General features: G+C 46.4%; 1 protein-coding gene across 1 annotated transcript; it reads left to right on the forward strand.

Annotated features, from left to right (window-relative positions):
- The first annotated feature begins 16,461 nt into the window (after positions 1-16,461).
- On the forward strand, positions 16,462-55,869 carry TSPOAP1 (TSPO associated protein 1). Its single transcript, XM_069067421.1, is given in 31 exon segments — positions 16,462-17,297; positions 17,299-17,635; positions 18,870-18,977; positions 19,293-19,421; positions 20,247-20,426; positions 21,228-21,407; positions 23,613-23,708; positions 28,567-28,650; positions 29,078-29,167; positions 29,420-29,542; positions 30,394-30,498; positions 31,028-31,078; positions 31,713-31,733; positions 33,094-33,295; positions 34,466-34,638; positions 36,792-36,904; positions 37,299-37,408; positions 38,989-39,798; positions 40,198-40,349; positions 40,703-41,095; positions 41,213-41,446; positions 43,628-43,807; positions 44,515-45,384; positions 46,084-46,183; positions 46,454-46,605; positions 48,204-48,372; positions 48,721-48,792; positions 50,450-50,556; positions 50,672-50,743; positions 51,069-51,197; positions 54,646-55,869. Coding segments are annotated over 31 exon segments (5,772 nt in total). The 5' UTR covers positions 16,462-17,247; the 3' UTR covers positions 54,826-55,869.
- Positions 55,870-66,758: the final 10,889 nt, after the last annotated feature.

Genomic DNA, 66,758 nt, shown 5'->3' on the forward strand with positions numbered 1-66,758 from the left:
CTGTGATCAGAGTAGTTTCATACATCCAGGCAGGACAGATTTGCAAGCATGTTTTCACATGCATTCACATCCTCTCTCACACACAAATGCCTCCTCTCCCCCACCCTCACACCCCTGACCTGTCCCGTGGCCCCTCCCTTGCTGCCTCTCTACACTTCACCTCTCTCTACAGGGCCCCCCTGTGACGAATGAGGCTGGTGGCTGGGGATTGGAGCACCAGGAGCATTTTGCCCTTATTTGGCTGGGTCAGGCTCTGGGCCAGGGCCCTCCCCACCCTCCCCAACCAGTCTTTCTCACTTCATCTTTTTGAGGTTTGGTTCAGGGGGCTGGGATGCTGCTTCAAGCACTTTCTAATTGACTCACTTTCTAACGGCTTCCAGCTCCTGGGTTGAGCTGCTGCTGTGGGCTGTTGGGCCTCCTGTCCCCTTCTAGCTGGGGAGGCCACAGCCAGAGACCCCCACCACTCTCTCTTCTACCTACATTCTTGTTGTCTCCCTTCAACTCAATAAATATATGTATATTTAAAATGAGGAAGGTATGTTTGTAGGAGGGGGTGGGGAGTGGGGTGTCTGTCCTAGAAGCAGTTCTGCAATCTCCTTCAGACACCCATTCCATCCAACCTCCCCCCAACCCCCCACTTCTGTTTACTCTCTGTCCCTCCCTTTCTAGTTTCAGCTGTCTTTGGGAGATGGCCACCCATAATTTCCCCACACTCTGTGAAATAAACACTTAAGTGTTATTTATTCAATTTATTCGGTAACTTGGATAATACTTCCTTCTTTGTTGGGTATTTATCTCTTTAGCTCTGGGAAAAGAAAATAGGACACAAATTAGTGGCCCCATTTTGTGGAGCCTAAAACCAAGGCTCAGAAAGGAACAGACACAGGGCCAGGGAAACACGTTAGATAGCAATTGAACCTAGCAGTCCTGGGCCCTTTGCTTCTTTGCCCTTACCCTTTGATGTCTCCCAAATACCCTATTCCTGAGTAAGGGGTTGTGGAAAAAAATCGCAGGTGATCAAATAAGATAACATTTATAAAGCATTTTTCAAACCTTAAAGTAACATAAATCCTAACTGTTAGAGGATGGATGGGATGGGAAAAAAGTGGACACTTCAATGGTATCGGAAAGTTCTCTCCCTTGATTTGCCTTTTCTCTTGACTCAGACTCTATCCAAGGGTGCACTGATAGATGAATATAATGTTCAATCTTGGCTGGAGAGTACTAGATGAAACATACTTCTCTCATCTTGCTAGGAGTGTGGTGGTCTACTGGTATAGAATGTTGTCTGACATCACCAATGGGTCAGTTTGTTTTCCTTAAATGTACTTTTTTGTTATTAGGGAGAGTTCTATTGTGGGGGAGGCAGCTAGGTGGAACAGTGGATAAAGTGCTGGACTTGGAGTCAGGAAGACCTGAGTTCAAATCCAGACTCTGAAACTTCCTAGCTGTGTGACCTCCGGCAATCATTGAACCTTTGTTTGCCACTGGAGAAAGAAATGACAAGCCGCTCCAGTATCTTTGCCAAGAAACCCCATGGACAGAGGTCCACAGGATCATGAAGAGTCCAATGTGACTGAATCAACAACCACCACCATTGGGGGGAAAAAGTAGTTTTATTAGGAAATGACATCTATGTAATGAAAAAAATCAACAAAGCCATTTTTCTTTTATAAAAGTATTCATTGATAGACTGCCTAGGAACTGGGGGATGTAGAACCCAGGACCTCACTTGTCTTTACAAGCTGGCTGCAACTTGCCTTGGGTTTTTGAGGAGTCTTTCTCCCTTGCCTCCACTTCTCACTCCTCTTCCTCGGGCCCCCTGACACCTGGAGTTGGGGGCTTGGCTCTATTTCTCCAGACTTGCTTCTAAATCCCTTCCAAATTGTTGATTTAGAAGGGACTCAATCACCCTCTTCTCTCATGAGGCTCATCCTCCCCACCCCCCTTCCTGTTTGTGAGCGGTTAGCTTTGTGGCTTCTCTTTCTGGCTCTTTGCTTAGAGACAGGTTATCGAGCCAGCCATCTCTCTCTAGGCCCTCGGGGTGAGGAAGCCTGAACTTCACAGTAATATCACTCTTGGTCTCAGTTTCCCCCTTTGTGCCTAATTCTCTTGCACAGAGGATCATCACTTCTCACCCCTCACTCCAACCAAGTTAACCTGCTTGCTCCACATTACACCCAAATCGCCTTCCTTCTCCCATCTTGTACTCTTGGGTGCCTCCTTCCTTAAGTTAAGTCTCTCCTCTCCTTCCAAACCTAGAAGTGTCCCCTTCTCCCAGAATTCTACCTTAATGCCAGTGGACTCTAACCCAGCCACTGGTCCACTGTCAGCTGAGCCTCTTTCTCTGTATTTCACTTCCAGCACCTAGACCAGGGCATTGTAAACAATCCTTTGCTATTTGTGGATTGCAAAGAATTCAGAGTTGAGTTAGAGCATGGGGTGGTGTGAACCACGAGCCAATATGGATCCTAAGCAGGAGAGAGGGGTGATAAGGTAGGGGATCCTGTGTCAATGTCTTCCAGTTACCCTGTGACTTTCTGGCTCCCTTGGACAACAGATGGTTATGCTGGGCCAGCAGGGAAAGCTGGCATTGCATCATTGTGTCATTTTCAGCTGCCTCCCTCTGCCCTATTGCCCCCACCACTGGGACCCTTGACCCTTCTTTCTTCCTTCCTCCTTCCTCTGCCTGTACTCCAATAGCAGGGAAAACCCCAACACACTTAGGGAGGTAGGAGGGGAGAGAACAGGAAGATACCCAAAGGGGCCTCAGACCCCACCCCTATCCCATTATCACCAAGAGTAAGAAATATTCATATTGTAAAAAGCTGAATTTTTCCAAGGGCCCCCATGAGGAGACGAGAGGCGTGTCCATCTCCAAACTAGAAACCACTGTCTCTGGGGAAAGAGAACAGGATTATGTTACAAATGGGACAAATCCACATAGTGGATAGCCTACTAGACCTCCAGGCAGGCAGAGCTGAGCCTACAGCATCTGACTATGGGCAAATTACTTAACCTTTCAGTTTTCTCAGTTATAAAATGGAGATAATAACACTGTAAGTACCTACTTTTCAGGGCTCTTGTGAGGATCAAATATGATAATAGATATAAAGTATTTAGAAAACCTCAAAGCACTATATAATATTATAATAGCTAATATTATGCTAGCTAATAGCTATTATTATCCAGATGCTAGCTAGGCCATTTCTCTCTTCTGTCTTGCTGGTGGAAGTAGTGGTGGGTGGGATTATATGTTGATTATACATTTTTGAACCTCAGAGCTTTTTAGGCCTCTCTTAGGTCCCCATTCTCTCATCCTGTGTGGTATGAGAGAAGCAATAGGTGATAGAGAGAAGGGCATTGGCCTGAGCATCAGTCTGGAGATGTAGATTTTAATTTAAGCTATGTTTCCTAACTGTGTGTCCTTGGGTCAGTCATTTCTCTATGTGCTTCATTTCTTCTTCTGTAACAGTCAGTGGTTCAGTCAATAAGCAGTTACTAAGTGTTTATATTATGTGCTAAGTGCTAGAGATGCAAAGAAAGGTAAAAGACAGTCCCTGTTCTGAAAGAGAGCACAGTCTGATGGTGGAGACATTGGGGAAAGTCAATTAATCCTTCAATACTCAGTTCCTTACCTGCAAAATGAAGAGGTTCTACTAGATGGCCTCTAAGTTTCCTTCTGGCTCTAAACATACAAACAACTATGTTCAAGAACGCTATATGCAGAATAAATCGGGGATTAATCAACAAAGGGAAGGTCCTAGAATGAAGGGGGAATGGGAAAGGTTTCCTGTAGAAGGTAGGATTTTAGCTGGTACTTGAAGGAAGTCAGGGAAGCCAAGAGGCCTAGATTAGATGTTCTCTAAACAGCCTCCCATTTTAGCTGTTCTGTGGATCTGTAATCCTCAGGCCTCTGGGCTGATCCCCAAAAGGGGATGTACAGGGCAAAGTAGAGTTTAGACCCACTCATGTTTCAGTAGGTTGAGGAGGGGGAGAGAGGGTCAGGGAGGGATGGGAGGATAGGGCTATGCAGAAAAGTCAGAGAAACCCTTCATCGGAAAGCCCAGCTCTGATGCCAAGGTCTCCAGTGCTGCCCTGTTCAGCAGCCTCAGGAAATTTATTGGTGTATCACTGTAACTGACATTTATACATTGTGTTCAAGTTAGCAAACTCTAACAGGTGTTTGGCCCAAAGCCATTACACTTTACTTACATTCTATCATTTATTTCTCACAACACTGTGAAGTAGATACTGCAGATACTATTTTCCATTTTCTCCTAAGGCATCCCAACCACCTTCCTGCAGAAGGAAGTACTTTGAAGTGCCATAAGGAATAACATTACTAAGGGCTGTTACTGGGTATCTAGAGTTATGGAAGGGTAGGGTAGGAGTGATCAGTAAGGTTGGGCTAAGGATGGGAATACTTGGACAGCTAGTGGCACAGCAGCAGATAGAGAGAATGCCAGGCCTGGAGTTAAGAAGACTTGAGTTCAAATGTGACCTCAGAAATTACTAGCCATGTGACCTTGGGCAAGTCACTTAACTTCTGTTTGCCTCTGTTTACTCATCTATATAATGGAGATAATAATACCTTACAGGGTTGTTGTAAGGATCAAATGAGATAATAATTGTAAAGTACTTGGTACATAGCATTATATAAATGCTAGCTATTGATTATGATTGAGGGCAGCTAGGTGGCATAGCAGATAGAGTGCTGGTCCTGGAATAAGGAAGACTCATCTTCTTGAATTCAAATACAATCTCAGACACTTCCTAGCTGTGTGATCCTGGGCAAGTCTCTTAACTCTGTTTGCCTCAGTTTCTGAATCTGTAAAATGAACTGGAACTGGAGAAGGAAATGGCAAATCACTCCAGTATCTTTGCCAAGTAAACCCCAAATGGTGTCATGAAGGGCCAGACATGGTTGAAAAATGACCCACATTGACTATGATTGTTATTGCAGAAGCCTGGGACAGGGAATGGTTTAATTTTGGGAGATGTGAGGTTGTTTCTTTTGTGGAGGGGCAGTCAGATCAGCCCCATCCCTTCACTCTCTGCTTCTTTACCACAACTTGTTCCTGAAGTATGACCCTGTGGGTTCCACTGATTTGTGACTACATACCAGTATGTGACTATCACTTGTGTGTGTACTTCTGCACGTATTATACAATTGTGGATGTGTATAACCCTTACTGGTCTGAAAATAAGTCACTCATGAATAAGACTGAACTCCTAAAACTAGATTCCTTTGAAAGGGGGATTATATGTTTATATGTATGTATATGTGTGTGTGCACTCCATCTGTAAGTATATATGTATACACACATATATGATAGGATATACAACACAACATATTGTATTGTATTATACTTAGATAATCAGCAAGCACTTATGGAGCATCATACTGCATTATATTATATCGTGTTCTTAGGCAGTCAATCAGCGAGCATTTATTAAGAGCCTGCTATGCACCAGGCACTGTGTTAAGCACTGGGGATAAGAAGAAAGGGAAAAAAAAATTGTTCTTGCCCCCAAGGAGCTTACATTTTAATGGAGGCAACAATATGCAAAAAAAAAAAAATTACATACAGATAAACACAAAGCAAATAGAAGGTAATCTCAGATGGAAGACACTGTGTGGGCAAGACCCAGAATTAGGGGTTAGAAGGGTAGAGGGTGAAATTTGAGCTGAGTCTTGGGTCCCCCCCATCCCACCCCAACTAATTCACTGATGGATTTAAGACCTGTCAGTTACCCTCAACCTGGTTTAGCCTATCTGCAGAGACAGTTTACTGGGGTGTGACCCTGAACATACTACAGCTTCTTGGAGTCACAGGTAGGAAGGAGACAAATTGCGAAAGACTTTAAAAGCCAGAGGATTTTCTATTGGATCCTGGAAGCGATGGAGAACCACTAGAATTTCCTGAATAGTGGGGGTGACGTGACGTAGTCAGAACATCAAGATGGGATGATTTCATCAATGTGAATTTGTCTTTCATCCAGTCTAGCTCCCAGTCCTTCCAGGTCTCTTCACGAGTTCCAGTGTCTCAAAAAACCATTTACCTGGTGGCGGCCATTTTTTGGGAGAGAGGCTTCTCACCTGAGGCTAGGTAAAATCAATTAGATTATGCCGCAGGTGACAGATGTACTTGTCCAGAAACTTTGATTAGAAGCCTAGAGCTACTGTATGTGGTAGGAGATAGAATGCTGGGCCTAGAGTCAGAGGAGCTCAGTTGAACTTCTGTGTCTGCTGCTTAATAGCTATGTGCTCCTGGGAAGTCATCTAGCCCATCTGAGCCTTAGTTTTGTTTGTTTTGTTTTTCTAATCTGTAAAATGAAAGGGTTCTATCACATGGCCTCTAAGGTTCCTTTCAACAACCTCAGTCTAGGATCCTTGGAGTCTTTCCAGATAGGAAGGAGCTGGTAGAGCCTGGGCTCCCCTGGCATAGGCTTTGAGAACACAAGCTCACCTCCCTGATGTGATTCAGCGAATCACATCCACTCCATGAAGTCAGAGAAAGACTTTGGAGAAGGATATAGAGAAATATTGAATTTTTATACTATAGATTTGAATAATTATCTTAAAGAATGATAGGAATTGGAATTGCGATTTCACTGATACAGAAATATCCTGGAGGAAGACACTCCCTTTATCTCTGCAGTTTAGTACCTTCTTTGTGACTCATAATCTTAGAGAGTTGCCTAAGGCCCTGAAACTTTAAGGTGACTTGTGTAGGGTCACAAAGCCTATATGTGTCAGAGGCAGCACTTAGACCCAGGCTCAGAGGTCAAATTTATACCAAGTTTGTTCTGATGGCACCTGGCCAGGTGTCCATTGAATGGGGACATTGTATGTGGGGCAACGTTGCACTTTCAGACAGGTAAGACCTATTGTGTTCACTATTAGTAAAACTATATGATGCATAGAAAAAAATAAGACTCCTAAATGTAGATTTGTGTTGGAAAGGTCAAAAAGTACCTGAAGAGAAATCAGTGTCATTTTGTTGACTTAAAACCAGTTTCCTCTATTTTCCAAATTTTAAGTATACACTGAAAAATGACCACGCAAATTCACCTTACTTAAAATCTCTGTGGTAAAATTTTAAAAAAAATTAACATTCAAATAAAAGGTTCTATTCATTTCATTGATCTGTATATGACCAAGATGGAAAGGAGGGTTCATAAAAATGAATAAGGCCACAAGTGCAATTATAGACCTACCTAGATTTCCTACAAACCAAATTCTGGAGAAAAGTGGAATTGGTATTCTGACCACGGTGGTACTTAATTATGTGATTATATGTGTCTTTGTATGACTATAGGCTTGACTGTATATCTCTATGTGTAAGTGTGAGATTGTATCCCTAGGTTTGCCTGTGAGCTAGCCTTGGCTATAACATTCTAGGTTTAGGGGGTTCCTTAAGCTGTATTTGAGACCCTGCAAATTCCAGCAGTGGAGCTGAGGGAAAAGGGTTGATCTGGATCTGTGGACGAGAGATATGTTCCCCTCTGTTTTCTTCATTCATTTATTCATTCATTCGTACAAAGAAACTTATATTAAGTGCTTACTTTGTGTGAGGCACTCTATCCTCACTTGGAATCCTCATTAGATTGGTTGTATGACCAACTGAAGTCCTTCTTCACCCATTTTCCCTCTGTCTAGCATTGCCCATTCATAGATCTTAGATGGTGAGAGCCAGAAGGGACCTTAGAAGTTTTGTGATCCAACCCCTTTGTTATACAGATAAGTAAACTGAGGCCCAGAGAGAGGGAGAATGTCTTGCCTAGATTCTAAATAGCAGAGCTAAGGTCTGAACTCAGGCTTCCTTCCCAAAGCTTAGTGCCGTGCCTGGCATGTGTAGCAGGTGCTTAATATAGGCTAAGGGCCCTAAGTAGGGATAGATGGGAAAGGGTCCTTTGAGGAAGCTTAGAACCCAGGCAGCACCAGAAAGACTTACATGAACTGATGCTGAGTGAAGTGCGCAGAACCAGGAGAACATTGTACACAGTAACAGTCATAGTGTGAGATGATCAGCTATGATTGACTTAGCTCTTCTCAGCAATGCAAGGATCTAAGACAACTCCAAAGGACTCATGATGGAAAATGCTACCCATTTCCTGAGAAAGAACTATGGAGTCTGAATGCAGAGTGAAGCAGACTATTTTCACTTTTTTGTTTGCTTTTTGTGACTTTTTCCTTTTGTTCTGTTTCTTCTTTCACAACATATGCAAATATGTTTACATGATTGCACATTTATAACCTATATGATATCGCTTGCCATGTTGGAGAGGGAGGACAGCTGGGAGAAAAAATTTGGAACTCAAAATTTTATAGAAAAATGAATGCTGAAATCTTTATATGTAATTGGAAAAAAATAAAACACTCTTTCCAACTCTCCCAAAGCCAGATTGCAGCAGGCCCCTTATTGACCAGTTTCATTTTCACCCCTTCTCTTAGTCTCACCCATAGTGGCAACATGATGAAATTCCTGACAAAATCAAGGTACGGTATAGGGAGGTTCTGCAGGGGAGGCAGGTCTCAGCTTGGGGCCCTCCTCTGAAAATAGGCAGGTGATATGCCTAAGGTGCTGAGGTAGAGTAGGGAGAACTATGAGGGGATGGGTACACCCAATGCCTCTGTGCACCGTGGGGAGGCTGTGGAAGATGGGAAGTAGAGGTGGAGAGTAAGGGTGACCCCTGAGCATTAGTGAATGTTAGAGGAGATTTAGGCTTAGAGAGAAGTAGGGATGTGTTCTGGATGGAACAAGCTAATTGGCGTCACAGCCAGGATAAGAATCCAGGATTCCTGTAAAAGTTTTTTTTTTTAAAGCAATTGGGGTTAAGTAACTTGTTCAAGGTTACAGGCCAGGTATTTCTGGGTGTGGTGGTATCTGAGCCCGGATTCAATCCCAGGTCATCCTGACCCTGGGACTGGTGCTCTTACTCGCTGAGCCACCTGGCCACCCCAACCTGTAAAAGTTTTTACATAGATTTATTTTTTTTCTTCTTTTCTTTCTTTTCCTTCCTTTCCTTTCCTTTCCTTTCCTTTCCTTTCCTTTCCTTTCCTTTCCTTTCCTTTCCTTTCCTTTCCTTTCCTTTCCTTTCCTTTTCCGATGGGGAAGTTAGGACAATTGTGGTTAAGTTACTTGCCCAAGGTCACACGACTAGTTTTTGTGTTAAGTGTCTGAGGCTGAATTTCAACTCAGGTCCTCCTGACTCCAGGGCCAGTGCTCTGTTCACTGTGCCACCTAGCCGCCCCTTTTTCATAGATTGCAATACATTAAAGAGCTGTGATTTCATCCATCAGGGTCTTACTTCCTTAGACAACTCACTTTGTGGGTTATGACAGAAAAAAATTCTTCATTCAGCAGCCATTCTTCTGGTGATGCCCTTGGCCATCAGACCTAAGGACCTGTACTTGAAGTCTTTTTAACTTTGTGTAACTGGCTGCAGCTTGTTGGGCTAGGTTACTCTGGAGGTCTCCAAGGTTTTCTCCACACATCTCTGTAGAGGAAGAGGAATTGAGTAGAAACAAAAAGGTTCACTTTGTAAAGAGATATTCTGTCACAGTGGAAAGAATGCTGAGTTGGTAGTCTCTAGAAGTCAAGTCAATAAGCAGGGATGTTTTGGTAAACGTTTAACAAGCAGCTGTGGGGTAGGGTGGGAAATGTGTGCACAGGAAACACTTCAAAGTTTAATCTACATTATTAGTATTTTCCCCATCAATTTCTTTAAGTCTAGACAATGAGCAATAACAAAAATAAATCAAGCCTTGATTTGTACTGTTTGGCAATTTCCAAAGTGTAAATGATCACGCTGAAAATTTAACAATCAACTCTCCAGAACCAGTTAGGACTGGCTCCAACATTCCAGGTCAACAAGATGGTTGTCTCTAGAGTTGGGTTTGAATTTTGACTCTTGCTTACTAGTTGCATGACCTTAGACAAGTCTCTGACTTTTGCTGGGCCTTAGCTGTTTGCTTCTGTAAAATGAAGGGGTTGGATTAGATTATTCCTGAGGTACCTCCCACCTCTGCTTTCCTATGGGACTCCTAGAGGTCTTCTGCTCTTCCTAGGGACCCTGTCCAGGGCAGTACTTGTGGTGGGGGGAACCACTCTTTGGGGAGGGACAAAAAGTTTTACTGAGGGGACCTGGGGTGATTCCCTGAGGGAAAAGGATACTTCAGAGAAAGAGTGTCTGAGGGGTGGGAGTCCTGAAACCCAGGTTACTGTGCAAACAAGATATTCTTATCCCCCTTATCACTCCTTGCAGCCACTTCCCCTCCACCCAGGGTCTGGGGTAGGGAGTGAGGGGGTCTCTTAAAGGAGCAGTGCCCCATTTCTGCATGGTGGATTCTATCCCATATGACCTACTAGCCTTACAATTCTCTCTACTCCCTTATCATCATCCTTTCCCCTGTCTTGCAAGGTCTGAGCTGACCTCTGTCCTATTATAAAGCAGCTAGAGGGAATAGTAGTTAGAACTCTGAATTTGGAGTCAGAAACATCTGGGTTCAGATGCTGCTTCATATACTTACTAAAGCTCTATGATCATGGGGAAAATAATTTAACCTTTTTGGGGCCTCAGTTTCCTCATCTGTAAAATGAGGAGATTGGTCTCAGTGACTTCCAAGGTCATTTCCAGGTCTAAATCTATGATTCTGTGCTCCATCCAAGTCTCAATTCTTTTTCCTATCCTCCTGTCCCTTTCTTTCCCCTTAGGGTTCTGGGAAAGGGTGATATCAGAGGTGTAGTGACCATGGGGTATGGGCATCAAGTTGGTCAGTCCTCTCATCATTATGTGTGAATGAGAAACCTCTGAGTAAGGGGTGATGGTACTGTGAAGTTGAGAGCTGAGGTGGAGAGGCTGTGTGGAGTTGGGGACCCAAAGGGTGGCCCCATGGACCCTTGTACAAAGGAGCACTTGATCTTTCTGCAGGATCCTTCCTCTCTCTGGATCCTTACTCTCACCCTCTCTTGAAGATCTCCTCAGGATTGGTTCCTCCCAATTCCACAGTGGCTACAATCTTAAACTTAAGTGTTTTGAGATACTGAGGGAATGGGATAGATAGAGTTGGGGTCTCAGGTAGCATGGCTGCTAGATCCCTAGCTCAGCTAAGATTTCCATCTCCTTCCTCCACTTTTTGCTCTCTCTCCCCTCACCCTGAGGGATGGGGGGGGCCCTTCACTGGGGCTGCTTCCTGCCTCTTGTCCTCTTCCCTGCCCCCGCCATGAGGGAAGGGGGTGGGGTGGGCAGGTGGGCGGGCCCTCCAGTCTGGTGCCCACATCCGCTGAGCCCTGCCCCTCCCCCACCTGCTGCTCCCCTGAGCTCACCCAGGAGTCTCTTCCTCTCTCCTTTCCTGGGGATGGGGCATGTGTATGGGGGGACACCTTCTCAGTTCAGTTACCCCACACCTTCACTCATCTTCTCTCTTGCCCACCTTCTCCCCTAAGCACTTCATTTTTATTATATTTGCCCCCTCCCACCTGCCACCATAGACCCCTTAAGGGGGCCAGTCAAGACTGGTTGCTGCAGGGAAGGGAGGGGACAAATTCAACCCTGTGCTGTCCAGAGAGAAAATGGCACTCCTTTCAGACCCATGCCTCCACCCCACACCTGCCTCAGGTATCTCCCCACCCTCCTTGAGCACCAACTTAGCTGATTCCTCGCAAAGGGGAAAAGATGTACATTGGAAGGGCTTCTGGGGGCATTGACTAGGAGAAAATGTTCCTAGGCAGGATTCCTTTAGTTCCAGAGATAGTCAAGGGGAGTTGGGGGCCCTTGATCTGTACCTCAAACTGTCCCAAGGGCCTCCAATCACCCTTCCTGCTCAGGCCCCATTTGTTTCTCCTTGCCCTGTTATTCATCCTCCCATGCTTGGAGAAGGGCCCCTGAGTTGGGTTCTTGGCCCTATTCCAGGACTCATCTGGCTCCCTTTTTCCCTGTGCACCCACAGTGGGGTCATCTTCTGTCTTTCCTTCTCCCACTCCACCTTATGCTCCAGTGCAATTGCTGGGGGAAACTGAGACCCAGAGAGTGAAATATTTTGACTGAAGTTGTCCAACAAACTTAGACTTGGGTTTCTGGCCAATCAGTCAATCACCTTGTCTCTAGGTATTGCCTCTGGACCAGAGAGTTGAGACATCTCTTTGTTCTCTGGGCTGGAGGAACCTGGGGAAGAGAGGAATTTCCTCATATTGGGATTCCACTCTGGGATTCACTCCACCATGAGTCCATGGGCCCTCTGGAAGCTTTCCTCCCAATCACAGATGAGGAATAGCCAGGCTTATATATCACCTAGCAATAGAGTGAAAAAACAGTCCCTGGGTGCCTGCCAGGTAGCATGAGGGGAAGGAGCAGGGTCCTGTGGTCTAGGGTCTTTTGATGCTACCCTCCCGCCCTTCCCTTGTTCTTGCCAGGACCCAGCATTGCTACTGGTTTCCTGTCAATGTGTCTTGCCAACCCAGAGACTAGGGTGGGGGGAGGAGTTCTCTAATCTCCTGGGGCCGCCTGCCTGGTTGGGGTGGGGGTGGAGTGAGGGGGGGTGGAGCCAGCAGCCCTGTAGGGTGGTTGATCACTCTGTGGTCAGCCCCACGTGGTCCGTGGGGTTATAAGCTGTGCCCGCTTAGCAGAGGACCCCATTTCAGCGCCTGGAGCACGGCGACTCTTCACCCACTCCATCATGGTAGTACCATCAGGTAAGTGTCAACTGGTACCCCTTTCTCTCCCTTCTCCCCATCTCACAAACATAGGGGGAAGAGGGAGGTCAGAGAAAAAAAAACTGGGCCTGGGACAGTCCTTGAAGAGAGAAGGAAAGGTGTGGGGAGTGAGAGTGGGGGAGGAGGGATGGTGTAGGGTAGCTCCCCAAGGCACAAGGAATTAGGGTGGAAAGACAGTGAAAAACAGGCTGGCAAGCAGAGCGACTGAGGAAAGGCAGGCAGTCTTGAGTTGTCAGGCTGAGGAGGCGAGGGGGCCTGGGAACCCAGGTTTCACGGTAGGACCCTTGGGGCTGCAGGTTTGAATTCTGATTCCACTTTTTGGGGAGGATAGAGGAGAACAGAGGAGGAGTTGATCCTTGTGTGAAAGCTTTTCTTTCTTTACTGCTTGATCTGAGGGTAGAAAAGTTCCTCTCTGCCCCAGAGATGGAAGAAGTGACAGAGACCCTATGTGGCAGAGATAACCAGTGAGATCCAGAGGGTGGGTGCCAGAAAGAGGCTTTGTGATGGGAATTGGGGACAGCAGACAGGCACATGGCTCCCCCTGGGGCAGACCCCTCTATTACTACCTCCACCCAAGATGGCCACATCCGTGGTGCCCAGGATTCACCACTGGTGGGAGGGCCAATCAGGAAGCCACTGAGAATAAGGGACTAAGGGCCTCCTTGTGAGTGAGAGCTGAACCAGAGACAAGGATAAGCAGGGATGGGAGAACAGAGCCAGGCAGGGAGGTCTGGTTGGGGGAGGACTTGAAGAGGAGATTGTGTCCTTCTTACTGTTTTTTAAGGCAGGATAGATAGAAGGGAAATGCTCTTGGTGAAAGGGGTAAGTCAGTAAGGACCCTTGAAATAGGTGGGAATTTGATGAGATTGGGGTAAATTGTCAAGGGAAACACTGTTTACACCTGTTTCTGCCAGAAAATGGCAGGGGGGGTGGTAAGGGTGGGGGTTGCTTTGGAGGACAGGAGATGTATCCAAAGAGGAAGTGGGGGGGGGTTGAGAGGAGGGGAAGATGTGTGCCATGCTGAGTCACCGCCCATGAGGCCCAGGGCGGGTCCCTTCCCTGCCCTACTTGCACTTCAAGGGTTGTCCCAGAAGTCTGGAGCTGGGAACGGGGGACTAGAAATAGCAAGGCCTTTTTGGAGGTGGGACAAAGGTAAGGGTTGGGGTAGGGGTGAGGGTGGGGTCTCTCTCAAAGCAGGTGGCCGAAGGAGGAAGTGGGCAGACCCACCATCTGGACAGACACAGACAGACAGTGCAGTCACCCATAAAGTAGAAAGCACTACTAACAGCAATGTAGGGTGTAGTGTTTCCTACTTTATGGATGAGTGTACTGTGGGCTTCGGAGATGCGCCATCGGGTCACCCTTGCTACCCCTCTTCTGGATTCCCAGCCTAGTGGCTCCAAGGATCAGGTAAATAGCTTCCCCAATGACTAACACCATTCCGGACCATTCTGTGCTCCAGCCTCATGCCCCCATGGCAATATCTACTAAGGTCTGAGTAAGAAACTCATCCCTGGCCTTTGCTATCAAGTGGATAACTCTGGTGAGCAGATCAGAGCCCATAAATTTTAGGAGTCCTTTACCACCTTTCCTTCTACCCCTGGTAGTACCTTGTGGTCCCTTCAACAGCATTCTGGGGGAAGAGGGATAAGGGAATACTGGGAAGGTGGGGCCTACCTGAAATTTGGGGAAGAACCCCAGAGAAACCTGGAAATGTAATTCTCGTGGACCTGAGGCCCAATGGAATCAGAAGCCTCAGGAGTCAAGGAGGAAGACGAGATGATGGGGATGGGGAAGAAATCAATGATTGTGTCTATGACTTCTAACTAATAAAGAACTGATTTTGTCCTTCCCTTGTCGTCTGAGAATTATGTTACTGGTGGGACAGTGACAAGTGGTTGGGGAAAGGGGGGCAGCCATGAGAATCAGAAGAACGCACATGGTGGGCATCTCAGGGTTGAGTGTGTTGGGGTTGGGACCTGGAGGAAGGGGGTGGCTATCACCATGGGGGCCCAGCAGTACTTCACTTCCTCTCTACTGCCTCTAAAAAGAGTGCTGATCATTGGGTTAGGAAAAGGTGGGTTGGGGAGGGGGCAAGCGGACCCTGGGGTTGACCCTGCCCCTTGCAAGAAGGACAGCCTATACTGGCTGGGAACAAGTGAAAAGCTCAGGACAGTTGGATAGCAGGAGATCGGGAAAGGGGCAAGGCCTAGGACCCAGAAGGGCTATGACACCCCCCCTCCCCCAAACCCTTACCCAATACCTGCCTGCCTAGGGCCTAGGGCTACATTAGCAAATGAAAAGCATTCACACCCACTAGGGGGTGCTCCCCCCCAGCTCTCACTGTAAAGCCCCAGAGGAAACAATAAAACACAAGAGGCTCACATACAGAAATGAAACTTTGGGGTTGAGAGACCTTAGAGGACGTTAGTCCAAAGTCATTTTCCTCATTTTACAAATGAGGAAACTAAGGTCTAGAGGAAGAAAGTGTCCCCCAGGGAACCCAAGGGACTCTCGACTCCCATTCAACACCATACCATGTTTCTGCAAATATGTAGACACGTGTGTGCACATTCACACAATATATACTTTGACACACATGTATACATACACATGCTTATGCAATGGCCCATTAATGCACACACTGACTTACTCATACATACACAAACACAGTCCCCTCCCTCTTTTCCTAGTGACACCAACATTAATTTGTCAGAATCACCCATTCTGAGAAAGCCCACATCAGCCAGCTATTGTCTGTTCCCCAGAATGCCACATGAGGGCGCATGGAAAGGGAGGATAGGGTGTATGCCTATGGAGTAGTGCTCCCCCCATTATAGTGGATGCTATTCAATATCCCAAGGAACCCCTATGCTGATGTGAACCCCACAATCCAGTTCACATGTGTGCCCACTCTCCTTCCAGACCACTACAAATGATGAACTCTTCATTCAGCATAGGGGTAGAAATGTATTCCCAGATCCCTGAACCACAGCTACTTCTAACCACAGTGAGGATGGAGAGCTGACAGGAGGGGAGACTTCCTGGAAGTCGGAGGTGAAAGAGGCAAGAAGTAGAGAGAATGTGAGCCTTCTCCAAGAAACATGTAGGATCTAGAGACCAAACTGTGAAGGATTCTCCCTCTTTCTGTCTATTTCTATTTCCATTTCTTTATTAGTCTCTCAGTCTCTTTGTCTGCCTTTCCATTTTTAGTCTCTCTGTCTCTGTCTGTCTCTGTCTCTCTTCTTCCCTCTCTCCCTCCTCCCTCATTCTCTCTTCCCTTCTATATCTCTTTCCGTCTTTCTATTCCTCTCACTGCTGTCTCTCAGACATCTCTCCTACCAGGGAGGAAGGAAGGGATAGGTATGTGGTTGCATTCCAATTTCCGTCCCGTCCCATCCCATCCCATCCCATCCCATCCCATTCCATCCCATCCCATCCCATCCCATCCCATCCCATCCCATCCCATCCCATCCCATCCCATCCCATCCCATCCCATCCCTTTCCCTCAGTGTGCTCTGGAAGCAGCAGTGTGAATGTGTGTTCTATGTGTCCTAGGCAGTAGATCCCAGGAGGAAAGGACTGCCCAGTCCCCCAGCCCCCGACTCTGCCTATCTATCCTGCCTACCATTGCAGCACCATCACCATGGAAACCAGCAGCTGGCTTTCCATTGGCTGGCTGGTGAGGAGGGGAGGAGGGGGAAGGGAGCATTCTTTTTCCCCCTATCTCCATGCACACCCCAATGCTTGGACCCTCTTCCATACCAAGGACTTTGAGGCACAGGGAGCTATTGGGGAACTCAGGATTTCTTAGAGCTGAACCATTGACTTCTAAGGGAGAGACTATGAGGCAGGTGGCGCATCGTCCCAGGCCTCCTTAGGACCCAGAAGAGCCATAGAACAGAGCAGAGACAGACAGGGAGAGAGAAGGGGGCCGGGCAGGCAACCAGCGTCACTCCCGCCCCCAGCCCAAAACAGAGCCTTGTCTGTGCTGTGGAGAAGGGATTGAAGCCTATTCAGATGGATGGCTGGCTAGACCGATAGATGCTGAACCACATACATGGAAGGGAACACATGAGAATATAGGGGCACTGTCATACAGAGACATCGACACACATGCAAATGCAATTAATTATAACGACACCACCTACTAATCCACACCAACAAGACACAGATACACACACACACACACACACACACAAAGACACCCCCTCCCACATATACTCCCCCAACATCTACTGCCACTGATCCGCACACAGAGACCCATGCTTTCATCCAGTTAAACTGTCTCTGGCCTCTTCACATTGCCCCCACAGGGACACCCTCTCTTGCTCACACACGGAGACTGGCGCACACTCACACGCAAACCCCAGCTTCATTTCCAGCAGCTCAGCTTGTCTTTGTAGGCAGGAAAGATCTCTCGCTGCCGACCTTGGACGGAGTGTGGGGGAGCCAGGAGACTGACCAGAGGAGAAGTGGTCCTGGCCCAATATGACCGTACGCTGTGCCCTCATTTGGGGGGGTGATGTCCCTGGTCTTTGGCCCTGGGGTCCTGCAGTGCCACAGAGGATCTGAGGCCCCCCCCATCAAGGGAGAAAGGGGAGCAAGGAGCAATGGAACCGCAGGCATTGCACACCTGGCCTGGCTGGACCTCGAACCCAGGGGGTGTGCCAGGGAGCACAGCTCCAATGTGGGGTGATGCCCTGGTGGCTTTGGAGGCTGAAGAACTGGACCCTGGGGAGAACCTAGAGCCAGGGGAAGCTGAGAGCCCTGGACAGATGGAGGACACTCCATCTGGAGGGGAAGAGGCTGTGTCGCCCAAAGCAAACAGCCTCCTGAGTGCCAGCCAGCTCCCAGAGAGCCCCAGATCCATCAGGAGACTACAGTGTTGGGAGCCAGAGGATTCCCTCCAGGTAAGAAGGTTATTTGGAGGGGCTTGGATTAGAGGGGCTTGTAGGGAGTAGAGAGGGTGAGGGTTTGGGGCCCCTAGCTGATGCCATTTCAGTTTCAGCACATGGCATTAACCAGAGCTGCAGCCCCACTGCGTCTCCTTCTCCCTCCCTGTCTGGGAGCCTGGTTCTGCATCTGTCATTCCTTCTCAGCCTTAGGCCCTATCTCTCTGGGTCTCTGTCAGTCTAGCTCTGTGCCTGACTAGGTGATGCTATCTGCCCATCTCTTCCTGTCTCCTTGTCTTGATGTCAGTCTGTCTCTCTGGGTCTGACCCTTTCCCTGACTGGCACTGCCTTGCGTCTTCTCTCTTTCTTTGCAATCTTCACATTCCCTAGGCTTGCTACTTCCTTCTCCTTAGGGGTACTTAGCTCTTGGAAGGAGAAGAAAGTGGGAGGGAAGCTTAGAGGGAATAGGTATTGGGGGGGGGAGTACAGGGAGGTAGTAGGGGATGGGACAAATCTAACAGGAGGCAGAGAAGGCCATGGAGTCTGGGACTGGGGTCATCACTTCTGGGCAACAGCCAGGAGGTTGGGGGAAAGGACTAGAGTTGGTAGAAAATCCTAGCAATGTGGAGATAGGGAGAATTGAGGGAGCCATAAAAAAGATAGGGACCAATGTACCCATGCCCACCCCAATCTCCCAGTTTTTGCCTTGAAGCTAGGCTTTCCCAGGAGAGTGGGAATGAGCATGGGACAATGGTAGCAGGAAGGGTTCAGGGTCAAAGGGTGCCAGTGGTGAGTCAGGGGGTAGAGTATACTAAGACAAATCTCCTTCTTTTCCCAGTTGTTCCCCTTTTGAACTTTCTTGAAAGGTCAAGATTCTTGGGTAAAAGAACCTTCCCCACCTCCTGTCTTCTGGTTCTCTTTAGACTCCCTGACAGGAGTTCTTGACCATTTTTGTATCATGGATCCTTTTGGCAGTCTGGTAAAGCCTGTGGGCCCCTTCTCAGAATGATGTTTTGAAATAACTGAAAGAAATGCTAAATTTCAGTTAGAGATCAATGAAAATAAGATGCATTTTTCCCCATCCTAGTTCACAAACCCCTCCCCCTGCCCTGAGATCTATCCATAGACCCCAGGTTAAGAACTCTTGCTCAACAAGTAAAAGGTGGTGGTGGTGTTTGGAATGGGGAGCAACCTGACTGCTGAGGAGGGGCTCTCTCTGAGGCCTGCATGCCTTCTCCTCTCCCTCTGTCAGACCTGGTTGGGTTCGGGTTGTGGTGTGAGGCCTAACATGGAGCTGCTGAGGGCTCTAGGTGAAATGCAACGCCAATGTGCCATCCTGAAGGAGGAGAACCAACAGCTGGTGAGAGGTTGGAGGAACCTGAGCATGGGGCAGCACTGGGGAGGAAGGAAAAGGCTTTGAGGTGGGAGTGGGTGGCAAATCAGGAATAGGCACGAGGTGCCCCATCCCTGGCCAATTCCCTTTGGAGAGAGAGAGAGAGAGAGGTGTCTTCCCCCTTTCAAATACCAAGGCCCAGAGAGAGTGAGTTGTTGACTCCAAGTTCCACAGAGCCTTGAGGTTGGAGGTAGGAAACCAGGGGAGTAGTGTAGGGGTTAGTGGGCAGGGCGGGATGCTATGAGACCTCTCCTTTCTACTAAATCTTGGGTCTACTCCCAGAGAAAAAGCAGCTTCCCTGAGACAGAGGAGAAGGTGAGGAGGTTGAAGAGGAAGAATGCAGAGCTGGCAGTCATTGCTAAACGGCTAGAAGAGAGGGCCCACAAGCTTCAGGAGGCCAACCTGCTCATGGTGAGGACTAGAGGCTGGGAGGATGAGGCAGCTGAGGGCTGCAGCCTGGGGGATTGGAAGACTGAGGAACTATGGGATGGGGGATTAGACAGTGGATAGCTAGGGAGTTGAGGGATTGGAAGACTGAGGGACTATGGGATGGGGGATGAGACAGTAGATGGCTGGGAAACCGGTAATAGGAGTGGTTTTGATTGGAAGACTGACAAGAAAACACAGGAATTGGGAGACTGGGGGAGACTAGATAAATATAGAAAGTGAGAAGTGGCAAAATGCAACAATGATGAAATCTAGGAGGCTCTAGTTTCAGAGGACCGGGGGATCTGGGTGATGGCCTAAGGGGTCAAAAATCATCTCTTCCCCTATAAAAAGCTTGGAAGTAGGGTGCCAAGATTGTCTTTGGGGTTCACTGATGCTGAGGCCTGCTGAGTACTCCTGGGAATGTGTGTGTATTTGTGTGAGGGAGCACCCATCAGTGTGGCAGTCCTATTTTAGATGTTCTAGCTTCCCAGATGTTCTCAGGCTTAGTTATTGCTTCATTAACTCTTTCAAGACTGCTTAGTATGTGGAGAAACCTCTCCTCCCTAACCTGGAACCTGGGTGCTATCCTTCTGGGAAGAGTGTTTGCAGTTTCTGTTGCTCACACATCACAGTCCAAGAAGAATTCATTCTGGTTCTGGGGAGCCAGTGAGGGCTCTGCCTAAGCCAAAACTTCTGGGTTCTCATATTACCTCTACCCTTTTCCTATTTGGGGGTGGGGAGTGGTAAGCACTAGGGCAAGGGAGAGAAGAAACCATATTTTAACAAGAAAACTCGGCCTCTGGACAGGTGAATGCTCCCATGCCCCGTCCAGGTGCCAGCCTGGAGCTGGTCAGGAAGGCCTTGGCCAGTCAACGAGCCCGTGAACTCAGTGAGACAGCTAGTGCCCTCCTGGCCAAGGACAAGCAGATTGCTCACCTACAGAGGCAATGTCAGGAACTTCAAGCACGACTAAGCTCTGAGGGCAAGGTATGGTGGGCATAGGTGGGCACAGAGCAGACCCTACTCCCTGGTTGGTCCTTTATCCCTTTTACTTTCCTGTCCCCTCCAAGAGGTTTCCTCTTGTTCCCTTAACTCTACTCAGGGCCTACCTTTTAATTAGAATGCTGATGAGATGCTAATGAGATGCAAAGGTTGGCAGAAGCTGGAGAATGCTGGGGAGTGGGTTCTTCCAGCCACAGCCCAAGTGGGAGGGGAGAAAAGGAGGGCCCTGAGCTATGGGAGGATAAGTGAGCCTCACTCCTGGGGGGTTGGTAAACCACAGATTTGTTGGATGAATGAATATAAATATATGCATGTGTGTGCTTTGCAGACGCCCATATATGAATGTATCAATGTAGCTAGCAATACATTGCTTGCAAGGACATGTACGTGACCGGGATATATATGTATATGTATATGTACACACACGGATGTGTAGATGTGAACTTATGAACATACCTATCCCTCACTGGGAAGCATCCTGTACCACCCCCCCTCCCCCAAGCTTTCCTGTCTTACACAGCCTGTGAAAAGGGGAGTGGGATTCACAGCTGTGAGCTTTCCTGAGACTGGGGGAGGAGTGTCGGATGAATAGAGATGCCTGAAGAAGGAGGTCATAGCCTCCAGTTATGGATATGACTGTGACAGGATGAGGAATCCTGGACTGTGCTGTCTGGAAACTGGAGTAGAGCTCAGGGGAAATGAGGGTTTGGAGGGGGGGCGGGGAGTGGGCAAGACCTGAGGCCTGGTCTGCTCACTCTCCTGATGATATCTGGATTCTTGTGGCAGGAAGGCCCCCAGTGGCTGAATGTGTGGGACTTTGACCGGCTTCTTCGGGAGTCCCAGCAGGAGGTTCTGAGGCTGCAGCGGCAGATCGCCCTGAGGAATCTGCAGGAGGTGCCCCTGATGGGGTCCCCCAGTCCCCTGGACACTACTGTGCTGCCCCCTGCCCCTGGGGCCCCTGGGGAGGTGAGAACCCTGAGCAGCAGGCAGATCCTGGGGGGGGGGTGTCAATAAGGCCCCCCCCCATCTCCTCAGGTGGGGAGAACAGGTAGAGGAAGGGGAGAATCCTAGGATGCTGCCATCTCCATCATCTCCATCCTGTGACCCTAGCCTCCCACACTGGAGGTATGAAGAGATGAGATCAGCTGAGGGGCCAGAGGTCCCCTTAAGGAAATGGAGGAGGATTACAAAGCAGGTCAGAGTAGCATGCCCCAGCTCAGCAATGCCCCCCTCCCTCCATGCCACGTCCAATTTCCTCAAAGGACTCTGGTTTTCATCATTCATTTTCCCTGCCTCTCTGTGGCCCAGTCTTGTGATTTCCCACAGTTCCCTGGTCCAGCTAGATCCCTCTTTTTCTATCATCCCCTTCCTAGTTACCCTCAGATAATGCTCTCGTGAGTTCCCCTGCTCTGTCCCCAGACTAGGAGGGGAGAAGTCCCAGGCATCCTCCAGCCTAGATTCTTGTCCAGCCATGGGTAGAGGCTGATACACGTTCATCCCCAACCTTCCAGCAGCTGAGCTGAATTGTACCAGTCAGGCCTCTGTCATCCTTCCTCCTCCTTCTCCCCCCCATCAGCTGAGTGGTATAGCCCAGTAAATCCCTCTGGTTGCCGTGGCAGCCGCTCTCCCGGCTCAGCCCGCTGCCTGGGACCCTGGGACGCTTCCTCCAGCACCAGTCACCTGGCATTCCACAGTTGCCCAGGCATCTTTGGCATTAGTGCCCTGAGGGGCATTCGCCCCGTGCCCCATCCTGTCCTCAGTCCCAGCTCCAGGTAGGGGCCGATCTTCCAGGAACAATGATGCCAGCTCTCCTGCAAAGTCAGGGCCGTGTGGGGCAAGTCCAGCTGTGTGGGACAGAGGGCTGGGCAGGAACTGAGGGGGAGGGATGTGGACAGGGAATGAACTGGAGAGGTTAGAGACACCTTGATGGAGCTAGAGGAGGGCCTGAGCCCCATATCAGAATCTGATCCTCTTAGAAACTTGAGAGTTTCCCCTGCCCCTCATACCCCACGGGAGCTGAGGGGCAAGAAAGGGACATGGTGAGGACCAAAAGCTTTAGTGACCTGGTGGGAGCTGAGGGGAGGAGAGGCGGCAGGCTCCTAAAAGAAACAATCTGGCCCTGTTTACTCTCACTCCCTTCTTACTGAGTTAGACTTGGTACATCTTTAACCCCATGGTGACCAAGCTGGGGGAAGAGAGAATAGATGCTTAAGGCTCAGATTGGAGTATCTGTGGTTTTTCCCCAGTTTTTCACTCCCTGGGTGTTTGATTAGGGCTAGACCTGTTTCCTGGGGAAGTAGAGAAGTGGTCCTTAGTGAGGGGAGATCTGACTCAGGAAGGGATGTGGGGTGGTGCAGAAAGAAGTGGTACTGGTGGTGGTGGGAGGCAAGGATTGGAGTATAGAGTGTGGGACCTGGAGTCAGAAAGACCTGAACTCGAATCCTGACTCAGACACTTACTAGCTGTGTGACCTAGGGCAAGTCACTTAATTTCTGTCTGCCTCAATTTATTCATCTGTAAAATGGGGATAATAATAGCACCTACCTTTCAGGGTTGCTGAATATATGTAAAAAAAGCACTTCTCAAACCTTAAAGTGCTCCACAAATGCTAGCTGTTATTATTAATTGATCCTTCTCTGTGCTGAGTCTGGGTGATCTCCCTGCCTCAGCTCTAGAAGGGTCCCAAAGCCTTGAAATGGCAGGCAAATCATCCTCCAGATTCTCTGTTTGCTGAAGGGCACTCAGGAGAGGACCGAACACTATTTAATACAGGTTAGGGGGCGGGGACAAGGAGAAATAGCTAAAATGGGAAACAGTGACCTGGATAGCAAGAATGGTCTCTCAGGACCCAAAGTACTTGTGAGGATCTCAAAGCACTTATGCCTCCCATTTGCCCTGGGAGACAGAGTAGGGCATCTTATTTGGAAGAGATGGGGAATATGAGGTCCAGGAGAGGCAAGTGTCTCGTTGGAGGTCACACAGTCAGTAATGGATGAAACCTAGGAGAAGATGCAGGCTTTCTTCCCTTTTTCCAACCCCAAGTGGTGACCTCATGTTGCCTGTGAGGTCTGGTCAGACCATTCCAGGTTCAGGCTGGACATGGGCAGGGCAGACTGGTTAAAGGACCAGCCTGTTCTACAGGAAGGGTCAAATTCTTCTGGCCATTTCCAGGCAGTGCCCTTGGCTAGACCCCAGGATGACGTGGATATCCTGCTGGAGGGGGTCTCATTAGCAGAGCCAGAAAGCCAGCAGAGAGTCAAGCAACTGGTGAGCTTTGTGGGACCCTTGTGAACTTTGGGAGTGACTCATGTCAGGTCTAGTTATACTGATTTTTTTGAGGCATTGGGAACAGAATTCTGGCTTTGTGTTTCCTTGGTTCTCCCTCGCTTTGGGGTTGGGAATTTAGAGAGGTACCTGTAATAGTGGACAGAGAGAACGAGAATTCTTATCCCAGGTGCTATGTCGTGCTTCTGACATACTGACTCCATAATCTTTGAAAATCACTTAACATCTCAGGGGCCATGAGAGCTTATCTATTTATCCAAGAGATGACATCGTGATATAGGGACCCTCATGGCTTGTAGAGCCTTGTCCTGACCTCTCATACTTTTTCTTGGCTATGGCAACATGAGTGCCCACAGGCATCTGAAGAAGGGCCCAAAGGGGACAACTATATTTTTGTCCTATCAGAATTTTAGCAAGACAGATTCAGCTCTCATCCTTTGTAGAGTCTTGTGTGGCCAGCCTTCTCTGAGTCCTATTTTGTCCCTGCCTTTGCTATCTCCTTGCTCTACCTAAAGAAAAACCTCAGGCAGAAATGGAATCAGCATTGAAGGCCATTCTCCAGGCCCAGGCTTAGGTCATTCACTATGCCTGGTGGCAGAGGTGGGCAAAGAAAGTCATTATCCCAGTTAATCTGAGGCATGGTCATATTAGACAGTAAGGGAAACATCAAGGATAGTTCAAGTTCATTTATTTGTTATTTTGCTAGGAGGCAATATGCAGATTATTTGTTCAAAGTTATGAGTTATTAATCAGTGTTAGGAAGGGAGCTTCCACACTAGGAGTTCCTTACCAGGTCTAGACCCTATTTCTCTCCAATCCTCCCCATCCCCTCTTCCACCCAAAAAAGAAATAGCTGAATTCAATGTTAAGTTGGCATCAGAGGACCTGGGTTCAAATTCTGTTATTGATTTGAGCTGGGCTATGCTGCTTACTTACCTGTGTGACCTTGGGGAAGTTATTCAACTCTGCTAGGCTTCATTTTCCATATCTATAAAAGAGATGGGTAGGGGCAGCTAGGTGGTGCAGTGAATAGAGCACTGGTCTTGGAGTCAGGAGGACCTGGGCTCAAATGAGGCCTTAGAGACTTGACCCTCATTAGCTGTGTGACCTTGGGCAAGTCACTTAACCCCAATTGCCTTCCCCCCTAAAAAAAAAAAAGAAATGCGTAGACTCAAAGACTTTTAAAGTTCTTTCTAACTCTAAACATCCTATGATGCTGTTTGAGAGAGGCAGCTTTGCATATTGAAATAGGTGATGTCCTTAGAGTCAGAAGACCCAAGTTCGAATGTTTCTTCAGACTCCCAGTAGTTGTGTGAGCATGGGCAAATTACACAGCTTCTAAATACCTCAGTTTCCTCAATACCTCAATACCCTGAAAAATGAGGATAATGAGATTCTAAAACAATATTCCTCAAACTCAGTTCTGATTACATTACTCTCCTTCTCAAAGAACTCCACTGGCTCATTTTAGCCTTTAGGGTAATAAAGCAAAATCACTCCTGATTTTGACATTAGAATCCATCACACTCTGGCCCCTATCTTTCCAGATCGATTTCTTGTTAAGGTAACGACATTTCTGCCACCCTTTTCACAGGGTTGTTGTGAGGGAAATGCTTGGCAAAGCTTAAATTGCTATAAAAGTCCACAATTAAGTACTATGACCAGAATTCTAAATGGGCTATCTACAATTGTAGAATTGGTAAGTACAACTGTATATAGTTATCCCTTCCATATCGTGGAGATTACGGGTGTGGCACCCCCTCAATCTAGAAAATCCACATAAAATTTTTTGGTCCTCCCTTCATACCAAAGAAAAATTCTGAATTACCATGGTATTAAAAGATAAATATGTTGATATAAAATACTATGCGTATATTTTCTGCATTTCTGAATTTTTAAACTTTTTTTCTGTTGTCTGCTGGCCTTTGCATGTCATCTGTGGCTTCTGCAAAATTCCCCCCAAAATTCCAATTTAGTTTCTTATACCAACCCACTATATATTGAAACTGCTATGGGGAAAGTTGCTATGTGGAAGGGATAACTGAAGTAGCTGGGCTGGCTGAAGTAGGTCTAGATTCTACAGGGCAAGAAACTGGTTGACAGAAAAGGGATCATGATGGAGACTCCTCTTTATGGACATAAAAGTTTCATTTATCCCAGGAATTCTTAATCTTTTCTGTGTCATGGACCCCTGTGGCCATCTGGTGAAGCCTATGGGCCTCCAGAACCATGTTGTGTTGTCTACGTTCCTATTTGAAGGAAATGATAAGTGTCAGTTACAGGTTAGTGAAAATAAAGATGCAATGAACCTCCTGGAATCTCTACCCATTGGTCCTAGGTTAAGAACCCCATTTTATTTATTTTCTGAGAGTCTAATGACCTTAGGATCTTTCAATGTTGGCAAGTCTTCATAGCTTACACACAACTCACACAGGTTTTCTTTGAAAACAGGAGTGTGTTAATTTATCGAGACTGATCTTGTGATTTCCCTGCCTATAAGGAACTCCAGGTGAGGAAACTCCCTCTACTAAAGCAGATGAGCAACTAGCCTCCAACGTAGTGTCTGAGAGAGTTGCCCCGGGAGGGCTCTGGGAGGTTAAGTGATTCATCAAGGTCATGCAGCTTGTATGTGTCAGAGGTGGTACTTGAACAAAGGATCAGAGCTTTGAGGCTTCTGTAAATTTATTAGGCAGAGGGAATAAAAATACATATTGATCACACAAGGAAAATTTTAGGCAGCAAATATTCAAGTCATTGTTCTCCAAAATGAGACTTAGATCTTCTTCACTTTAATAGCATCTAATAGTAAATGAAGCAGACCTCAGATTGAAAGAAGATGGAGACATGGGCAGATGAACAGAAGAACATACAAACACACAATATTGGGACAGATGCCTATGCTATAGCTGGCTGTTAAAGTACCTTGGGGAAGATGAAGGATAGGGACTGGATCTATTATTTTCTTGGCAAAGGAAACTTGTTGGAGGAAATTTCTTCCACCAATACAGGCGTTGGACAGTTGTCTAGGTACCGAGAGGTTAAGTAATAGAAAGGGGGTCATGCAACTGTATGTGTCCATAGTAGCTGGACTGGAACCCATATCTTCCTGGCATCGAGATTGTCTCTTTAAGTACTATACCATAATGTCTCTCAGCATAACAGAGGACAAAGCAAGAAAGATATATATCTAAGGGCTCCTCTAACTCATTCTTGTTGAGATGTTTTGGAGATCCTGTTTAGGGGGGAAGAAAGCAGCAAGAGAGTTTCTAAGCCTTAGATAAAGTGAGAAAATGAAAGACTATGTTGGAGGGTAGAAGGAAGCGAAGAAGACAGGGAAAATATTTTCTGAGCTTTTTTTCTGAGGGGAGGGGGCAAGAGAGAGAGAGAAAAAGAGAGAGAGAAAACAAAAATCACACACAAACTTGTCTACCCCCAAAACAATAAACAGCAACAAAGACAGAGCAGGAAGAAACAAACCCAGTAAAACATTAAATCATCCTTCTCAAAACAAGAAACATCAGTAAGATAGAGGAAACTGATTCTGTTCAACATATGTGTACGTTTTAGACTTCAGAAAACATAGATGTATGTCATTGACCTTTAACTGCAGTAGAGTATACAAGAGTTCTTGGCAGAGACCATCTCTTTCAGGTACAATCTATCTGGCCTGGACAATGTGTTACTTCCCTATGTACTCATTAGCTGGACAAAAGATCATCACAGTGGGTATCTTCTAGAAGAATTTGCATTTAGTTTAGAAAAGGACATGGGGACAGGGTTGAACAACAGCTCTGCTGTGGATTCTAATTTGCCAGATTCATGATCTGGGAATAGAATGATTTCAAAGAGGTTGTTTTTTGCCCCCTCCCTGGTCCTAGTTTCCTTTAAAGTTGCTTTAATTCTAGGAAAAGCTTGGTTCTGAAGTCATCAGCTTGTGCATTGTGTCTTCATAGGAAATAAAGGGTGAAATAGTCAGGCCTGGGGTTAATTAGGTGAAGGCTGCTCATTCCAAGGTGGAACAATAGAGTTTTCAACAAAATGCAACTGTTGCCTTCAGGGGCTTGCTTTCCACCGCTTTTATGGATATTCCTCAGTCAAATAAGAGAGTTTGAATTAAATGTCCCTTTTAAATCTTGATTTGTGGTCCTATGATTTGTCCGGGATAGGCCAATAGCCATATATGCCACTAGGAGTCATTATCATGGTTTTGATATGGCTCCCTTTCAGAGAAAGGCAGCATGGGAGTATTGGATTGAAGGGCAGCCTTAAAACCAGGAAGAGCTGGGTTCAGGTCTCGTCTCTAACTAATGCTAGCTCTGTGACTCTGGGCATATTTTTTAATATCTTAGTGACTCAGGCCATTCTCTGTAAGAGGCCGAGCAGGTGTTGGTCTAAATTAGTAGATGGTATTAGTAGAGGGTATTATTAATGGGGGGAAAAACTCACAGGTCTAAATAACAACAAAATGTTTTTCCTGAGCATACTAGCAAGTAGTCTGCTAGCAAGAGAGAAGAAACCTGAGCTCTCAGGCCTCATCTCAAGTGGAGGGCTTCTTTGTACTTTCCCAACTCAGAGTAGTAGTAGGTAGGACCAGTCCTAGGCTATCCTCATGGGGACACTAACCTCTGATTTGTCCCTATTATCCATAGGGATAGGCCAATGCAGAGAGTGGGTCAGGGTGGGATCAGAACTTCCATGAGCCAAAGCAGAGATGGCCAAGGTAGTGGTGAGCAGAGAGGAAGGTGGGTATTGTCTGAGACCCTCAGGGTGGGAGGTTTCCAGGTGCTGCTGACAGTAGAGCCCATCCTTCCAGATGGAAGCCCATTTCTGATTTCCACAGGAATTAGAACTTGGCAAGAAGCGGAAGAAATGGGAGACCCTTGAGCATGAAGTGAGGAAGAAACAGAGACGATGTGAGGAGTTGGTGAGCAGGACAACAAGGAGGGGCAGTGTGTCCCAGCCAGCACCTAGGGACAAGTGTTTCCTAGTGGGATCCAAAGAGTTCGTCTCATCCATCCCCTTGCTTCTGGGTTAGGACTGCCCCTAAACCATCTTGGGCCCTTGGATTTGGAATCAGAAGTCTGGGTTTGAGTCTTGCTTCTTTGGACTTCAGTTCCCTTCTTTTCAGTCTGCCAGAGGGGTGGGTGGAGTGGGATGGAGAGGAACTGACTGGGAACAGAGATAGACAAGCCAAGAAGGGACCCTGCTCCAGAGAGGGTAGGATCCAAAGAGCTGAGAGTAGGCAGACTTGGGTGTAAATGTGTTTGGGATGGGGTGGGGTGGCTAGAAGATGCAGCAGGTGGGCATGGCTCTCTGCCCTGTGATCCCCAGAATGTCTTCACTCCTACTAGGAACTCCAGCTTCGGAAGGCACAGAGTGAGAATGCCCGACTGGTGGAGGAGAACTCTAGGCTCAGTGGCAGAGCCTCAGGGAAGGAGGAGGTACCAGCCCTACCTAGGGGGATCTGGGGACGCCTGGGCATCTTTCCCTTCTCTCTCCATGTCTTCCCCCAGGCTAGGCTATTGGGCCTTGGGTGGAGAATGAAGTTGTGCTGTTGGGTGATCATAGACTTTATCACCTCTCTTCTGATCAGCCTAGGAGATAGAGACCCCTATGTAGACAACAACTCCCAATTTCCCCTTATCCTTGGATTTCTGAGGGCTTAAATTCTTTCTGTCTCCCCTTCCCCCCAGGTGGAATCTGAGAATGCAGAACTGAGGGGCCAGCTCCAGGGGGTGACAGAAGAGAGGGACTCAGCCCTTCGGAGGAGCCAAGGACTCCAGAGCAAGCTGGAGAGCCTAGAGCAGGTGCTGAAGGTAAGTTGGGGAACATGATAGGGGAGCAGGAGAAGAGAGGGAACAGAAGTACAGAGGATGAAGATAGTAGGACGAGTAGAACTGGGGAATAGGAGGAATATTGGTGTGCAGGGGATTTGAGAGGAGGCTGGTGAACTTTTGTAGGAGGAAGAAAGCACAAGGTAGAGCTGAGGGGGATTGAGTACTGGCAAAGATGGCCAGTAGGAGGAAGGAGTACCACATTTTCATCTGATCTGGTTAAAGAAGGATAGAACATACACACACACACACACACACACACACACACACACGAGGTTTGCTGTAGAATGGAGTCAACTCAGACAAACAGAGAGAAGAGAGAAATAGGAGAGGGGGAAAAAGAGGGAGACTTATTTAAGGAAAGATTAGTCATAATAAAAAAAAACTTTTGAAGGTTTTAAAAGTAAAAAAAGAAGACAAAAGCTGTAAATGGATGAGGGGAAGAGAAGAGGTGGGGCACAAACATGAAAGCAGATTACATGAAGAATAGAGCTCATTCTTCTCTGCCACCCTCTTCTTTGTCAAGGTGGGGGTGGTGGTGGTAAGAGAGAAGGGAATATAAGAGAACAGGATGGAGGTAAATAGCACAATGAATGAGTAGAACTGTGAATGTGAATGGGATAAACTAACCCATAAAATGGAAGATGACAGACTGGATTAGAAGGCAGAATCCAATGAAATGCTGTTAAGAAACACACTAGGATTATACAGGTTTAAAATAAGGTGTGGGAACAAAAATCTATTTTGCTTCAGTTAAAACAACAAACAAAACAGAGCCTAGGACTAGGGGCCAATGTGGATGAAGCCAGTCATGGGGGCTCTCTTTGTTCCAGCATATGCGAGAGGTGGCCCAGAGGAGGCAGCAGCTGGAATTGGAGCATGAGCAGGCCAGGATAGGTTTGCAGCAAAAGCAGGAAGAGGTCCTGAGGCTTCAGCAGGTAGGGAGAGGGGCCTCTGTGATGGAGATTGAGGCTAGGCTAAGTAGCACCACCCAGGAATGAGGGAATGAGATAGTCTAAGTACCTGAATAAGGAAGGAGAGAGCTAGAATGGGGTGGGAGGGAAGGAAACAGTGTCAGATTGGGCCATAGGGTTTTGATGTATTTCCCCCATCAAGGAAAGGGGAAAGGGAAATTATCTCCCACTGCACCAATCCTAGGTCCCTAAGAAGAATCTTACCCTTGGGGATGGGGTTAATATAGGTAAAATCGGGATCCTAGACTTAACATGATTATTGGATCCCAGGCCCTCCCATCTCTTCTATATGTGGGTTATACTAGTTTCCTTTAGATTATCCCTTTTTCCTCCCCTCCCCCTTCCTGAATCCCCCTCTCTTTTCCACTGTACCCTCTGTCCCCCAGCCTGTGTTTCCTCTCCCCTTGGTTCCCTCCTACCTTCTCCTCCTCTCTTCCTTTTACCTTACTCCCTATTCCCCAGTACCTCTATAACCTGTCACTCCTTCCTGCAGGCCCAGGCCGAGGCCAAGAGAGAACATGAAGGGGCTGTGCAGCTCTTGGAGGTAATGGGAGTCTCAGAGACTATTGCTGGGACTGTAGGGTATGGGCAGGGAGGATTGTGGAAACTCCCTGGCAGGCTACTGATCTCAGATAGACCATCCATTCTAGGAAAGAATGTTTCTGTCCCCTGGGGCCTAAGGCAGGGGACCAGAAACAGAAACACACTACCTGATATTTGTGGGGAGTTGTATTTGGGGGCAGAGGGAGGGTTATTCAGGCCCATGAATCAGTCACCTTGAGTGGGAAGTTAGAGATGAATGTGGGCTTCTATCTGGAGGAGGAAAGAGCTCTGCCTGCAGCCTCACCTGGGCTCCCTCCTTCTGGTTGGTTCAAAGCTGCCTTGGGGGAGGGCTCCCATCCAGAAGCTGCCTCCCCTCAGGGCTAGGTTTCTTCCACCTTGGCTCACAGGTGCTACCCTCACCTCTGGGCATCTCCTTTCCTTTCAGGCTCTGCTCTCTCAGTCCTGGGAGCTACCCTGCCTGGAATTGCAGTCTGACTGGTTCCTTTCCCTACTCCCCTCACCTTCCCTCTCTCCCTCCTTCTTCTTTCTCTTCTGGCCCCATGGGGCTTTAATAAGCCAACATGTGGGCCAGAGGGGTTCTAACCTCTCCTCTGCTCTTTCTTTTACTGCCACAGTCTACCTTGGATTCCATGCAGGTATGCCCTTCTCTTGCCCATGGGCTCCCACTTTACCCTTGGAAACTTCCCCTATTCACTCACTAGAAGCTGACTTTTGAGTATGCTCTTTCCCTTCCAGGGTTCAGAGAAAACAGGTCATCATAGTAGCCAGAGGTGGGGGGAGGAATTACATAAATCCCAGAGTCAGCTGACCCCCTTCTTCCCAATCTGGAGAATAGTTCACTTGGTCCCACCCTATTCCCCCCCAAATCGTCCCTCAACCCCCACCCCCACTCCAAACCCATGATAGGCATCCTGTTTCTCAAAGTTCTGGTTGTCAGAAAGTTCATCAATGATGTCTCGATACTGGACTTGGAAGCAGATCTTGGTAGGGAGTGTGCTATGCATTGGAAGGTGTGTTGGACTGGGAGTCAGGAGATCCAGGTTCTAATCCTAGTTCTCTGTTTTTTCATCTCTAAAATGAGGAAATTGGACTAAGAGGTCTCTTTGCTGCCTTCCAGTTCCAATGGTCTTGATTCTATGCTACAGGCTGTAGGCCAGTGACCCTCCTACGGGAGACTTAGTAGTAGTGTTTGGTTGATTATTATCTTTTTGAGTTCTTTTGAAGATGGAATTCCCTACCCCCCACCCCTAGGTCTCCAGTCTCCCCCTCCCTCTCCCCTGTCTGTGGTAGGGGATTTGGGTTAGTGACAGTGGGAAGGTGAGAAGAAATGGAGCTGAGAAAAATCCAGAATTCACACTGATTGGAATGGGGGAGAGGCTGGGAAAATGGTAGCAATCCCATTTTGCCTTGGAAAAGGCTTAGAAGCAGCAGTATAGGCTTGCTGGGTGTATACAAAGTATATATGTGCAGAGTTCCATCACAGTTTCCTAGGGTAGGGACAAGGGGATTGTAAGTAGAGGCGCCATAAGATCTTAAGATCAAAAATCTAGACCTGGAAGAATCTTAGAGGTCATGAAGTCCAACTTCCTCACTTTACAGGTGATGAAACTGAGTCCCAGAGAGGTTAAATGCTCAAGGGCATTATGAGTAGGAAATACCAGAGATAGGATTTGAAACAAAGTTCTCTGACTCCAGCTTCAACACTCTTCCCCTCCTTCCCCACTGAACCATTCTACTAAGAGAATAAAAAATCTGCAGCCCCCAAATTCTACCCCCAGTCCTTATTTCCTGGCATCTGACACTGATCTGGGGGCTAATAGAGACTGAGAAAGGGAAAGTGCCATGGAACCCTTTGAGGGACAATGTTGGGGAGGGATGTGGTCTTAATCCTAGGGGAGAGGAAAAAAAATAAGGAAGGGGTATTCCTCCTTGGGGGAGGGGACAGAGGCTGCCCTCCCCCTCTGGGGACTGGGGCTCATGACCTGTGCTTCCCAGGCCCGGGTAAGGGAGCTGGAGGAGCAGTGCCGCAGCCAGACAGAGCGTTTCAGTCTCTTGGCTCAGGAGCTCCAGGCCTTTCGAATGCATCCAGGCCCCTTGGATCTGCTTAGCTCGACCCTGGGTGCCAGCAGCACGGAACTGCCCCCTGCTCCTTGCTGCTGCTCTACCCCACAGCCCTGCAGGGGGCCCAGCCCCAAAGGTATCGGCAGGGTTGGGAATCATGGCACCAACAAGCCTATCTCCTATTTCTGGAATGTTTGAGGTTGTGTGGCACAGTGGGTTATGATGGGGTATAAAGCCTATACCCTATCAGTCAGAAGGTTGGCTTCTAAGCCAAGGAGACCTGGGCTCAAATCCTGCCTCTTGACATATAATGGGTATCTGACCCTGGGCAAGACTTAGTGCTTTAGGCAACTCTGGGACTAAAAATTGCTGCAGAGAAGGTACTGACTTACACTGGAAGAGGGATTACCCTCCTCTACCAATGACATCACAGGTCCCTTCACCCTTGTTCAGGGTTAACAAAGTGCACTCTTTACAATAGCCCCATGAGGAGATAATGCAGTGATTATTCTACCTATTGCAGAGATGAAGAAGCTGAGACTCAGGCCTCTATCACAGGCACCAACCTCTCACCTAATCTTTTTTTTTTTTTTTTTTAGGGGGAAGGTAAGGCAATTGGGCTTAAGTGACTTGCCCAAGGTCACACGACTAGTTTTGTGTTAAGTGTCTGAGGCCGGATTTGAACTCAGGTCCTCCTGACTCCAGGGCCCAGTGCTCTATTCCCTGCACCACTTAGCCGCCCCCTAAACATTCATTTTTTTGTTTGCTTTTTGGAGGGCAATTGGGATTAAGTGACTTGCCCAAGTTCACACGGCTAGTTTTTGTGTTTCACCTGATCTTTTGCAATAGCCCTAGAAGGGATGAGAACCCATTGCACAAGGCGGGTTATGGAGTGTGTACTGTGCGTGGGCTGGTAACTTGCTCCAAGTCACTACTGGGAATGAAAGGGAATCTCTGGAGGAATGAGCAGCATGGGAGAGATAGACCACTCCCTCCTCTCGCCCAAGAAGCATGGGAGGGAGAATGAGGATTGGGAGGGAAGTCTCGAGTGCAGCCTGAGAGCTCTCCTAGGGGCTCAGGGCACAGGGAAGCTGTGAACACCGAATTCTTACCTGACATACACTCCCTGAAGGGAAAGTGTGGGGAGGACAGGCTAGCTTCTCTCCAGGCTCTTAGGAGTTGCTCTCATTGCTCTCTAGGGGAGCTATGAAGTGGGAGTCACCTTTGATGGGAGCCCCACAGTGTAGAGGGACGGGCCTGCCAACTCTGTTCCTTCCCTCTCTTAAATCTCCTATCTCTCCTCCAGATGTGGATCTCCTGCCAGGCTCTCCCAGGCATGGTGCCCCTCGGGCTCCAGACGCAGTTTCTGTTGTTCACTCCGGGGCCCCACGAAGGGCTGCCAAGAAGGCAGAGTCTCTTTCCAACTCTTCCCGCTCTGAATCCATTCACAACAGCCCCAAGTCATGCCCTACACCAGAGGTCAGTGTTTACCCCACCCAACTAGATACACAGGAGAGAGAGTTTAGCCTAGCTAGCTTAGCCTGGCATTCTAGCCACATTTCTATGAAGCTCCCATGTTCACACTTCTTCTGGGGGTCCTCTGTATGGTAGGTTGCTGTACTGATGGAGGGCTGGGGAAAAGTCTGACTGGGCAAGGGAGAGGGGACAGAGAGGAGGTGAGCTGCACACAGCTCCCTGTCCTCAGAGGTTGGGTTGTAGCCCTGCTGGTCCTTAGGGGACCAGACTGGATGGAGACACTTTGGCGCCAAGAACACTTGCAGAGAGACTATTAATAACAGTAGCTATGGGTATTGGGGCATTTCCCTTCTTCTACTACTTTGTACCTAGCTCCTAGGTACAAAAGCTAGCTCTGGGATGGAGATGAGACCCAAGCTTCTGACCTCCTAGTTCTGAACTCCATACTTCTTTCCTGTTGGAGATTGTATGTTCAGGCCATCTTCAGTTGTCCTGCCTGTTCATTCCAATTGTTGCTGCCTTTTTTCATCCCAACACACAATCCTTTTCCCCTCAGGGCTTTTAGTAGTAGAAAAAAGTTTCCCAAGTACCAATGTGGTGCCGGGGTGAGGTACTGGGGGTAACATCCCACTGTGTAATGGTGGAGATTGTGGAGTCAGGGCAAGCCAAAATCACTTCTCCCTTGATTGGTCTCCCTGCTTCATTAAGTCTGTTCAAGGTTCATCCAGTCCTATATTGCACAGAGTAGGAAATACTGTATAACTCCCCCTGTCTCTTGGCAATATCCATCCTCTCGTTTCACCATTTCCCCTTTGAGTCAGGTTCTTTAAAATAGGGTTTATAATCTGAGGTCCATGGGAACTCCCAATTACACCAGGGCTCTGTGTAGCGTAGGTGGGGGCGTTATCTGTGAAAAAGGTTACATTTTTATTTTCAGTAGCCTGTAATCAGGGTTTCTTAACCTGAAGTCTGTCAACTTTTTAAAAAATATATTTTATAATTATTTCAGTATGATTGATTTCTTATGTATTTTATTTTATGCATTTAAAAACATTCTGAGAGGGGATCTATAGGTTCATTAGACTACCAAAAGGGGTCCATGACACACAAAAAAGTTAGGAATCCTTTTGATTAGGGTGACCCTTTAGTTCACATTTAAATTCCACACCCAAATTGTCAATGAAAATTTCTTCCCAAATCAGGTCTTGCCCCTGTTATCTCCAATCCTACCTTCTTATCCCTCATCCTCAGTTCAGTTTTCTCTACTCTCATGCTGCCAGCTTGGCTTAGTTCCTTATCACCTTCCACCTGGTATTATACTAACCTCCTAACTGGACTCTCTTCCTCAAGCATCTCCCCTTTCTAATTCATCTCCTGCACAGATGTCAAAGTGATATCCCTAAAAACATGGGTCTGACACGTCCTTCCCCTGCTCAACAAACTTCATTTTTACCTCTGGTATCACATATAAAATGTGATTTGACATTTAAAGCCCTTTGTGACCTGGATCCACCCTATATTTCCAGCTAAATATTACTCCCTTTCATGTACTCTACAGTTAGGCAACCCCTTTGGTATTTTTCATACTACCTTTGTATACCCCTCCTTTTGCCTCTCCCTCCATCCCTGTAACACATTCCTCTCCACCTCTAAGAATCCTTAGTTGCCCTCAAAGCTTCTACATGAGTCTCTCCCTTTTTTCCCTTTTTCCTTTCCTGCATTATGGTGCCTCCTTTGTTTATATTTTGAGCCTGGAACATAGGTGCTGAATAAATTCTTATTGATTGATTGGTTGGGGAAGGGCTCCCTCTGCTGGAAAGAGGATGGAATAGTCAAAACTCAAATTGAGGATTGTTTAGGGAACAGGACCTCAGGGGGCCTGGGATGGTGATTTCTTTCCCTTTTTCCTAAGTAGGAGGGGGTTTCTACACCTCAGGGCTGTGATTGACTCAGAGCGCTTTAGCCCATGGAAAAACCGTGGGCTCCATTTGGATCATGCTATGTGCATGTTTTTAAAATGTCCGAGGTCAAAGGTTTCATGTAGTATGGGCAAAACTTCTGGTCAGGCTTTGGCCTCAGGTTTGTTCCCCTTCTCTGCCTTCACCAAACCCTAAAGCATCTAGTTTTTCTACTGTTGCTTCTTGTCATCCCTCTAGGTGGATACAGCCAGTGAGGTGGAAGAATTGGAGGCAGACAGCGTGTCCCTACTTCCAGAGGCTGAGGGTATCTTCAGAGGGGCCAAACTCCAGGTCTTCCTTGCTCGTTATAGGTGAGCATCCTTCCTGCCTGAACCTCTCAGGCCATCTCTCCACATGCCCTGCCTCACCTCACCTCCCTTCACCCTAACGCTTATCCTTCCCCACCAGGCAACAATGCTAAGAACAGGTGAGCAAGGATGCCTCTGGAAATAGGGCAAAGGCAGAGGGTTTGGAGGTTGGGTAGAGAGACCTGAACATTTAACATGATTGTTTGTGTGTATGTGTGTGTGGTGTAGGGGAAACAAGCCTTTCTCTTTTTATTAAAGGGGAAAACTTAAGTGTCTAGTAGGCAGTAAAGGGGCTGGGAATGAGGGAAGGGGAAGAGAAAAAGTAGGGATGGGGCAGTAGTGCCCCCCTCCCTCTTTTCTCATCCAGTGATCTTGCCTCTCCTACCACCACCACCAGCTACAACCCCTTTGAAGGTCCCAATGAGAACCCAGAAGCAGAGCTGCCACTGACTGCAGGCGAATATATCTATATCTATGGCAACATGGATGAGGATGGCTTTTTTGAAGGTAAGTAGAGTAGGAAAATACTTTTATCTACCTGCCTTTAGATCACCTGTTCCTGGAAGATGTTTTAGCTTAGTTGATCCCTCTTTCTGGATCAGTCAACTTCCCTCTAGGTGGCGCCATAGTGTGCAGAGCGCTGGCCTTGAAGTCAGGAAGAGGAGAGTTGAAATCACTTACTAGCTCTGTGACCCTGGGCAAGACATCTGCTTTAGTTTCTTCCACTGTAACATGGCAATAATAATAGCACCTGCCTCTCTGGGTTATTGTGAAAATTAAATGAGATAAAATTTGTGAAGTGCTTAGCCTAGTGTCTGTCACACAGTGGGTATTTAATACATTTTTGTTTCCTTCCCTGCCTTCTTCCCTCCTAAAGACCTGCGGGTGTCCTGTGCCTTTGGCATTTCTAAGCTCCATGTCCTTGTCTTTTCTTGGAGGTCATGTGAAAGTCCAAACTCTTATCACTTACTATGTCTAAAGCACTATTACGTATTCTCTGGGTGGGCTATGAAGGCAAATAAGTTAGCTATAATTGCCCATCATGTTTTGAGTTTGCCAAGGTTGAGCCTTCAGAAACTGTTTATTTTGGGGCAGGTAGGTGGCACAGAGGACAGTGGACCAGCCCTGGAGTCAGGAGGACCTGAGTTCAAATCTGGCCTCACAAACTTACTAGCTGTGTGACCCTGGGAAAGTCACTTAACCCTGTTAACCTCAGTTTCCTCATCTGTAAAATGAACTGGAGAAGGAAATGGCAAACCACTCTAGTGTCACTGCCAAGAAAACTCCAAAAGAAAGAGTCGGATAAGGCTAAAAACAACTGACCAGCTTTCTGACTCCAGGCCCAGGGCTTTATGTCCTGTACCACCAGCTAGCTGCATCATTGCGGCGTGAAAGTGACCCCAGATTCTGTGAGGTTATAATATTAAGGGAACTTAGAGTCTGGTAGGTTCTACCACATGGGATTGAAATGGAATGGCTTTCTTCCTGCCATTCTATGCTCTATGGCACCACCTACCGTGTTTCCCCGATAATAAGACAGTCTTATTATTTTTTTTGGACAGAAAAACACCAGAGGGCTTATTTTCAGGGGAGGGCTTATTTTAATGAACATTGACAGCAATTTTAATAAACAGGTAAATGTGAACAAAAAAATGTACCTTTATTCAATAAGCAAATCACTGGGGAAGAACAGGATGACGCGCTCACTGCTGCAGCTCTGATTGGATGCAGCTCGGAGCGCCGCGTGCGTTTCACCCGGGGGGGGGGGGCGGTGCATAGAGAGGGTACCGTAATGTAGCGTGTAGCGCAGGGGATCACATTCACTACAGTAGCAATCTCAATAGGAAAATAACAGGGGAGGGCTTATTTTAGAGGAATCTTACACAGTAAGGGGAGGGCTTATTTTCGGGATAGGTCTTATTATCGGGGAAACACGGTAGCTGCCCTGTGGTTGGATTAAGTTACTTCAAATTAAATGCTCAAAGTTCTCCATTGTTAAAACATTTAAACAAGTTTTCCATCAGGACTAGACGCTGGTTTCTCATAGTTCCCTTCCCTTTCTTCTTCTCCCTTTGTCCATTGCTCAGGGGAGCTGATGGATGGCCGCCGGGGCTTGGTCCCTTCCAACTTTGTGGAGCGTGTATCCGACGATGACCTCATGACGTCACTGCCCCCAGAGCTGATGGACCTGTCTCACAGCTCAGGCCCTGAGCTCAGCTTCCTGAGTGGCGGTGGGGCTGGCAGCAGTGGGGGACAGAGCAGCGTAGGAGGCAGCCAGGCCAGGCATGAGGAGGAGAGGAATGAGCTCAGCCCCAGCCCCCTCCTAGACCCCCCTGCCGTGCCTTATCCCCGACACCTGGCCATCCTAAAGCAATTGGCCCACAGCGTGGTGCTGACATGGGAACCCCCTTTAGATGCGGCTGAGGTTCAGGGATACCATGTCTGTGTGGACGGAAAGCTGCATCAGGCCCTGGGCCCTGGGACACCCCGAAAAGCTGTGCTGGAGCATTTGGACTTGCAGTCAGGATCTTGCTGTGTGTCAGTTCAGGCTGTGACCAACCAGGGCAGCTCAGATCCTCTCTGCTGCTGTGTGATGGTAGGGGCAGGAGCTGGGCTTGCCCCTAGCCAGCTGCGGGTCCGCCGGCTGACTGCCACATCTGCTGAGATCAGCTGGGTGCCCAGCAATAGCAACCTTGCCCATGCAGTCTACCTCAATGGGGAGGAGTGCCCACCTGCACGTCCAGGTACCTACTGGGGCACCTTCTGCCACTTACGTCCTGGTACACCCTACCAGGCCCGGGTGGAGGCCCGGCCCTTCACACTTGGGCCTTCGGAACCGAGCTGGGAGAAACTACAAAATCGAGCGGCTGTTGTACATTTCACCACTTTGACTGCAGGTATGAAGGGCAAGGATTGAACTAGGGCTAGGCGACTGGAGATGGCAGGACAGATTGAATTGCTTCTTTTAAAGCCTGTTCTCAGGAAATTAAGCTACTGAGAAGATGTCAGAGGCTCAGGGCTGCTCCCTTTTCCCTGTGAATGAACAATGGAGCTCTTTGTCTCCTTAGGAGGGGATATAGATGGGGGACCTTAGATATCATTGAGTCCAAACCCTTCAGCTTACAGATAAGGAAACTGAGGCCCAGGGAAGAGACTTTATCCAAGGTCACGCAGATAAATAGGAGGTCTTTTGATTCCATACCTAGTATTCTTTCTACTATGCCGCATTGTTCCCTCTTTCCAAGGATTGGGTGGGTGGGCCTCTGGTTGACGTTCTATTCCCCTCCCTCCTCTAGGCCCCCCAGATGCCCCTCTGGATGTGCAGATTGAGCAAGGCCCCTCTCCAGGGATCTTGGTAGTCAGTTGGCTCCCAGTCACCATTGACGCTGCCGGCTCATCCAATGGTGTCAGGGTCACAGGTTATGCTGTTTATGCTGATGGACAGAAGGTACCATATTGGGATTCAGGGAGTCCTACCCACATTCTAGCCCCTCCATGCACTATGCCCTCAGAGACCCGTCATTCACCCCTATTGCAGATGAAGGAGAAGACCCTCATCCCTTCCTTTCTAGTAGCCCACAAACAGCTGACTATCACGTGCTTCACATAGTGATAGTGTAAATACTAGGCATCCAGGGTGGGAGTATTCTGTTGAGGTTTCTTCCCTAAGCCTCAAGATTTCCTTCTTTCCCCTGCTAGGCAATTGGGGGGGGGCATCAGAAATTAGAGATGGGGAGGTGACCTTATGGTGGGAATGGGTGCTGAAGATTGTTTTTGTTCCTGTTCCCCCCTACACCCCAGATTATGGAGGTTGCCTCCCCAACCGCGGGCAGCGTGCTGGTAGATCTCTCTCAGCTACAGTTGCTACGGGTGTGTCGGGAGGTAGTGGTGCGCACCATGTCTCCTCATGGAGAATCTGTGGATTCCATTCCCGCCCAACTTCCTCCAGCCTTGGCACTGGCCTGCCCACCCCCTCCAGTTCTCAGACCATCTGCTACCTCCCCTTTGCCTTCCACAAGCCCTGAGGTCAAATCCCCTCCTTGCCCTGCCTCTCTGGGTCCTGGGGATTCAAGTCCCCTCCCTCAGCACCGTGATCCTCCTGGGAGTCCAGACACTGCAGGAGACCTCCCCAGCAACCCCTCCAAGACAGCAGAGAGACTGCCCCAAGAGAACTCCACACGGGACAGCCAGCAGGTGGTTATACTGGGCAATTCTTTGGCTGGGCCAAGACCTTGGGCTGTTGGGAATGAGTGCTGGGCCCAGAGTGCCCCCACGAAGATTCTCCTCCCTACTCATTGCTTCCTTTTTCAGGAGGAGGCTGGAGCCCTCACAGCAGCAGGGTGGGCCTCTGGAGGCAAGAGAGGCCAGGGCACAGGGCCTCCTCTGTCTGGGAAGAAGGAAGAGGATACAGCTGTGGTGGCAGAGAAGGGAGTAGGAGAATCTGGTCCTACCCCTTGCCCAGCTCCAGGAGCCCCTGCTGAGAGGATGCTGGGGGTAGAGACTGGTCGAGGAGAAATTGGGCCTGGGCACCGTACCAGGGCTGAGGTGAGCACGGGGGACAGTACACAGGACAGAGAACCGTGGTCATAGCAGGGGGACTCTGAGCATCTCTAGTCCTCAGGGTCTATGACTCTTTCCCATCTCCTGTGGCTGGCCAGTGTCTCTCTTTCTCTTTGTGTACATATTGGAATCTGACTCTTTCCCCTCAACAGTCACTATTTCGATGGTGCTCCGGGGGTTATAAAGTGCTTTACCTATGTATGATCTCGTTTGTGTCTCAGAATAACCCTGTGAGGTAGGAGGGGGTGAGGCAAACAGAACCTCATAAAGGAAGGAGACAGGCTTCCAAAGCCTCCTTTGCTTTATTCCACCAATTAATGCTTAATAAATGCTTTCATTAATCAGCACTCTTGATGAGTTCCAAAATGTTTTCCAACCTGTGTCTCTCTGTGGTCACCCCCATTCTATCAAAGGAGAAAAGAGGCCCAGAGAGGAGGAGTGGCCAATATACTGGGGATCACTGCACAAAAGTCTGTGCTTGGTGTTGTCATGGGCACCCTCTTTACTTGGGGTAGGAGTTGAGTTTTCCTAAAGGACTTTACTACTTATGGAAAAGAAGGGAGAATAAAATCATCTCACAGAAGACAAGAGTTGATGAGTTTCAGAGTGCTAGCATTGGGATTTCTTATCTCTTCAGAATTTAACTAGCTTAATTCTGGTCTTGGGAAACAGACCTCCTGGGGAGGGTGTGTGGGGAGGTGGGGGGGGGAAGGAATGAGGGGATGAGGTAGAAACCTCAGGACCCAGATCCTGCTGGGGTAGAGACCCTTAAGATGTCCTAAGGCCATGGCTGCATAGGCTGCTACAATAGGAGGGAGCAAGGCAAAGGTAGATAGAAACCATCTGGGCAACTTCCATCTTTAATTAATTCTTGCTAACTAGGTGCTAAACTCTGTTTCTGCCTGCTAAAGGGGCACTACTGTTGCCTGTGCTCTCTAAATTCTGGTGCCCTGAGCCCTGGTTATACTGTATGTAGCTGTCAATTATGACCATAGCTTCTTGGATTAAGTAGTTCCATTCTGTAGCTTGGGTCTACCACCATGATTGGGGGGAGGGGAGGAGAAGGGAGGGGAAGGAGGAGGAAGAGGACATGAATGAGAGGCCTAGCCAGGTGGCCTCGAGGCTGCATGTGACCTTGGATCCTTTGGATTTATTCTGTGAAGTTTGGATTCAGTCAAAGGGCCACACTTGAGGACCTAGGGGGCCACATGTGACCTCGAGGTCAAAGGTTCCCCACCCCTGATAACCCTTTCCTCAAAAACTCTCTGTTCTCTCCCACCCCTCCTCTCCTTCAAAACTGGTACCCCTTCTGGTGTCTCAGTTAAATTCTGTGATCAGTTCTTTCAGAAAGCATTAATCTGCCGTGTTAACAAGTCTCCTCCCAGCCATAGGAAGTAAAAGACCATTTCTTCAGGGCTGAGATTATTATTCTGCTTTTTCAGAAGAGAAAACTGAGGTCCAGAGAGGTAGCATGGTATAATAGAAAGAATGCTGACCTTGGAGTGGGAAAAGACAAAAATCTCTGAAATCTGAATGAAACCTAGCACTGATACTTCGCTAGATAAGTGACTCTAGGCCAGTCATCTCCCCCTCTCTGAATCTCAGTTTCTTCTTCTTTAAAATGGGAATAGCAAATACTTGTGTCACCTATCTTATAGGGCTATTGTGAGGAAAACATCTTGTAAATCTTAAAAGTGCTATGTCAATGTGAATTATTGTTATTATTATTGCTATTAATACAGGCAGCAAATGCTACTCGTGCTGGGGCTCAAACAATCTCCCTCTCCCCATTCCCCTCTCCATCCTCTTCCCCCTTCTTGGTTTCCTTTCCTTCCCTTCTCCTCTACCCTTGTTCCCCATCTTCCTTCTTGGCCCCTTCCTCATTTTCTCTCTCTTTGCCCCATCAATATCTTTCCCTATCTGACTTCTCTTTCTTTTTCTCTTCCCCCCAAGATCTTTTCCCACCTTTTTCTTCCTTTTTCCCCTGACATCTTTTCCCATTTCCCTTCTTTTCTCTTTTTCTTTTTCCCTTTCTCCCCATTTTCTGTTTTGCCCCTTTCTCTCCCTTCCCTGTTTGTTTCTTCATTCTTCTGCCTAAATATCTTGGGGGAGGGACTCCTTCCCACTTCATAGACTTACATCTCCTCCCCCACCCCTTTTCCTCAGCAGAGGGAGGATGCCACTGAAGTTGGGGCCCGCCTGACAAACTCTCTCATGGACCATGGCCGAAGCTCTGACCTGTCAGACATCCAAGAGGAAGAGGAGGAGGAAGAGGAGGATCAAGGTGCAGAGTCTCTCTCTCCCCCCCAGCATGGGGAGGCCAACAACAGGGAGAGTGGTGCCAAGGTAACAGGGGTGAGGGGAATCAGATGGAGGCTGGTTCTTCCTGGGTAACTTCTACAGCATCTCTTGACCACCAGTGATGTACAAGTCACCGTGCTGAACTTTGGGCAAAGGAGACCAGGTGGATGAGGTTAATTTTGTGACCCCTCTGAGGGTGAAAGGGGGGTAAAAAGGAAGCTTTTTCTATTGCTTTATCAAGGAACGGTGCATAGAAGAGATCATTTAGTATTGAGAGAACTGCTGAGAATGTAGACACAGAGCCCAGACTGGGCTTGGATAAATAGCGTCTGAGGTCCTTAAGTTGGGGACTGGTGGGAAGGGGATGGAGGGAAGATGGCCCTCTTATTCAACTTCCATTAAGACATGTCTGTCACTCAACATCACCTCCCAATCCTGGGGCCCAAATATTCCTTCAGTGAAGCCCGGGGGTTAGAATATGAGGAATCAGGAAACATAGGCTCTCCTTCTGGCTCTGTCTTCCACGTGCTGTGATCTCCAGGAGGTCGCTAACCCTCTCTGGACCTCTTTTCTCCTTTGATAGAATGGGGAGAGGTGGTTGGAGAGGACTTTGGAGGAAGTTGAGGGAGGGATGTTTGATTGTCCTAATGCACTCCTCCAGCCCCAGCTTCTGGATGGTGTTAACCCTTTTCTCCTCTTTCTCAATGACCCCCTCATTCCTGCTACTGCCTGTGTCCCCTCCCCCACCCCAGCTGGACTCTTGTGAGACAGACAGTGATGAAGAGATCCTAGAGCAGATTCTTGAGCTTCCTCTTCAACAGTTTTGCAGCAAGAAGCTTTTTAGCATCCCTGAAGAGGAAGAAGACGAAGTGGAAGAAGAGAAGGAAGAGAAAGAGGAGGAAAAAAAGGGGCCAGGTGGCTCCTTGACTTATGCCCACCTGCCACAGCCCCAGGGGGTGGGACCAAATCGCTCTGGCAGCCGTCTCTGGGAGCTGAGACCGTCCCCCTTAACCCCTGACTGTTCCCTGGGAAGGGACCCCCCTGAGGAACTTACCTCCTGCCAGCCTGGAGGGAGCCCCCTGGGGAGCCGGCGGAGGGGAGGGAGCTCCCCTGAGAAGTTGCCTGCCCGCAAACGCCCTCCTGACCTCCGAGAGCACTGTAGTCGCCTCCTTGGCAGTAGCGGGACCCAGGGGTCTGGAAGGTTGGGTCCTTCTTGGGATAGGGGTGCCCCCTCAGCCAGCGAGGGAGTGAAATGTGGAACAGAAACTAGTGGGAAGGGGTGGCCAGGCCTATCCCGGAGATGTCCCAGGGGCCTTGCACCCGAGTCAGGCCTTGCCAGCTGTTTTGCCCCAAAGTGCTTGGAGATCAGTATTGAATACGACTCGGAAGATGAGCAGGAGTCTGTGGGCAGTGGCAGCAGCATCTCCTCTTCCTCCTGCTGCCCTCGAGATGGGGAGGGCCAGGGCACTGGACCAGAAGGCGCCCCCCGAGGAGGAAGGCGTGGAGCACCTGGGGCAAGCTCTGCCCCCAGCCACTGCCTTCGCCTCTCTAGCAGTGAGAAAGGGGAGCTGGAAAAGAAAGGCCGGAGTCTGAGCTGCAGAGTGAAGGAACCATCCCCTCGGGTCTGTGTCCACTGGCCTCAGGCATCTCCTGTAGTAGCTGCTGTTGTGCTCCCCTTCCCAGCTGCCTGCTGTGCCAGAGTGCTTTGCGGGCTCCGTTGCTCATCTGCCAGGAGGTCCCATTCCATGCCATCTCCATCTGCAGTGCTGGGAGCCAGGCCTTCCAGGCTCCCTCTCACCTGCCTCCTCCCCACATACATTCAGTGCTTCTGCTGCCTATGCCCCTCTGTATTCTACTCCCATTTGGAGGCTGGCACCAGGCTTTTGCCTGCCACAGATCATCCCAGGCACCCATTGCCTCTTGGCAGGGTGGCCACTTGCCTCTAGACAAGAGAGCAGGCCACCAAGTTGGAGGGGAGGGCATCTTTCTGAATGCTTAACCTCAGCCCTCAGGACTGTAGCTCTAATCCATTTATTTAGGGAAATTTTAGAGGGCAGTGGGCGCAGAAGTGGGATAAGATTAGTATCTTCCTTAATTCCAGGATCCATCTTGCTTGACTCAAGGTGTTGGCACAACTTAAGGGTGATTAGGATAAGGCTGTAGGCAGAGGGCATGTTGTGTCTGGCTTTTTTGTACCGTGCTTGGCTGCTGGGAAAGAGGGGTGGTGACAGGGAAGGAGGGGGAAGGGCTCTTTCAAACCTAAACTGAATCCCTGGGTACCAAAGGAATGGAAGGATGATTTCCCACTCTTATATCTATAGACACCAGAGGCGAGAGAGCTCAGGGGCCAGGATGCTGCTGGACAGAGGGGTCCCCCCAGGAAAGGAAATCGACCCCCCAGGCTAGGTTCGACTGAGCTGGGTGAGTGGCTTATAAGAGGCAGATATGGAGAAACATTGGCTGGTGCAGGAAGTAAATCCTTCTATCCAAGGCTAATCTGGGCACCTCCCTTTTTGAACTTGGGAATCATCGTGGTACAATGGAAAATGTGCTGGTTTTGGATTTGAAAGACCTAGACTCAGATCTTGGTGCTTCTATTTGCTACCTGTGCAAGGGGAGATTGGGGGAATAAGGGGGGGGGTTGGACTAGATGACCTCAAAGCTCTTGATCCATGACCTTTTGTCCCTTAGGCTTTTCAAGAAACCAGGCAAAAGAGGTTTCCCCTCCAAATGAACCTGTACGGATATTTGTGGCTCTCTTTGACTATGACCCTGTGTCCATGTCACCCAACCCTGATGCTGTGGAGGAGGAGCTCCCATTTAGAGAGGGCCAGCTCTTAAAGGTAAGAATGCCCTGTATCCCATCATCTTGACTTCTGGCCAGAAAGCTCAGATAGCTGGTCTTGAGAGAGCCCTCCCTAGGTAGGATTATTATAAGGGATTCTTGGGGCATTTTTCCTAGGTCTGATTTTACTGAAAAACTCATCTATGGAATGATTTGTGCAGATGCATTTAAGCTGTGTATGTATACACACACACACACACACACATGCAGAGTCAGTCTGAGCTCTTCCTCCTTACCTTGATAATAAGATCATTTAGGGTATTGCTTTTTGAACAAACGATTTTCCCCCTACTGTCAGTGTACATTTTCTGGAGGTGTGACTATACCCCTGCTCTAAGGTGGGGATAGTATTGGAAACTGCAAGGGACAATGGAATGGATATATCCATGGTGGGGGAGTTGAACTAAACAGCCACCAGCCTGAAGTTGGAGAAGTGGGTGGAACCCAGCAGACAGCATAGCATGGTGGAAAGGGCACTAGATTTGGAATCAAAGGACCTGGGTTCAAAGTCAATCTCTGCCACTTGCTGCCTCTTTGACTTTGGGCAAATCACTTGACCTCCCTGGGTCTTGGTGATTTGTAAAATGAGGAGGGAGGGTTTGGATTAGATCATGGATTCTTGACCTGGAGTGTTAGAGGGGTGGGGTGAGAGGAAGGGCTATCTGTGAACTTGGGTGGAAAAAAATTAAGTCTTTATTTTCACTGACCTTTAACTGATATTTTAGCATTTCCTTCATGTATGACTGTAGGCAATAAACATTACTAGGAGGAGGGGCCCACAGGCATCACCAGGCTTCCTAAGGGAGCTGTGACACAAAAAGAAGATTGGCATTTAAGAATACCTTGGATGGCCAAGCTCTGTTAATTGATAGTGTGCTTTTTTTTATCCATAAAGCAAAGAAAATAGGGGTGGCCAGGTGGCTCAGTAAGTAAGAGCACTGGCTCCAGTGTTGGGATGACCTGGGGATCAAATCCAGGCTCAGATACTTAGCACCACACCCAGAAATAGCTGGCCGTGTAACCTTGAGCAAGTTACCTAACCCTGATTGCTTTAAAAAAAAAAAGAAAATAGGATGAAAATTTTTATTTATTTCCAAGTACAACTATAATAACATTTTTGCATCAGTTGACGCACATGGTCCTTCTAGTATTAAGGTCCAATTTCTAAATCCTAGGATCCTTTGAAAAAACTCAATCTTTGCTTTAGGAAACTTTAAGGGGAAGGAAGGAAGGAGAATGTAAAGAATCTGGGGAAATGAGAAGACCCTGAAGATCTAGGCATGAATTGGTACCAGTAAGAGATAAAGACAGAACTTTTACTTTAGCAGGTCTGGGGTGCCAGTCATTGAAAATCAAGTAGGGCAGAGAACAGGAAATGATTGCCATTGGATGAAGTGAGGCTGAATTAGTCCAACCCTTTTGTTGTCTGGGACCCATTTATTCACAAATCACGTCTGCCCATTTCTTCTCTCTTTTTACCCCCATCTCTCTATCCCTTAACCTCTTTCCCTCCACTGTTCTAAGGATGTTGTGTTGGTCCTACAGTGTGAGGAGGTTGGATCTGGCTACTAAGGTACCTATGGTCTCTGTCCCCAGGTGTGTGGAGAAAAGGATGCTGATGGCTTCTATCGGGGAGAATGTGGAGGTCGAGTCGGCTATGTTCCCTGCAATATGGTGGCTGAGGTAGCAGTGGGCAGTCCTGTGGTGAAAAGAGAGCTGCTCCAGAGGGGCTACATACACTCTGACAGCCCCAATGAGGGCTTAGGTATGGTTTCTGCCCTGCTCCCTTGGTGATGTGAATGTGGCTATTTGGCAGGGAGATAATCAAGGGGCTCCTTAGCACTAGGGGTTAGAAAACATACCCAGAGATTCATTCTGGGCCCTCAGTTACTTAGTAGAAAACATTCAGAAGTTCTCAAGATGATTAGGCTAGGTAGGAAGGGAGCCCTCAGTACCTTAATCACTGAGGAACTCAGTCTAATTCCATGGTGGCCATGGAATCTCCAAATGAAGTTTTGAAAATGGGACCTTGGAATGGTCTTTGTTCTATTTCCTCTCCTTTCCTCTATCTCACTGTTTATCTCATTCATTATCTTCTCTGGCTTTGTTTTAGGGAATGGCTCCTTCCCACTACTTACTCCCCATCCATCTGGGCCACCCCCCAAACCTCGGAGATCCAAGAAAGGTAGGCAATTGTTTTGGTACCCAGTGAAAGGGGGCATCAAGAATAAAGGCACCATCTGACTTCCCAGGTGCCACTTGGAAGCTCTGTGGGTCTCTGACCCCAGTGGTCAACCCCAGCCATGTGTAGTATCTGGAAAGAAAATTTGGATTGGGAGTTAGGAGGCTTGGGTGCCTAAAGCTCTGTGAACCTCTCTGAACATCAGTTTCCTCATCTGTACAATAAAGAGTTGAGCTAGATGGTTTTTAAAGGTTCATTCCTTCTTAAACAATCTATGATTTTCTAATGATTCTTTTTTTAATGATATTTTTCCCAACTGCATGTAAAAACAACTTTTTAACATTCTTTTAAAAAATTTTGGGTTCCAAATTTTCTCCCTCCCTTCATCCCTTTCCTCCCTCCCTGAAAGAGTAAGCAATTTGATATAGATTATACATGTGCAATCATGCAAAATATATTTCCGTATTAGTCATATTGTGAAAGAAAACACAGACCATAAAAAATACTGATTGAAAAAAACAAAGAAAGTGAAAAGTATCATGCTTTGATCTGCATTCAAACTCCATCAATTTTTTCCCTCTGGATGCGGATAGCATTATTCATCATGAGTCTTTTGGAATTGTCTTGGGTCATTGTATTCGTTCACAGTTGATCATCATATGATATCGCTGTTACTCTGTACAATGTTTTCCTGGTTCTACTTATTTCACTTTTCATCAGTTCATGATAATGATTCTTTAAAAAGCATTAATGATGTTTTTATTTTTAATCACCTACATTTCCTACTGTTCCTTTCCCTGCCCAGAAAGCCATAGAATATGATAAAGAAATTTCTCTTATGATTCTGATCTGGGAAGGTTGGGGTCAGTGTCATACCTGAACTTGAGGGAGAAGGGATAGGACTAGAGGAGCCTAGAAATCTTCTTGTCCATAGCCAAGCCAGAGTTCTCCCAGCCCTGCACTGGGGAATGGTCCTGATGAAGCAAAGACCCAAGCTTGGGCTACCTAATAGCAAGGGAGATGGGGACAAGGACAAAAATGATACAACCCAGTAGTATAGTAGATTGAATACTGGGCTTGGAGTTATGAGAACCTGAGTTCAAATCTTGTCTACAGGCACTAACAGCAGTCACTGATGTGATCCAGGGCAAGTAATTTTTAGCCAATGTCAGCTTCAGTTTCCTCTATAAAAATGAGGTAAATAATAACACCTACCTCATAGAATTGTTATGAGAATCAAATGAGATAATAATTGTAAAGTAATTTGTAAATCTTAAAGTGCCATATAAATGCTATTTTATTATCATTATTATAATACCTCCATGATAGACTTTAAATGTAGAATAAGACACATTTTTGGACATAGTCAATGTGGAAATTTGTTTTGCTTATTTGCTATGAAGACCTTTTTCTTTTAATTATTCAATGGGGGTCAGTAAGTGGGGAGGAAGAGAAAATAAATTCTTGTTCATTGGAAAGAGAAAGTTAAATTAAAAAAAAAATTTCATACCTCTAACATCCCCTTAAGGAATAATGCCAGGTAGAGAGGGGATCAGCCTAAGCCCCTGAATACCAGCTAATCAAGTGGGAAGAAGTGAAGGGAAAAGGGAGCTTCAGGTAAAAAGAAAAAAGGGTTTATTTTTTCTTTGTCCTGCTTCAGGCTCCTCCTCTCAACCAGATGCCAGGGCCAGCCCCAGCACACCCCGTTCCATGGTGGCTGCCTTTGATTATAACCCTCGAGAGAACTCTCCTAATGTGGATGTGGAGGTAAGGATCTTTCCTGCAGAGAGAAGATCTCTGGTTGGGGTTCTCCCAAGGTGGGTCCCCTGGGCACTGCCTTCCCCCAGGCCACTGGAGCTTACCTGGGCATCTCCCTCTACAGGCCGAGCTGTCCTTCAAAGCTGGGGATGTCATCACAGTGTTCGGGGCCATGGATGATGATGGCTTCTACTATGTGAGGGGTGGCAGATAAGGATTTTGTCTCTCTCTGCTCCTTAGTTTCTGGATCCTTCAGGGTTGGACATGAGGCAGGGGAAAATATCAGGGAAAGGAGGGGGGTCCCTGAAAACTGGGAGGGGCAGAGCAGGAGAAGCCTAGCTTTAGACTCACATTTCCCTCCAGAAGTACTTTACTGATAGTGTCCCCAGGGGAACTTGGTTAAAGGGGAGAGAGATTTATGGGGTAGAAAGGGGTCTCAGAAATGTAGTCCAGTGGGAGAGGAGGTTCCCTAATACAGTGCATGACTCTCCCCCGCAACATCATTGGTGTCTTTTCCACAGGGAGAGCTGAATGGACAAAGGGGACTTGTCCCATCCAATTTTCTGGAGGGGATAGTCTCTGGTGAGGACAGGAGGGCAGCTGGGCTACCTAAAGAAAAGGATGCTGGAGTCCTTACAGCTGAGAGCCAGGTGAGCACAGAACCAGTATATCATCCTTCTCTATCTCCCCTTAGATATATAGATGGAGACAGGGTAGTCAAGGGTAGTAGTGGGGAAAGGATGGTTGAAACCTAAGGGAAGGTTGGGACTGTACCACAATGGTTGGGGCAGGAAGAGACTAGCCCCAGACCACAGTCTGCTATCACAAGGCTGAATGATCAGAGCCCTGGATAGTCTGAAACCTGAACGTTTTAACCTCTTCCAGGGTCGAGAGCCTGACCCCAATATCTGGGGCAGAAACTATTGTGTTATACATGACCAATGAATTGGAAGAGATGGTAATAAGGAGTCTGGGTAACTAATAAAGCGGAGAGTGAATCCTTAGATATCCTAGTCATCCACATGAGAATCGGGCTCTCCAGATCTCTGGGACCAATCATCACTCACTCCCCCTTGGGCACTGGCCAAAGGTGAAGGTCAGATTAGTAGGTGCTGAGGGTTGCAGAAAGTCAGACAGAGTCCACTGTGGGAGGAGGGTAGGTTGGGCTCATGTCCCTATGGCAGCTTACCCTCTATAGACTGTTCTCAGAGTGCTGCCCATTCTGTTGAGCTGGCCTTCCTCAGGAGAAAGATCTGGTAAGATCTTCACTCTGTTCCCTAGGGCCTGGGAAGGGGGCCCTTTGAGTGAGAGGGTACCTGCTTTAGCATCCTGTCCAGCAGGCCCCTGTATTCTCCCCCTTACTTCCATGGGGCAACTCCTGCTTTTCTGGGGTATAGCACTAGCTACATGAAGCTGAAGAAGTAGGTGAAGGACATGATGTACAAATCAGGACCAGCCCAGAGCTGGGTGGGGTGGGTCTGTGTGTCTGTCAGTAACCCACTACCTCTGTTTATTCTCTGCTCTTCAGAGAATGAGGAAGAGAAGAGTCCAGTGCTAGAAGGAGATAGATATGTAGAGTGACATGTAAGTGGGGGAACAAGCCCATCTCCCCCAATCTCCCACCATTCCATGTGCCTTTCCAGATACCTAGCTTCCCACCTCCTCTTCACCAGCCCCTAGCCTCTTTCATCCAAATAGAATAGCTCCCCTAGATCAGTATAGTATATTTTCAATCCCCAGTCTGCTCATGATTATTGGTAGTAATAGCCTATCTCATAAGTGGTCATAGTTTATTACATCCCATATTATGTAATTAATCATGCATTATAGCATCACATATATGACATAATATATGATGACATCCTGCATCAAGAGCATTTTGTCATATAGGATTCTGGTATTATAACAATGTGCTTGATAATAAATAATTAGAAGATTGAGAAATACCATTTATAGCAACATCATCTCCCCAGTCACAGATACCATTCTCATTAGCAATATCATTTTAACATAATAGCTGGTTAAAATGATTGAACTTATTTAATAGCCAACTCTCAATCCTGAGGGAGACACTGAGCAATTTAGATACATGTATAACCCCAAAGACTCTCAGCCTAGAGGGTTTACTTCTGCCTCACCTTAGTCCAGGATTCCTTGAGTTTTATACACACACACACGCACACACGCATATATGTATATATATATACATATGTATGTATATATACACACATATACACATACATACATATGTACGTATATACATAGATATAAATACATAGAAATTAACTGTCCTTTTAAAAAATCTAAATATTGATGCCCATTGATTTTATTCCCCTCTCACCCATGCTCACAAATAGTACCCTCCCTTCTAACTAACTATGGAGTACAGTTAAGCATAAACAAATCAACATGTTGGCTGGTTGTGACAATGTATGTTATATTCCTTACTTATTGTCCAACACCCGTTGGGCCAAGATGCAGGAGCCTTGCCTGACTGTATATTCTCTTTCATTGCAATTTGTTTCTGCCTTTCATTTAATTTCCCTAGCAGTATTCTCCTATTCCCCCTTCCACTTATAGCGAAGCAGGAAGGGGGAGAAGCAAAGAGCCTGAGTGGTCTCAGATGAGTTGATCTACCTCTGGGTAATTGAGAGTTGGCTTCCTAGCATACCTAGTTTGAGTTGGGTGACCCATAGACTCTGGTATTAGCTCCTATTCCATATGTCACACTGTCCAGGGGTCATAATGCCATGGGAGCGTGGGGTGGTGGGGGGAGCTGGGGTCAGGTCAAATGTTGGGGTGGAGATGTGTTTTGGACTGTGTTTATTTGGGGTGGTGGGTATAGATGATGCAAGGAAGAAAACTGAAGCAATGATGAAGCAATGAGGATGAGTTTGAAGGAGAGAAGAGTGAAGGGACCCAGGGGGACTGGCGGAATCCAGGGCTGGGGGGAGGGCTGGTAAGGCAGTGCCACATGCTGGAAAAAAGCCAGAGGGTAGATCAAAGGATCACAGGTTTAGAGCTAGAAGAGACTGCAGAGAACATCTAGGCCAACACCCTAACTTTACATACATCTGGGGAAACTGAGACTCAGAGCAGTTAAGCCCAAGGTCACACTGGTAGCAAGTAACAGAAATGGAATTTAAATCCAAATCCTCTGAATCCATTCTTCCTTTTTGCGAGGTTGTACGTGTGTGTGTGTGTGTTTGTGTGTCTATGCCAGATTTGTCATTTCCTCTGTTCTCTCTCCTCTCCATGTACCTCTTATGAATTCTATCTACAAGGGATGAGGCAAGAGATACATGGCTAATGTTATAGAAGAAGAGAACAAATTTAGGGGGGGAAAGTTAACAGATGAGAGATAAGTAAAGTTTTAAGTATCAGAGAACTGAATTAAGAGTAGCTCTACCCTGCTTGGGGGACTGGATTGAATGACCTGATATAGTCTTTCCCTCTTGGGAAGAGTCCAATTTGGAAATCCCTGGTTATTTCAAAGACCCCTCAGTTACCGATTTGAGGAGCAAAATAACCCCTCAAACTTGTGGTAAGCTAGTCTCTCCTGTTGTCTTTTGGGACTGGAACCATTCTGCCTCGGTCCTCTCAGTCTCCAGGCCATGTTCTTTGGGCAAGGGAGAGAGGTTTTTCTTGGAGACTCCTCTGTCATAGAGAGACCCTAGGGCACTTGTGTAGGATTTTTTTCCCAGTTGGGACAATTTCCCTGCCTCGGCTCTCTCAAGGATGGGAAAGATTAGGGTGGCATGGCATATGATCCCAGGACCAGCTTAGTAAAATGGCAAAGCAGGCATTAGAGATTTTAGTATCATGGAGGAAAAAGCTGAGGAAGAAGGGGAAGTCAGCTGCTTCAAAGTCACAAGGAAAAGGGACAGAACTGAGGATCCAGGACTCTCTTCTCTCCCAACCTGATTTTTACCTCCTCTTCAGATAGATTTGGGGTGGGAGGGATCTGGCCTAGGCAGTCAGACCCAGTAAGGGATGGAATGTGATGGGGGTCATTAGGGGGTTGGGAGTAGGGGTGGCAGGGATAGCTAAGGAAAGGTACCTAATTCATTTTCTACTCTTCTTCTCATAACTCCCCAGCTCCAGTCTTCCCCTGCCCAGGATCTGACTGGACCCCTGCCATACCCCCATTCTCTTAGGCCTGGGAGCACTCTTAAGGCCAAGTCGGGGGAATCACTGGCTCCAGCCAAGAAGATGCGGGGCCTCATCTCCAAAGGGAAGCACCTCCTTCGAAAACTGAGCTCGGGGAAGAAAGAGTGAACACAGTCATTTATGCCTGGCAGACAGGACTAAGACTGACCAGCTCCCTATCTCCCTGCCTCTGCCTGGTCTTTCTCAAATGATCCTGAAAGAGCCCCCTAACCTAACAAGGATCTTTTGCCTAGGGACCTATGGGGGTGGAAACCATGGTGGATCTGGGCTCTTGTTCCTTGGACTGCTTTCTGGACATCACTGGTGCTGTGATACCTGGATGGAAATTAACTATGGTAATCCCTACCCTCCACCACCTTAAGATCTGGGACTCTGGGTGTTTGGAGGGGGGAGGGCAGAAGGAGCAGCTCTCTAGACTCCCTCTTAACATCCTTATGTTCCCCTAGGTCCCATGTCTTCCCTCCCTTAAGGGAAAAAAGTTTGCACTGAAGTCTCCCTGTGTCCCCTCCCTCATACCCAACCCCCATGGCCCTCTCAGAGGGCGTGTGGAATCCCTGTAAATATGTATATAAGCAGCTGTGCCTCTGTAGTAACTCCAGCTCCATCTTGCTTCCTTCTCCCCTCCCAAAACCCCCCTCCCAAGTCCCCCAAGGAGAAAGGTCATGCCAAAGCGTGTCCCACACCTCGACCCTCCCCCCAAACAGGACCACCTCAGCCTCCCCCATACCACCTGCCAGTTTTCCACTCCCCTAGCAGGCCAAGGGTTGGGGGTTAGAGGTCAGGGGTTGAGTTTGCCTTATTTGCATCATTAGATTTGATTTCTCTTCTGAACCATCTCTAACCTCTCTAGGTGACAGTTTGGGCATGGGGATGGGGCAAGGACAATTCTGCACTTATTTTCATACATGTCATGTTCAGAACGCAACAGGGGTCCCATCCCCTCCATCCCTCCAACTCCATAGTGTTCCATCCCTTCCTCCATTTGACCCTAGACAGCCAGGTGGACCTCTCTGCATGCTTCTTCACATGTGTTGGGAGGTTGGTTGATTGATCACCTCCATGCCCACCTCCACTAACCCATGCTGTCCCTGGGTCACAGTAAGGGGTGAGTGTGTTTGTGTATGAAATTGTTTAAAAAGACATTTTATTATAATAAAGTCTATTTTCACAAAACCTTTACCAGATTCAGCTTGGGGAGGGGAATGGAGAATTTAATCTCCTCAAGTTGGTTGACTTCTCCTGAAGTCTTTCTCTGGAGTCAAATGGAAGTGACCTTGGGTTCTTGATAGCTATGCGGTAGAGCATAAGCCTTAGCCGGTCCTCCCCAGGAAAAGCCTAGACTATAGCCCTCAGACAGACGGTGAGCTCACTACCTAAGGACTAACTCTAGTGGTCAGTTCTGAGCAGTTCTCATCACCAGATTGGCTATAGGACAATGAATTTTTCAGCCACAGCTACTCTTTAAAAAATAGACTTTATTGATATTACTTGATTTCATATTGCCTAGAATTCCCCCTGTATTTCTCCATCACCACAACTTTTGAAGAGACCTGATGAATTGCAATCTGAGTTGGTGGAGGGACTTAATTCTCTGACAAAAATCGAAGTCCCTTGAAGTATTTAAGTTGGATCAGGGAGTTTAAACTCCAGGCATCTAGACTTGGAACCTTGTTGTCCTGGGTCTGCCTGAAAGAACTGGATCATTTTCCCTGGAACCCTGGAAGGGGGTGAATGAGAAATTTTCACTTGGGTCCTTTCTCTTAGGTGAGTTCCCTCCCTCCCTCCCTCCATTCAGTTCCATGATTTGACCTTGGGGTAACATTACAGTCAGGCTGTAGAGAGCTAGAGAAGTGACTGGGAAGGATACTCATGTGGTCAAATGGTGGGTCCCTGGATGAGACAAGATGGCTTGTTGAGGTCCTTGGGTTCACAGTGCTTAGAGATGGAAGAAATGAAGGATTCTTAACTTGGGATCCTTGGGAGTCTGTGGACAGGTTTCATGGGGTCAGTGAACTTGGGGAGGGGGAAGAATTACATCTTTATTTTCACTAACCTTTAAAATTTAGTATTTCCTTAAATTATTTAGAAACATTCTTCTGGGGCGGCTAGGTGGCACAGTGAATAGAGCACCAGCCCTGGAGTCAGGAGGACCTGAGTTCAAATCCGACCCCAGACGCTTGACACACTTACTAACTGTGTGACTTTGAGCAAGTCACTTAACCCCAACTGTCCTCCAAAAAAGAAAAAAGAAAAGAAAAGCATTCTTCTGTGCAGTCCATAGATTTTGCCAAGGGGGGGAGGGAGGGAGTCCATGACACAAAAAATTAAGAACCCCAAACTAGTCCAACCACCTCGTTTTCACTTTTAAATTTATTTTAAAAATTCTCTTTGATATCTTTTGTTCTTACATCATCATTTCTCCCCCCCCACCATTTCCAAATATATCCCTTCCCAGAGAGCTTTTATATCAAAGAATAAAAAAGAGAGGAAAGAAAGCAGTTCAGCAAAGCTAACCAACACATCAAGAGAGTCTGACAGAGCATGCGATGTTCCATATCCATAGTTTCCACCAGCTCTGCAGATAAAGGAGGATGGTACATTTTTTCATCTGTCCTCTTAAGCCAGGCTTGGTCATTATAATTGCACAATGCTCTGTTACATGTTTTTGTTGTTGATGATGATGTTGCTTTCCCCCCTTTTCATTACTGTAGTAATTTTCCAAACCTTATTCTCTAGATGAGGAAACTGAGCCTCATACAAGTGAAGTGACTTGCTTAGGGTCACAGTAGAAAGCAGCAAAGCTGGAATTCGAGTTCAGGTCTTTTAACACCTTATCTCCTGCTCTTTCCACAAAGTCTGGCAAGATAACTTGGGGCAGGGGGAGAGGTATTGAGAAAACAGGGGGAAGAAAAAGGAGAGGAGGAAGACTAAAGCTGGAGCCTCAATCTCCCTTTGTTCCCTTCCTCCATGGCGGTGGTGGGCTCAGTTGTAACCCCTGCTCCCCCATGCTCCAGGTGCATGAAATCCCCCCAGGAAACTGTGTGTAATCCTAACTGAACTCTTCTCCAGAGAGGATTTAGAAAGACTTAATGTGTTGAAATCACCTCTAGTGAAGGCTGTTAGGCCAAAAGGCAGATGGGCTGGCATCCGTGAGGGAGGAGGACTGGGTCAGCAGGGTGCTGGCTAATCTCAGATCCCTCAACTGAAGTAAGGCTGCTCTGGTGGAAAATGACTCTAGAAATCGCAGTATTGCCATCCAGAAGTCATGTTGTCCTGGGGGGAATGAGTTAACTTTTGAGTAGAAGGAAACCTAGCTCAGTAGTCAGAGGACTAGTAATCCGATGTTCAAATCCCACGTTTGACTCACCAACTCTGTAACTTTGGGCAGGTCACTCAAGGTACCTGAGACTTGGTTTCCTAACTGATAAAATGAGGGTTGGACTATGTGGCCTCTGAAGTGCCTTCCAGATCTAAGGTCCCATGACTGGGAAAATATATGTGGGAGAAAGGAGTGCAATGAAAGAGCTAATGATTCAGAGCCTTAGACTTTGCAGACCCGAGTCAGTTTTCCAGGTTTTCCATTTTTTTCTTTTTGATTTTCTGGAGTCTGCATCTCTGTCTCATCCAGGTTGGTAGTATAGTAGCTACCCACATCCCTGATCTCACTGATGCTTGATTTGACCTGCTTATTTCCAACCAGGGCCAGTTCACTCCTCCTTAGGTAGCCTGGTCTTTACTTTTACTTTTACTGTTCTTTATACTGGGGCTCACCATATTTGTGACAGTTTAGTGCAGGCACCTGATCTGCATTAGCCTGACTGCAGTTTTCGAGCTCAGGTAGACCACCAATCTCAGCCTCCCTGAGTAGTGGTGGTAATGGGTGTACACAATCATGCCTAGCTTCATTATTATCTAAACTTTATTGCTCCTAATGACTACTGATCTGTTCCTTGCTCTCCTGCCACTGCTGTCATTACTAGATAAACTTTGTCCTCTCCTTCTTGCCCTGTGTTGACACACTCTAAAAGGAAGAAGTGAAATTACAAATTCTAGAACTCTGGGTTCTGGAAGTCTGTTCCAGTGGAGAGCAGGTTCTACCAAGCTAGAAAAGTATGGTCCTGGCAATAGACTGTGGTTGCCATCCAAGGAATATCCAACTAAATGAAACTCAGCAACTTCAGAGATTGCTGAGGAATATTTCCTGGTTAATGGACTTTATATATATCGAGCATTAAGTTCAAAGTACAATTCTCAGAGAGGGATGATTCTCTCTTTATCCTTCCTTGAGCCTTCCTGAGACCAGAAAAAATGGCCTTTAAATAATTAATTTTTGGTCATATGACTTATGAAACACATTCTTTTTGGACCAGACCTGTGATTTCATTGGTTTATGGAGGTAGCTAGTTGACTCACCAGATAAAATGTGGACTTGGGATAAGGAATATTGAGTTCCAATCCTACTTCAGACACTTAATAGCTATGCAATCTTGAACAAGTCACCTAACTTCTATGTGCCTCAGTTTTCTTATCGGTAAAATGTGGATAAAAATAGTACCTAACAAGGCTATTTGATTCCAGTGAAATAATATTTACCAAACTTAAAGCACTATACAAAGTCTTGCTATTGTTATTACATCTATTACTATGGATTCAAAAGGCAGGATATATTATTGTAGGCAATTACATCCACTCCAACCTGACCTATTTAAGGAAACTATTGAAAAAAGCTTAGGAGTTGAGAAGAAATTTTAGAGTTAGATTTAATGTGTTGAAAGCTTAAAAAATTTAGAGATCATAGCCAAGAAGGCAGGAGTAGTTCAATATTAGGAAAATTAAAAGCATAATTGATTATACAAATAACAAAAACAACAAAATCATATGATTATTTCATTAGATTCAGAAAAGGCTTTTGACAAAATACATCATCCATTCCTATTAAAAACACTAGAAAACACAGGAATAAATGGAACTTTTCTTAAAAGTAGTATGTAAGTAATACATAAAATGAAGAACAATATTATCTGTAGTCAGGATAAACTAGAAGCCTTTCCAATAAGGTCAGAGGTGAAGCAAGGATGCACATTATCACTGTTATTATTCAATATTGTCCTAGAAATGGTAGCTATAGCAACAAGACAAGAAAAAGAAATTGAAAGAAAAATTTAGTCAGTGAAGAACCAAAACTATCACCATGATGGTTTATTTAGAGAACCCCAGAGAGTTAACTAAAAACTCATTGAAGTAATGAACAACTTCGGTAAAGTTGCAGGATGTAAAATAAACCCACACAGATCATTGGCATGTCGATATATTACCAACAAAACCCATCAGGAAGAGAAAGAGAAAAATTCCACTTAAAATAACGGCAGGCAGTAAAAAATAAACTTGGGAGTTTACCTGCCAAGACACACAGGAGAAGAATATGAACATGATTACAAATACTCTTCAATCAAATAAAGACTGCTCTAAATAATTGGAGAGAAATATTAATTACTTGTGGGTAGGCCAGGGTAATATGATAAAATATGACAATGTGATCTAAATTAATTTGCTTATTCAGTGCCATACCAAATACAACTACCAAATAATTCTTTCATAGAACTAGAAAAATAATTACAAAATTAATCCAGAGGAATGATAGGTCAAGAATATCAAGGGAATCAGTTTTTAAAATGTGAAGGAAGGGGGCCTATTAGCACCAGATCTCAAACTACACTACAAAGCTGAAATCATCAAAACAATTTGGTACTGGATAAGAAAAAGAGCGAATGATCAATGGGACCAGTTAAACATATAACATACAGAGCAAATGAGCATATAACCTTGTGTGTGATAAGCCTCAGAGATTCCAGCTATTGGGATAAGAACTTGCTACTTCACAAAAACTGTTGGAAAAATTAGAAAGAAGTCTGGGAGAAACTAGGCATAGACCAACATCTCTTGCTGTGTACCAAGATAAGATCAAAATAGGTACATTATTTAAACATTACAGAGGATTTCATAAGCAAAATAATGAAGCATGGAAGAAATTCCCTGTCACATCTATAAATAGGGGAAGAATTCACAAGCAAACAAGAGACAGAGAGGTTTACCGCAGGTAAATATATATAATTTTTGATTACATAAAATTATAATGATTTGCACAAACAAAACCAATGAAGCCAAAACTGGAAGAAAAGCAGGAAGCTGGGGAAAAAAACTTTGCAGCAAATTTCTCTGATAAAGGTCTAATTTCTTAAATACATAAGGAACTGAATCAAATCTAGGAGAATGAGAACTACTCACTAATTGATAAATGTTTAGAGAATATGAAGAGGCAGTTTTCAGAAGAAGAAATCAAAGCTATCAATTGTCATGAAAAATGCAAATTAAAACAATTCTGAGGTACCACTTCACACCCATCAGATTGACTAATGTAACAGAATAGGAAAATGAGTGCTGGGGAAGGGGGGGGGGTGTTGGAAAAATAGGTATGCTAATACATTGTTGATGGATCTGTGGGCTGGTTCAACTGTTCTGAAGAACAATTTGGAACTATGCCCAGGAGTCTATAAAACTGCATACCATTTGACCCAGCAATACCATTACTAGGTCTGTACTCCAAAGAGATTTTTTTAAAAAAGCAAAAGGACCTGCACATACAAAAATATTTATAGCATATATAAAAAATATTTTTATGGTGGCAAGGAATTGGAAACTGAGGGGATGCCCATCAATTGGGGAATGGCTAAACAAGTTGTGTTTGGTGATGCCTTCAGAAAAAACCTAGAAAAACCTGTATGAATTGATACTTGCTAAGGTGAGCAGAATCAGAACAATCTACATATTAAGGAGAAATATTGAAAAGATAAGCAAAGACTCAGTAACTCTGATCATCACAATGACCGATGTCTATTCTAAATTCTTAAAAGATCATGATGAAACATACTATACATCTACAGATAGACAGCTGATGGACTCAGAATGCAGATTGAAGCATATTTTCCTCTTTCTTTTGTCCCTGAGGACAAAAGAATTCATTAGAATTAATTCAGAATAGCTGTCATTCATGATTGATCTTTGTTATAATATTGCTGTTTCTATAAACTCTGTGTACTTCTGGCTCTGCTCACTACACTTTGTACCATTCGTAAAAATCTTCCTAGGTTTGTCCTCAAACCATCCTGTTCATCATTTCTTATAGTACAATCGTATTCATCACAATCACATACCACAACTTCTCTAGTCATTCCCCAATTGATGGGCATCCCCTCAATTTCTAATTCTTTGCTACCACAAAAGAGCTGTTATAAATATTTTTGTACATACAATTTTTTTTCCTTTTTCTTTAGTCTCTTTGGGATACAGACCTAGTAATGGTATTATTGGGTCAAAGAGTATAGCTTTTTTAAATAAAAAATTAATAGCTCTTTGGCCATAGTTCCAAATTGCTCTCCAGAATGGTTGTATCAGTTCACAACTCCACCAACAGTGCATCAATATTCCTGTTTTTCTGTTTCCCTTCCAACATTTGTCATTTTCCTTTTCTGTCATATTAGCTAATCTGATAGGGGTAAGGTGGTTCCTCAGAGTTGTTTCAGTTTGCATTTCTTTCATCACTAGTGATTTAGAACTTTTTTTATATGACTATAAATAGTTTTGATTTCTTCTGAAAATTGCTTTGACCATTTATCAGTTGGGGAATGGTTTGTATTCTTATAAATTCGACTGAGTTCTATATATGCTTGAAAAATGAGACCTTTATCAGAGAAGCTTGCTGTAAAATTATTTCCCAGTTTCCTTATTTTCTTCTAATCTTGACTATATTGCTTTTGTTTGTGCAAAACCTTTTAAATTTAATGTAATGGAAACTATCCATTTTACTTTCTGTGATTCTCTCTAGCTTTTGGTCATAAATTCTTCCCTTATCCATAGATCTGACAGGTGAAATTTTCCATATTCCCCTGATTTGTTTGATATCCACACTTAATGTCTAAACCATGCACCCATATTGACCTTATCTTGGTATGTGGTGTGAGATGGTTTATACCTAGTTTCTGACAAACCACTTTCTAGTTTCTCCAGCAATTTTTGTCAGATAATGAGTTCTTGTCCCCCAAATTTTGATCTTTGGGTTTATCAAACACTAGATTACTAGTATTTTAATATTCAATACACAATAGGTATTGTGTACCTAATCTATTCCACTGATCCACCACTCTGTTTCTGAACTGGTACCAAATTGTTTTCATGATTTCTGCTTTGTAATACAATCTGAGACCTGGTACTGCTAGAACACCTTCCCTTACATTTTTTTCATTGATTCTTGGAGTATATCCTCCTATATTTGATGACAATATAAAGAGGGGACAGGTAGGGTTTAACAAACAGTTTTCTACCATACTTCCACTTACACAATCAACAGAAAGATGCAAAGAATATTATATCCCACTGTTGAATTCTTTGTTTATTATAAAAAAGCATTTGACTTAGGAGACAATCTCCTCTAACAAGATATTTTCCAGGTATATGTTAAAATAGTATCAGAAAGCACTGGCCCTGAAGTTAGGAGGACCTGAGTTCAAGTCTGACCTCAGACATTTCATACACTTACTAGATGTATGACCTTGGGCAAGTCACTCAACCCTAATTGCCTTGTCTTCCCCCCTCCAAAAAAGTATCAGGTACCTTGATGGATATAACAACAAAGACAATTTATTAGGTAATTTATTATCTGATCATCAATATCAAGCAAGGCACAAAGCACAATGACAAACTTAACAGCTTGGCATCTAGGTGGTATGGTGGACTTGGAGCCAGGAAGACTTTACTTCAAATCTGACCTCAGACACTTACAAGTGATGTGACCCTGGGTAAGTCACTTAACCTCGGTCTACTTCAGTTTCCTCATCTATAAAATGGGTGCAATCATAGCACTGACATCCCAGGGTAGTTGTTGGGATAAAATGAGATAATATTTGTAAAGCATTTAGCACAGTGCCTGGCACATAATAGGCACTTAATAAATACTTGTTACATTTTTTAAAATTGAGAAAGTAGGGGCTACTAGGTGGCGCAGTGAATAGAGTACCGGCCCTGAAGTCAGGAAGACCTGAGTTCAAATCCGACCTCAGATACTTAACACTTACTAGCTGTGTGATCTTGCGCAAGTCACTTAACCCCAATTGCCCTGCCTCCCCCCCCTCCAAAAAAGCAAAAAAAAAATGAGAAAGTACTCTGCTATTATGTACATTCTTCAGTGCTAGACTTTTTAATACAGAGTTCAAGTGGAAAAGGGATTCCCTATAGATGGTGACATCCTCTAGGTGCTCCTGTTTGGGAATGACATTATGTTGGTTGCACCAAGCCCTAGAACACTCTAATCTTCTTAATGAGATAAATGCACACTCAACAAAGTTTGACCCGTGATCTTCAGAGGAAAAACCAAGTAGATAAACAATGAATAATAATTCATTTTTCCTGGATCACTTCTTTAATTTTGTGTTATCCCTGGTGTTAGATGGTAACTCCCTGAGGGCAAGGATTATGTTGTTTTCATCTTTGCATCTTCAATGCTATGTACATTATACATTCTTAGTTTCTGAAGTGAAGAATTTAGAATTGAAGGTGCCATTTTAGAGTCCCTTCTCATCTTGACTTATCCAAAGTCACAAAGTAAGTCAGAGGTAAAATTAAGACTAGAAAACTTGATTCCTAATCCACTGGATCCCAATCTGTTCATAGGGATGTTTTCACACATCACAAAGGCCTTCTGGGTATTGTCATACGTGCCTTATTTTCTTCACTACCCTTTCTCAATTTTGTGATCAGACAACTGAGGCTAGTGGAGTAACCATGACAGGAGAGATATGGGGAGAAAAACAGTTTGTGTGTGTGTATGTGAGAGTGTGTATCTGTCCTTTAATTGATGGAGACAGGAGAATTGATGGATAGACCAACAGTTTGGGGAACACTGGGAGGGGTCAAGTTTCCTGTTCTTTCAAGGCCTGAGAGAGATGGTAAGTCATTTCCTCACTCTGGGTCTATCTGCACTAGCCACAGTGCCATTTTCTGACCTCCATACAGGTGGCTTCTCCCTATCCCTGCTTAGGCTAGGGAGTGAACCTTCTGCTCTCAAGGATCTCTGGGGAGGGGGGTTAAGATTCTCTTCTTATTATTTCTTCTCTTCCTTTTCTGAGTCTTATTCCCTAAAGGAAGTTCTTCCTCAACTTTGATTTAAACCCTACCTCCTATAATTTAAAATACACTGATCATGTTTCTGAGGGGGACCTGCGTTTCTATTCTGGCTTCACCTACAAACTGTGTGGTCTTGGTCAAATCACTTATTTTTCCTGAGCCTCAGTTTCTTTGCCTGTAAAATGAAAATCATAATACTTTATTATCTAATAGGATTGTGGTGAGTTTCAAAGGAGAGAATGAAAATGGCTGAGCTTTGTAAGGTATGAAGTGCTTGCCAAATGAAAGCTTTTGCTTACTGATCACCACAATCAGCATTCATTACACTCTTGTCAGGTTCCTGAAAATCCACTCTCCTGCTGAGTGAGCCTGCCCTATCCCAGAAAGCTGGGGTGGTTGGGGGAGGACTGGGTGGAGAAGGAGAGAGGAAGTCCAAGGTAGTCCTTGAAACCCCCAGGCCCCAGATCCCTTCCTGTGGGTGCCTAACCGTCTCAGGCCAGACTTCCTGCCTTATTAGCTCATATTGAAAGCTTGGCCAGGCTGAGCTAAGCACCTAGGAGGCAGTGTGGTACAGTGGAAAGAACCCTGGCTCTGAAATCAGAAAACCTGGGCTCAAATCTCAATTGATTACCTGTATCACCTGAGGAAAGTCACTTAAGCTCTCTGGACCTCAGTTTCCTCATGTGTAAAGTAAGGAGGCTGGACTAGGTGATCTCTGAGGGTCCTTCCAGCTCAAGCTCTATCATCCTACTATGTTCTATTCTTTGGGGATATGAAGACAGTCTTTGCTCTCAAAGAGCTTTTTACATTCTTGGGTGTGGGATGGGAGGTGGCAGGCATATGTACACAGACAAATAGATACAAAGGAAAAAAGGGATGGTACTAGCAACTGGGGAGACTAAGGGGAGACTTTGCATAAAAGGTGATGTTTGAATTGAGCTTCGAAGAAAGCTAGAGATTCCAAGAAGCAAAGATGAGATAGGAGGGCATTCCAGGCAGGGGGAACAGCCTGTGCAAAGATGTGAAGGTAGGAGATAGAAAGTGATGTGTAAAGATCAACTGGAAACAGTGCATGTGAAGGGAACTAGTAGGCAATAAGCCAGGTTGTGATGGCGACTTCCCTGCCTGGCTAAGAAATATTTAAGAAATATATAAATATAAAGCTGCCCCATCAATTCCCCCTATGCACATCACTACCATGAGCAGGGCAGATTAGCTGGCTTCTCTTCCCCTTCTCTTCCCCACTGACTCTTTCCCATTCAGAGCTACCCAGAGGCTCACTGCAATCTGATTTCACCTGTAGCAAAGAGTTTCTGGGAGACACAGTGCCTCTGTCCCTCATTCCAAACTTCATGAAGCATAGTCCTGTGGCCCAGTATCTCATACAAAGGGGTTGGACAGCAACCTCGTGTGGAAGAGCTGAGCAGATGGAGATAAGGGTTTTGGGGTCAGTCTCCAAGAGAACCAAAGCCAGGTGACATCTTCATCACCTTTCCTACACCATTCTTATCAGAGGAACAGAGAAGCTGTTTCTCTTTGTCCATTTTGTCCACCTGAAGGGGATAGATATGCTATATGCTATCCTCATAACTCAGCAGGTAACCAGCATACACAGGTCCTGTTAGAACCTTATTGGGTCTCCTTATGGAATGGTGATGGAGGCAGCTTATGGGGGCTGAGCTAGAGAAGGAGCACAACTGTTTTATTTTACAGATGAGGAAACTGAGTCCCAGAGAGGGTAAGAGAATTTTGCCCGGGGGAGCCCATGTATGTGAGGTTGTGGAGCTAGGTTAAACCATGGGGTTTAGAAGGAGTGGGGAACACAATTCTGGATCCCTCCCTCCTCATACCAATGCCCAACATTT

The sequence above is a fragment of the Petaurus breviceps genome, unplaced genomic scaffold, assembly GCF_028583685.1.
Source record: "Petaurus breviceps papuanus isolate PSGF00001 unplaced genomic scaffold, PetGlider_PUasm1.0 90750, whole genome shotgun sequence".
NCBI classification, from domain to species: domain Eukaryota; kingdom Metazoa; phylum Chordata; class Mammalia; order Diprotodontia; family Petauridae; genus Petaurus; species Petaurus breviceps.